This window comes from Panthera uncia (genome assembly GCF_023721935.1).
Source record: "Panthera uncia isolate 11264 chromosome B3 unlocalized genomic scaffold, Puncia_PCG_1.0 HiC_scaffold_1, whole genome shotgun sequence".
Classification (NCBI taxonomy): Eukaryota; Metazoa; Chordata; class Mammalia; order Carnivora; family Felidae; genus Panthera; species Panthera uncia.
This window is the reverse complement of record NW_026057582.1, coordinates 40,748,001-40,819,838: the sequence shown is the minus strand read 5'-3', so window position 1 is coordinate 40,819,838 and position 71,838 is coordinate 40,748,001. Positions and strand designations below refer to the sequence as shown.

General features: G+C 42.1%; 1 protein-coding gene and 1 long non-coding RNA gene across 4 annotated transcripts; one reads left to right on the top strand and one right to left on the bottom strand.

The window, feature by feature from the left end:
• The first annotated feature begins 28,530 nt into the window (after positions 1 to 28,530).
• DACT1 (dishevelled binding antagonist of beta catenin 1) lies at positions 28,531 to 37,336 on the top strand. 2 transcript variants are annotated; one of them, XM_049612670.1, is made up of 4 exons: positions 28,531 to 28,958; positions 31,192 to 31,324; positions 32,056 to 32,211; positions 35,547 to 37,336. In XM_049612670.1, the coding sequence occupies exons 1-4, from the start codon at positions 28,614 to 28,616 to the stop codon at positions 37,322 to 37,324; spliced, it is 2,412 nt and encodes an 803-aa protein (XP_049468627.1). In that variant the 5' UTR covers positions 28,531 to 28,613; the 3' UTR covers positions 37,325 to 37,336. The 2 variants fall into 2 exon arrangements, with proteins under 2 accessions (XP_049468627.1, XP_049468624.1); XM_049612667.1 differs by having other exon boundaries at positions 35,436 to 37,336.
• Positions 34,007 to 47,815, bottom strand: LOC125909459 (uncharacterized). Of its 2 annotated transcripts, none has more exons than XR_007453697.1 (3): positions 47,550 to 47,815; positions 46,121 to 46,251; positions 34,007 to 34,519 (listed from the first exon to the last, which is right to left on the bottom strand). It is a non-coding gene; the product is annotated as an uncharacterized LOC125909459 (long non-coding RNA). The 2 variants fall into 2 exon arrangements; XR_007453696.1 differs by having other exon boundaries at positions 47,459 to 47,813.
• Between the last annotated feature and the right edge of the window lie 24,023 nt (positions 47,816 to 71,838).

Below are 71,838 nucleotides of genomic sequence, written 5' to 3'. Positions count from 1 at the left end.
CCCACCTAGAGGCCTCTGGCATCCATGGCCCTCCTGGTGCACATGGCTTTTAAATGGCCCATCAGCCTTCTCTTTTCCAGCCTTCTCTTTTCTAGATCAAACCGCGTTCATATTGCTGTCTTCCAACAAGGCCCATCTGGGACCGTTCCACATTAGCAGAGGCCTCAGTGGGCACCGCGCTTCGCAAAAACGAAACGTTTGTGCATAGCGTTTGGTGACCCAGTTCTCCACTGTAAAAAGGCTTGATATATAAAAATGCATATCAATACAACAGAAGCCTTGGTGTTGCCTAAGTATATACTCTACAAAAAGCTAATTTACTTTACTTTGATTTACTGTAGAGTTCCTCCAAATACTGAGCTCCCTGATGCATTTAAAATGAAATTCAACTGATGACAAAATTGATTCACAGCTTTTCAAGAACTAAGGCATAAAGAAGGCAACCTGCTTTAAGTAAACTCTTTAATATATATTCATATATTTCCTTTAGCCTGGGAGCTCCAAAGTTAAACATGACTAAAGGTTTCTCCAGGTTTCCACACATGAGTGGAGCCCGATTCTCTCCCCTTCTCTTCATTCTAGTTCCCGCTGAGCATCAGAATGTTAGCAAATCAGTGACCACGTAGTGCTTTTCAGTGATCCCAGGACTCCCACACTGCTCTCTTTAACTCTCTGAAAGAGTATCTTCAGATTTTCTAGCTGATTAGAGAGTTGGATGGGAGTGCAGTAGGGTCTAAATACTATTGTCTTTCAAAGACATTGCAAAGGAGCCAGAGTTGCTGACTGCTGCACATAAACACTTTTGAACATAATCAATAACCTTGAGATTATGTTTCCGTTTTCCCTTCACTCTGCAAAAAGAAATCGGACTTAAATAGCAAACTAACTATGATTATGGATGCACTTCAGATGATAATCAGATGAGTGGTGGTATTTATTTCAGATCTGAAAAGAAATCTATTCCTGCCTTTCTCACTTCTGTTTCCCTGTCAAGCAGGCAGTCCCATGCTGGGCTTCTTAGTGGCTGAGCATTTCTAGTTAGCTTTATCATCTAGCTCATGATTTCCTTGTTAGGTTGGGTTTCCTATTTGACCCTCACTCCTAATTTTCTACTCTTCTCTATTAAGTTTCTATTGTTGTGTTGCAGATTACCAGAAACATAGTGACTTAAAATGGCATACATTTATGATCTCACAGTTCCATGAGTCAGGAATCTGGGTCCTGCTTAGCTGGCTTCTTTGCTCACAGTCCCACAAAGCTGAAATTAAGGTGCCATCTGGGGGTATGATCTCACCTGAGGCTTGGGGTCCTCGTCCAACTTCTGTCATTGCGGGCAGGATTCATTTTCTTGCAACCATAGAATCTACAGCAGCTTGCTTCTTCAAAGTCAACACCTCTGAACTATAGCCTCTTTTAAAGGGCTCACCAACTTAAATCAGGTCCACCCAGGATCACTGCCTTTTGATTAATTTAAAGCCAACTGATTGTAGACTTTAACTACATCTGAAAAAAAAAAGCTCCTCATCTTTACTGTGTAATATCATCATGGGAGTGATGTCCCATCACCTCTGACACATTGTGTTGGTTAGAAGCAAGTTACAGGTCCCACCGACACTCAAGCATGTGGGGCACTGAAGGTCATCTTATATTCTACATTCTCCTTCTGGATAAGAACTGGAACGAGGCTAGTGAGCATCCACTGGCATGCATTCAGGACTGCATAACATAGATTAATGCTCAAGCAAATGCCCTATGTTGTCTGTGTACATCATTGAATCATATTCCAAAGTTGAAGGTCCTTGTTTCAAGAGTTTAAGGTTTTCCCTTATTGGACAACTTTGACATTAATGTCTTTCCATGTAGTCATCCTGGACGTTGAATTGTTCCTTTCCAGAGGATATTAGGGAGTAAAGAAAGCCGAGTCTATTAGCAGGAATTTCTTCAACCTCAAATGGAAAAGCAAAGGTGTTTCAGGATAAGAATATTGATAAGAGCCAAAGATCCAAGGGAAGGACTCAGCCTCTCCTATGTTTGGAATAAACTGAGTTCTTTCTGTTCCCTAGTGTCCTCAGAGGAAAAATGCCCCAATCATGATGTTTGCAGTAAGGCTGGGCCATAGCTCTACTATTTGTGTTAAAAAACATTTCTCCAGTGGTGCCTGGGTGGCTCAGTCAGTTAAGCATCCGACTTCAGCTCAGGTCATGATCTCATAGTTTGTGGGTTCGAGCCCCACATTGGGCTCTGTGCTGACAGCTCAGAGCCTGGAGTCTGCTTTGGATTCTGTATCTCCCTTTCTCTCTGCCCCTTCCCTGCTCACGCTCTCTCTCTCTCTCTCTCTCTCTCTCTCTCTCTCTCTCTGTGTGTGTCTCTTTCTCTGTCTCTCTGTCTTTCTCTCTCAGAAATAAAATAAACATTAAAAAATTTTTTTAAACATTTCTCTGTAAACACTTAGAGTAGTATTACTTTCACTGCCTGTACCCTTCTACTTTCCTATAACACTTTCTTTTCATTGTAGGTCTGGCCCTGGAAATCCTGGTATTAGAGGGGCACCCAAACACATGTGTGCACACATGCAGGCATTATATTCATACTTTCACACTTTCTCATTACTGCTATAAGTGTGACCCTAAAATGACAATAATACCAGCCATTTATTGAGCATAACCAGAGAACAGCCATGTTGGATACAATATTGCTAATATATATAGTATATACTGCTAATTTATATAATTATATATAATAAAAATATATTAATATAACATAACATATATTAATATAATTTTCTCTCTCTCTCTCTCTCTCTCTCTCTCTATATATATATATATATATATAGTTGCTAATGTAATATAGAAAACATTGGACTTGCCTACTTTTGGAATTTATAAAATTGGGTTGAATGTCCTAATAGTCCATGGAAATCCAATGCTGTTACCAAGATTGGGATATATTCTTGTGGTCATTGTTAGCTCTGATTCAGCGTGCCTACTGAATTCTCATTCTGGCCTTTTGGAGCTCTTTATCTGCCCCACAGACCCATAGACCCCAACAAAGACATAGATCCTCTTTCTGGAACAGAACAGGCTACCTACATAATTTGGAGCCCCTTGGCCAAAACTAGTTAAAATTTCAAGATGGCAACAAGAGAGCATTAAAGCAAGCCTAGGGCCTTTCTAAGCTTGGAGTGCGATGCAACTGTACAGGTCACATACCCACAAAGGTGGTCCTGTTCTAGAATTTCCCAAAACACAACTCCTACAAGGCATTCACATGGACCACACATTTGCTAAAGTGCCTAGAGTAATAGCAGGAGAGGGGTGGGGCTGGGGACCACGGCAGCTCATAGAAGAGAAATTAAGATTAAATAGTTCCCATAGGGGCGCCTGGGTGGCTCAGTAGGTTAAGCGTCCGACTTCAGCTCAGGTCACGATCTCACGGTCCGTGAGTTCGAGCCCCGCGTCGGGCTCTGGGCTGATGGCTCAGAGCCTGGAGCCTGCTTCCGATTCTGTGTCTCCCTCTCTCTCTGCCCCTCCCCCGTTCATGCTCTGTCTCTCTCTGTCTCAAAAATAAATAAACGTTAAAAAAAAAAATTTAAATAGTTCCCATAAATTGCTGTTTGCATCTGAAATTTAGCCTCTCTATAATTCCCCTATTTTCTCTGATATCTTTCCAAACCATGGCCCATGCTCAGGGACAGAGTTTGAGGCTCCCATCAAAATATTTTGCTGGGCAAAAACTTGAACTGCTCCTAAGAGAAAATTGTTTCCTTCCCTGGGATGGAAGTAGGAATAGTTGTGTTTTAAATAGCAAATCCTCCCCTCTGCTGCAAATTATTCTCTTACATATAAGGTATTATTATTATCATTCTCATTGTACAGATAAGGACTTCCGATGCTCAAGACAACACAGCTGGTGAAATGGTATCTAACTTCAACATTTATATTCTTTCTACTATGCTTGCTGCTCTTTAAACCTGGAAAGTTTATGTGAAGTTACAAATTAGCCCCACAATGTGCCAAGACTATCTCAGTGGGGTGCAGTCTGGTATAAATCATTCAGTGGCTCCACTAGAACGCAACAGTTTGGGCTATTGAAGTGAGGTTATCATGTAAAGCATGAGGGGTATCATGGAAGAAGTTTCGGCTGTGCCTCTCCTTCCCTCCTGGGCTTCATGGGTTTAAGGACTATTTGAGATCCCTTTCTTCAACTCTTCATAGAACTGAAGATCATCTCTGATCCCCTTATGCTCTGTGTACGGTGAGAAATATAGCATTCTCTGGGGGCTGCCAGAGCCACTTTTTAAACTGAGTTTCATTCTTTCTCCACAAGGCCGGAGGAACCCTTGAACACTTACTTGGTGGACATCGTTGGAGGCATTTTGTCCATTGTTGGTGTAGTCAGTGTTTTGTAGTCCATCCGTTACCTCGTCTTAGGATCACCTAACTCTGATCTAACTGAGCCACCAAACGATCTGTAGTCCACTTTTTGCAATAACTATCAGTCCGAAAATGCCTCTTTATGGAAAGAGTGATCACATAATTCATCATTTAAATCTTGACACTTTTGTCTTGTTTTTTCAAATCTAGACACTTAAGAATGACAGGGGTACTAAAAATCATTACGTATTTTTAAAAGTGTGTATGTATTGACCTACATGTTAATTTTATTAGAATGGCAGATCTATAAAGTCTGTTCACAAATGATTTTTAAAAATGAAATTATGGGGCACTTGGGTGGCTCAGTTGGTTAGGCGGCCGACTTTGGCTCAGGTCATGATCTCATGGTTTGTGAGTTCGAGCCCCACATCAGGCTCTGCTCTGACAGCTCAGAGCCTGGAGCCTGCTTCAGATTCTGTGTCTCCGTGTCTCTCTGCCCCTCCCCTGCTCATGCTCTCTGTCTCTCAATGATAAATAAATGTTAAAAAATAAATTAAAAAAAAAATAAAAAAAAATAAAATACAAATGAAATTATTTCTACAGAATGAAAGAAGAAAGATATCATCATACATAAAAAATTTAATTATTTATATCTATTATCTGAACTCTAAAAATGACATATTCTTGGTATATGTTAATGTGCTTTAATCAGTTTCATAATATTCTAATATTCTGCCACTGGTATTTTTCTGATGAATATATTTTGTTCAACATGGTCTTAAGTTAAAGTTTTACATATAATTACAATCATCTTAAAGATTGCATCTTAAAATTAATAAACTTTAAAACTGTTAACACCTTTAATTGACTTTTGTCTGAGAAAATACTCACTGTACCAATGCTGAGGCACTTGTTAAGCTCAGAATAAATTTTGCTAAATGAAATATTTTTCAAATTAATTTTTTATGTTCTCAACTGAAATATTCAGTTGAATATTTCAACTCAAATATTTTCATATGGACCATCTTTTTGTCTCTAAAGTAACTATTTCAACAAATAATTTTACAAACCAAAGCCCACTGAATAAAGTTTTCTCTATTTATGACTCTTTTGAATGTTTTGCCAAGTTTAGGTGTTCCAAAACTATAGATGTTCTCAAATTTCTTTCCATCCTGGTACAGTATATAAATTTATCCTGATAAAAACAGGAATTTTATGAAAAGATGCTTCGTACAAAATGAAATATTCCCAACCACAATGATAGAATTTGAAATCATATCAGAGAATCATTTAAACTCTCCTAAATTGTTCATTTTCTCTCTTGCTTATATAACAATACATTTCAAAATCTTTGCATTGATAAGCTTTGGTTTTCAATACATATGATTTCATTACACTTCAGAAGCTGAAATATTTGGCATTCCATTCAATAAATACTCTGATTAAATATTTCCAACTAATTTTTAATAAAATGCAACCCAAATTTAGAAAATTGCTTTTAAAAATGTTCAATGTCATTGATGGGCGTATAGGTTGATACAGAAAATATTTCTTCAGAGGCTTCAGCATTTCTGAAATCTTGTAAATATCAGACAGAAAAGAAAGAATGCATGTAGTACCATGCTGACATAATTTAGAGTGTTCAACATCAGCTTTTTGTGGTAGTTCAGCAAAGTTATGTATATGTAATCATATTTGTCCATTTTGTTAATTGTAGCTTCTTTTTCAATTGGTAGAATCTAATTTGTTAGAATTGATAGAATCAGTTTGTTTCAATATGGCTATAAGATATATAAACACTATCATAATTCATAGTACATTTCTGCTCGATTACTGGAGAACACTGTTTTTTTACCATGATGTTCTGCCCCACCAAAACTTGTACAGTTGGCCCTTGGAGAACATTGGCTTGAACTGTGCAGGTCCATTTATACACAGATTTTTTTTTTTTTTTCCAACGTTTTTTATTTATTTTTGGGACAGAGAGAGACAGAGCATGAACGGGGGAGGGGCAGAGAGAGAGAGGGAGACACAGAATCGGAAACAGTCTCCAGGCTCTGAGCCATCAGCCCAGAGCCTGACGCGGGGCTCAAACTCACGGACCGCGAGATCGTGACCTGGCTGAAGTCGGACGCTTAACCGACTGCGCCACCCAGGCGCCCCTACACAGATTTTTTTTTATAGTACAGTACTATGAATGTATTTTCTCTTCCTTATGATATTTTTAATAACACTTTCTTTTCTCTAGCTTACTTTATTGAAAGAACACAGTATATAATACATATAACATATACAATATATGTTAATTGAATTTATGTTATCAATAAAGCTTCTGTTCAACAGTAGGCCATTAGTAGTTAAGTAACACTCTGTAGAGAGTGTCAGTGCCCCATACCTGTGTTGTTCAAGTGTCCATTGTGTTATTACCATCATAAAAATAATTTTAGTTTTAGTTTCAAACTTTTTTTTTCCGTAATCATTTTTTTAAATATATGAAATTTATTGTCAAGTTGGTTTCCATGCAACACCCAGTGCTCATCCCAAAAGATGCCCTCTTCAATGCCCATCACCTACCCTCCCCTCCCTCCCACCCCCCATCAACCCTCAGTTTGTTCTCAGTTAGTTTCAAACTTTTAAATGGAATTTTAAATAGCATTCACAGTAATATCAGGTGTGGAAGAATTAAAATTTAAAAGCTTTACTCTGATTCCATGAATTGGATGAAAAATATTGAACCAATATTACAATTAAAAGATTTTTGGGGGCACCTGGGTAGCTCAGTGGGTTAAGTATCCGACTCTTGATTTTGGCTCAGGTCATGATCTCACGGTTCAGGGGATAAAGCCTCGTGTTGGGCTCTGTGCTGACAGCACTGAGCCTGCTTGGAATTCTTTCTCTTCTCTCTCTCTGCCCCTTCCCCTGCTTGTGTGCTCTCTCTCACTCTCTCTCAAAATAATGAAATTGAACGTTAAAAAAAAAAGATGTCTTATTTGATGTAAGTGAGGACACTAATATAAAACTGGTGACATTTAATTATGATTCTGTTCATGGGGACAACACATAACATCTCTTGTTTTACTTTATGTACGCAAGAAGACTTGGAATACAAAAGATATCGAAACACGTTTAGAAGAACAGTCATTTGATTTAAACAAAAAGTCATGCTTCACAGAGTGATGTGTAAAAGCATCTCCTGAAGCTTTAGTAGTAAACTTTTCTTCCAGCACATTCTTCTTAAAATAACGATTACCCAGGGTGCCTGGGTGGCCCAGTTGGTTAAGAGTCTGACTCTTTGTTTTGGCTCAGGTCATGATCTCACGGTTTGTGAGTTCAAGCCTGACACGCTGACGGTGCAGTCTGCTTGAGATTGTCTCTCTCTCCCTCTCTCTCTGCCCCTCCCCTGCTCACACTTTCTCTCTCTCTCTCTCTCTCTCAAAATAAATAAACTTAAAAAATATAACAATTAAGCATTCGTACTGTTTCCTTAGCAGATTTAGTGTTTTGGCTGGCATCTCATCAGCGATATCACTATGATCTCCATGAAGAATGATAAATGTCAGCAAACGTTTTGTCTGAAAAACATGTTCATGAACAACTTTCACAGACTTTTAGTACTTATTTTTTTTATTAAATTTACTCCTATTGAGTTCATTGCTGCCAAAAGGATTTATTGCAGTATAAATACATGTTATCAAAATAAATAGTTGCAGATTTACAATAAATGACAAAACCATCATGTTAAAACTTTAATTTCTAGACTCTCTCACACACAGTTACAGTCGTGTGTCCCTGTGTTTCATGTTACTCATTGTTGACCCCACCATCTCTCTGGCTCTGACATTGGCCGTAGCACCACTGGCTGGCATACCAAGTGGCAAGCAGGGCAACGACTTCAAAAAACTTCTCCTGCCATCCCTAGGATCTGAAAGAGTTAGAAGTCCTTGGTTACTTTTGTCTCACTTCCCTTTGTTATATCAGTCAGTGCCCTGTGTACATCCTTCAAGGGAGATGTTAGTTACGTTTCACATGGAAAAGATCAGGAGAAGAGAGACAGTGTCACTAGTGGTCTTTGAGATATAACCAGGGGTTCCAGTGAGAACTCTGTTCACTGAACATGCATCTCACATACTGTGAGATATGGCCTGACAGAAGCTGGAAATACGAAGTGTGGGGGCCTCTTGGATCTACCCCAGCTTATTTGAATGCAGCTAACTATATCTCTTTAAGGAATGAAAAATCTAGGGAAAAAAGCTAAACCACATGATATATTGCACAACGAGCATAAATCAGGACTGCCGTAAGCAAAATGAGACATAAGGATATCCTACTGATGAAGAACCCAATCCTGCTCCCTGATATTCTAGTATTCACCCATAAACCCTGGACACTTGTCAAAATATCTTCAATTAATGTTTTTACAATGTGACACACGAGTGAATTAATTGCCAATGCCAGACTGAGCTCTTCTACTATTTTTTTTCAAGTAAGAAAAGCTAAAGAAATATTTAATGATATAGAATCTGGTAAACATTACTAGATAAAACTTTGCATATTCGAAGTGAAGATTATTAGTCTTTTTTTCAAAAAAAAAAGGAGTAAGAAAGTTAAATTTCATTGTGTTCATCTCCAAGCTTTCTGAGATACTATTGCTATTAGAAATGCCTTTGCTTGGATGAGCTAAAATAAAAATAGTGCCAATACCACACACACACTCACACACACATGCACACACACACATATGCACAAATGAGTGCAATTTCCTGGTATTGATAGCACACCATAGTTACGTAAGATGCTGATAGGAGGAAATTGTGTGAAAGGTAAATTTCTGCAACTTTCTGTGAGTTTATAATTATTTTCAAATACAACGTTAAACACACAAAAGCGTATTGGCCCTTTTATATTGTATGTGGTATTATGATATCTGTTTATCTGGAGAGAACAAGTCATGATCAAATGATTTCAAACACCAATTGTCTTTATTTTTTCTTCCCATCTGTATTTCCTATTTTGCAGTGAGAATGTATTATTAACATAATAAAAATACTAAAGGAGGTAAAGGTTGAACTGCTAACTGTCAAGTTTCAGGTGAGGGACGAAGCAGCAGCAGAAGTCGTGGCCACCAGAAATTTTCCCGTGCCATGCAGAATGCATGACCCCTAGTAGGTGCCCGGTGATTGTTTACTGAATGAAAGAATGAATGTTCAAGAGGGACTAGACAGAATGCAGAGCAGATGGAAAGACATTCAGAGAGAGGCTAGAGAGCCAACAGCTAGCAATAAGATGGCTTCCTCTTAAACCCGGGCACATAACCGGAATCTGTCAAGAAAGGACTGATAATCTCCAAATGTGGATGAAACCTAGGTCAGAACTGTCTACAGGCTTAAATGCCCAATAAAATCTCGTTAAGTTCAGGGGTGCCTGGGTGGCTCAGTCAGTTGCACACCTGACTTCGGTTTAGGTCATGAGCTTGCAGTTCGTGGGTTCGAGCCCAACGGGCTCTGTGCTGACAGCTCAGAGCCTGGAGCCTGCTTCAGATTTTGTGTCTGCCTCTCTCTCTGTTCCTCTACTACTTGTGCTCTGTATCTCTCTCAAAAGTTAATAAAAATTAAAAAAAAATCTCACTATGTTCAGAGAATAAAGCTTGGGCTGCTAATACACCTACTTCCATGTTGGTAAGCCAAGATTATGTCAGGTAAGAAGGTAGCTTTGTATTATTAAAAGCTAACTAATCTGAAGCCTCATTAGACATAGGTGCCGTAACTTAGAGGAAAGACCAAGATCCCAGTCTAAAGAAGGAAACTTCCAAGTCCCTCAGAACAGAGCTGTGAACGTTTCAGAGTTTCTTGGAGCAAATCATTACCTTAATCCTACAGGTCACGTTGAGTTTATGACGAGGGAAGAATGGAGATTGGATTCTTTGCTGGGCTTAACTAACATGAGATTGTCCCACAAAGAGTCCCATTAGCCCTGTGTTCACTAGTGCTTCCCCTACCACCAATAATAATTTGTGCCTCACCTTGGTGTCCTCAAGGATGCCCAGATAAAAAGCTCATCTTGTGCACCATATGTGGTGTGGGCTTCTCTATTACTCATGCATCAACTGTACAGGCACCTGAAGAATGCCTGCCTTCCCCTCTTACAGTAATTGTTATGCAAACAACCTAATCTGAGTGCTGATGCATGTAATTTCAACTGAACTGACAGTAATGAATCTCGAATGTGCTGTTTCACCAACTTGCCTCTTTCCTAGGTGTGGGGCAGCAATAATGAACATCCCATTCTATGACCACATGGCATGTGTGGGTTTTCAAGGTTTTCAAAGGGGCAGGGAGTACTTTTTTGAAGGAGCACATGCATTCAGGTCAGTACCTCTTTTCTTCATGAATGTTGAGTGAAAATTGTAATAAAACATCTAATTGGTGGTAATGGAGAAGCAGGATACTGTAATTCAAGAGCAGAATTACAGACGTTTAGAATTATTTTTGGTGGCTCTTAGGGACATTATTCTGGGTGAACAATTATTTCCTGGGAGCATGACTTTGTAAGCCAACCTGGTTTTACCAAATAAGCTACCAAGCTTCACATCTAGCGTGTGGTCAGGTAGCTTTAACAGTTAGTGCCCTGGCTGACTCATATGCTTGGATTTTTGAGTTCCAACCCTTGCATTTGAGAGTTTAGAGAAACTGAGGCCATAGATATAGTCGGGCAGAGCTAATCCCAGAATTTGTCTCTTCCTTCTCACTATAGTGCCATTTCTCCTAAGCCATGCTCTTTATTGAGGCCCCACCTTTACAGGCTGCAGAACACTGGAGGACCAGAACCTGATTATTAGGAGTGAGGTGAGTAAGACAGTTGGAAGTGATATTATTTGGTGGCCTCCAGACCTATAAGGAATGATGGTAGCAAAATGTATTCATTCAGTTCATTCAACAATGATTTATCGAGTACTTTCTATGTGCCAGGACTGTTTTAGGTGCTTGGGATACAGAAACGAACAATACAGCAAAATCCTTGCCCTCCTGGAGGCCACATTCTAGTGACAGTAAAAAGAAATACAAGCACTTACTATGCCCCAGTGCTGTTCTCCATGCTTTACGTGTGGTGCCTACCGCCAGACTTCTCTGGCTTCTCAGTCCCCACCCCATTATACCCTGCACCCCGCTCAAAGGCTTTACAAAAACCCAGAGAAGAAGTATGGAAAACTAGAGAACAAACCTGTGTATGTCAGTCCTAGGAACTTAAAGGCATTGTAGTATTAATTTTAGCAGAATAACCCAGGACTTTGTGTCTACACCCCGAGAGCGTGTGTTTGGGGGCACTCTCTTACCCTTTGAGAATAATTGATGCTGTGGTGGTCTTCTGTGACTGATGGGAGAGAGTCTTATGGGGGAAAGAGGGAGAGGTTGAACGCATATTAAAAACACGGGGATGCTTTCTCCCCCCACTCTCATAATTCCTTCCCACCTCATCAGTCTCTGGCACTGCACTCTAAAGCCACAGACAATGCCAGAAAGAGGCCTCACAGCGCTCAGGCTGATGGCATATATATCTATCTGAACATCCACTGAGGTCAAGGTCTCATGGACTTCAAAAGGCTACTATGGCAGTAGTAGGTGCCATCATTTCATCATTGTCTTCTAAAAATGTAGAATAAATCCTACCTCTCTTCTTCCCAAGGAAGCCTGCCCAACGTTGCCAGATTCAAAGAGCAGGCCTCCGGAACAGTGTGTGTGGTGTTTTGTTCTGGAAGGTCCTGGAGTGAACAGTTGATGACGTCATCTCACTGGACCTTCCTCCCCTGTTCCCAGCCCTCAGTCTTCAGCTGGGAGTTTGGAGATGTCTTGCCTGGGGGCAGCTGTTCCCCTTTGAGTTGTTCATTTCTTCCCTGAAGGCACATCCTAACTTTGTCAGCAGGTCTGACACTGTCTGGCTGCTTGCTTGAAGAGAGCAACTCACACCAGTTAGGTGACAGCAGTGTTCTGGGCATGGGAGACACAGACCGGGAAAGAATCCTTGTGCTAAACTCAAGTTGCCCACAGTCTAGTGGGGAAATGGCCAGGCGAATACGTAAATATACCATGGTGTGATATACTGTAATTGTGAAAGGAAAGGTGGAGAAGGAGAGGAGCTGGAGGACGTCTAATCTGCTTGGGAGAAGGAGGGAAGGCTTTCTGGGGTGGAGGTGGGGGGCAACCTAGAGCTGAAACTTGGAAGAAAAGAAGAAGCTTCCAGGGGTGTATGGATCATGTCGGAAGAAAACCATTACCAAAGGCTGTGTGGCATTACGCTATATTGAAGGCTCTGGACTGTGCTACGGAAAGAGAGGCAGTGATTTCCTATTCCTTCCTGTCTACAACAGGGGCAATCAGAACTCTTTAGTTTAGAATTTGATCGTTGCTTCGAATTCTCACCCAAACCTCCTTGAGAACAGATGCTTTCTAAAATGTCACTTTCCCCCCTTGCCTATCCCACCACACCCGAGGGATAAATACAGTGCCTTTACCAATTAGCACTAAATAATGGGAGTTGAATAATGAAACTGAATAATGAATTGATAATGAAAGACTAAAATGGGAAATAAAAGTTGGAAAGTGGCTGGGTCAGACTGTAGAGAGCCTTCAATAGCAGGCTGTGGAAACTGGGCTTAGTTGGTTGGCAGAGTTAAAGTCTGCTGCGGACTAGGATTTAGGAGACCGGTCAGAGCTAGCGATAAGGTAGAAGCATCATCAACATGCTGCTGGGCCATGAGTTGAAAACAGTGAAATGGAGACCTTCTCAGGGAAGAGAGAACCAGAAAAAAAGTGAGGGCTACAGCTAGAATCTTGAGGGCACCACAGTTAGAGAACAGACCGACCCAGAAAAATTTATCTTTTTTTTTAATGTTTATATATTTTTGAGAGAGGCAGGGAGAGGGACATTGAGAGAGGAAGACACAGAATAATCCAAAGCAGGCTCCAGGCGGTCAGCACAGAGCCTGATGCGGGGCTCGAACTCACAAAGTGTGAGATCATGACCTGAGCCGAAGTCCGATGCTTAACCGATTGAGCCACCCAGATGCCCCCAGAAAAATTTGTCTTTAACAAAAGCTGCCTGAAGCTTCGGCTTCCGCATCCGTATGTGGATATTAAAAGCACTACCTGGTCTGGCTGCTGCAAGGATTCAGTGAAATAATGCAGGAAAAACGCTTAGCACAATGCCTCAATAAATATTAATTATTATTATTGTTACTATAAGAGAATGATCCTCTTTTCCTTGCATTGGGGGAAGGTCAACCGATGTAATTAACAAATACTAATTGTTAATATATGCATTGATGATTTGTTGCCAGGTGACTATGATATTTGAAGTGACAAACTCATTTCAGTGTTTGCTTTTTAATTAAAACGGGTATTTCAGCATTCTAAAATACATTTTCGAAGGAACCCCCTACTGAGCTACAGCATCTCAGGCACAGCAGGGGTATACTACCATTTTTAAAAAGCCAGCTAACCAATAATGTCATAATTTTATATTTATCCTGCTAATTACAGCGGAGACAAACCCCAGTTTGTCCACGATGACTGTGCAAACAAACAAAGAAGCCTCAGCACCAAGGGGCAAGTTATTTGCAAATTTGCATATTAATTACTGTTTACTGCCTTTGCCCCCGTGGCTGATTACTTCTAACAAAGTGCATGGTGTTTACAGTGGCTTGGATTGTCTGAGACAACCTGAAATGCAGCTTGTCACCCTCTGAGCAGGCAAGGAGAAGGCCACGGTGCTTACCTGCTAGTGGTGAAATGACTAGAAGGAAACAGTCCATGCCTCTGGCTCAAGAGATCTTTCTGTAAGTAGCCACAAAGAGTTCTGAGGTGCATTTGAATAAAGACCAACCGAAAAAGACGGTCCTAGAGAGTCTTAAATAAGACCATCTTTGCTTTAACATGTTGCTTTTTTTAAATGTTTATTTAGTTTTGAGAGAGAGAGAGAGAGCGCGCGCGAGAGCACAAGCGAGGGAGGGGCAGACAGGGAGGGAGACAGAGGATCCAAAGCAGGCTCTGCACTAGGCAGAGAGCTCAGTGTGGGGCTCAAAGTCACTTACTGTGAGATCATGACCTGAGCCCAGGTTGGAGGCTCAACCGACTGAGCCACCCGGGCGGGGGGCGGGGGGGGGACCCACTTTAACGTGTTTTGGAGCAATGTTATTCTTGATATGTGCTATGCAATGTGAAAGATAATATACATTGTTTTGTATGCTTTGAAAGGTTACTTGTGCCTTACAATTAAACTGTGGTCACAGTGCCCTGCAACGGAAGATTTCCTGAAGGTCACGAATGGCCTTTGTTTCCTCAGCGCCTGCACCAGCAGCCAGGAGGACAGGGTGCTCTGGGAGGAGCCGCCCGCAATTCAGTTCTGTTTTCTCCTGAGGGCATTGGATAGATGGGGACACTCTCGTGCCTAGCTTGGGAAGGGAAGTCTAGTGCGTACTGGAACATTTTAACTTGGTTGTAACTGGAGACAAAAATCACATTCGTTGGCTTCAAGGCACCAAGTCTGAAAGAAACTCTTTGTGCTCACAATTCGGAGAAAGCAAGAGCAGCCTCCTCTTGACACAAAGTCCTGTCTGACAAAACCCTGATGGAGGCGGGAGAAAAATCAATGGAAAAAAAATTTAATCTTGACATAAGCATAATACATTATGCATGATAATCTTCAGAATTTGAAAGCCACTTAAAGGCAATCATCTGAAAAAGCGGAGACTGGTTTACAAGGTGAGTTCAGCTTCCAGTAATGTGTGAAAAATGTTTAGGAAGTACAAAAGTATAAAAACAGAACAACTCCTCTCTGTTTTTAATCTCTAGAAGTAAGAAAACAAATACTCTCACATATTGTATCAATAGCTGCTCTTTGGGAAATTTCATGGTAATACAATGATAATAATAATAATAATAAATAATAATAATAATAGTTCATCGTTTTTCGAGTGCTTGCTTTGTCCCAGGTATTTAACATGCATGGTCTCGCTTAATCCTTTCTTTTTTTTTTTTTTTAGCGTTTATTTATTTTTGAGACAGAGAGAGACAAAGCATGAACGGGGGAGGGTCAGAGAGAGGGAGACACAGAATCTGAAACAGGCTCCAGGCTCTGAGCTTTCAGCACAGAGCCTGACGCGGGGCTCAAACCCACGGACCGTGAGATCATGACCTGAGCCGAAGTCGGCCACTTAACCAACTGAGCCATCCAGGCACCCCTCGCTTAATCCTTTCGATGAAGAAGGTTATATTTTTTATTCCCATGAAAACAGCTGAGACTGAAGCTCAGAGAGATTAAGGAACTTGCCCCAAATCACAAAAGTAGAGTGTGGCAAGGCTGAAATTTGAACCCATGCAGTCTGACTTTATGGGCCACCATGCCATCATGCGTCTCATTTTATGCATTAGGAAACTGTAATTTATTTTCCTAATGCCCCAAGATTTGTTGTAAATTTAGGGTTCTATACCAGCTTTCTGAGCTCCTTAAACTCATTGTCTTTATATTCTTCTACGCTACTCCTCTAATTAAAACTGAGTGTTGCATTTACAATATCCTAACATCTTAGAGCAGAGGTCAGTGAACTGTGGGCCGAATCTGCCTACCACCTGTTTTTATAAATAAAGTTTTATTGGAACACAGGCACGCTCACTTGTTTATGTGCTATTTGTGGCAGCTTTCGTGCTGCAACTACAAAGCTGAGTGCTTGTGACAAATAGTATAAGGTCCACAAACCTAAAATATTTGCCGTCTGGCCATCTGCAAAAAAAACTTGTTGACTCCCGACTTACAGAAAACATTTCCTTTCTTTTTCTAATTAACATGTGACCAGGTCTTCAGGAGCAGCAGCTCTGAGCAAGACAGTTGGTGTAGTGATGCCTAGCCCGGCTAGCTGTGCTTATTTTCATTAAATCTGAGGTTGTTTGGGGCTAGAAGTGGCCAGGTGGACTCCAGGACAGAGGCTGTGGGTGGCTTGTTACTGGTTATCGTTACTGGTCTTTGGTGCTTTCTCCTTAACTGTTCCCAGAACCCCACCAAATAACTACTCTCCACTGTATCCCCAGAGATAAGGTGTGCACATGATAGATTATTACTGAATTAATAGTTAGAAATATCTTTTTGAATTAATAGTTAGAAATATCTTGCAATTAGTTAGTCCATGAATTCTGGCTATAGCCAGTCTCCCTTCCAATGGCACCTCCACCCCCTCGCCATACTATGTTTCTGAAAACACCATTTCCGTCTCGTTGTTCTCCTGATGTACGTGACTTCTGGCGGCTTGCCCTTCTTGGCTTCTGGGATGGGGTTCAAATTCATTAGCCTGGCCGTTATGATCTCTCCTCTGCTCCTTTCTCTACCCCTACTTACCATAATTCATTTGCCATGCAACACTTTCTGCTTTTTCAAGATTTAACTCCTGACCATTTGACCACTCAGGGAGGTCAGGTTTGCTGGGTGGGCCAGATCACAGCCAGCTCTGGAAGAGGATTGACATGTTCAAAACGATGCTTATGATATGCAAAAGAACCTGTAGGGGGGAGAGACTAGAGGCTAGGAGGCCAATTAGGAATCTATTTGAGGTGATAATTGTGTAGACAGAGGATATGAGAATAGAGAGGAAGGGACAACCTGGAGAGATATTTGAAGAAAGCATCTTTAAGGATTTGATAAATTAGTGATCTAAGGGATGAAGGAGAGGTAAGGGTAATAGAACAAGAACTTTAGTCTTAGGAGTAGTCGATCGTGTTGTCATTGACCACAATTGATACTCTGGGGAGAGAGACAGGGTAGAGGGGATGAGAGAAAGTGAAGAGCATCTGGAAATAAGATTGAGATAATCCTTGTGACAATTTAGTGGTCTATATGGAAAAGGACATGTGACATTAGTGTTAATTTGGGGGTCAGGACTAGAGATTTTGATATAATAAAGGGCTGACAAACTGATTCATTCACTCAACAATACTTATTTGGGCAAGCATAGTATGCCAGGTACAGTTCTAGGTTCTTGGGGTACATCAGGCAACAAAACACAGATCCCTGCTTTGGGGGCATGCATTCTGGCAAGGGAGACAGGCAATAAACAATGAACATAATAAGTAAATAAATTATATAGTGTAATAAGGTATTAAACACTGTGGAAACAGAACAAGGGAGGGCAGGGTGAGGGCTGTTGCAATTTTAAAGCTGATCCCAGACAACACCTAGAGCTTTTTTCTATGACCACTGGTTTGTTATTCATATTCTAACTATGGTGACACAGGAAGAAATTATAAGGCACTGGCTACCGTGTGATATTTTAATAAAGATTCTTCTGCGTGTCACATCTGGAGGCAATTTGGAAAAAAGGGAAACTTCTCATGGGTTCCATTTCCTGAATGAGTAGCACTACAATGAAATTCAGATGAGTTGAGGCTGATAATTTCCAGCAATTTAAATGTCGTTGCCTTTCCTAGAAGGAAAAGCTTTGTTTATAAACAGCTAGGTCAATAGGAAAGGTAGCGTCATTATTCACATTCTTCTGATAGGCTCCCAGTTCGGGCACATGGGGAGAAGGGGGTACACAGAAGACTGGAACATAATCACCTGGCTTGGAGTTTTTGTTCTTTTTGATAACATGGGGGAAAGGTAAAAAGCTAATTTTATTCTTTCTTGGAAGACAGATTTTATGGGATGACAAATTTTTTTGTAAAGACTAAGGATTGGAGCAAGTCCCTAGTGATGCCTGGGAATACAGACTCTGTGTTACCTGCACTCTTCCCCTCTTGGGTTATTAATGATCAAAGCCTGCATTGGGGCCACATGATCTCTGTTTTCTGGGTTTCTTCAACAGGCTCTGTTGTGCCAAAGATCCACTTTAGTTTCCATGGCCTTCCATTGCCAAGCTGCTGCTTATTTAGGATCCGCAGCGGAGGGGAGATACTTAAAGAGGAAGGAGGGGGTAAGGGTGGGACGAACATGATTTGGACAATGTCAAATGGCACACTGGTGTAGATAACCAGAATGGTATGTGTTATAATTTGAAAACTGGCTCAGCTCTATTGAAAACAGGGAAACTTAATTCTTTGATGTGGAAATGAGCTAAAAGGGAAAGGAAAAGGTGTGCATGTCAACTCTGGGCTTTTTTAAATCCGTGTTGTTTTTTTAAGCCTGTGAATCCCCCAGGTGCAGGTGCGTGGGGCAGCCTGATGCATAAAGGGACACCCGTTGTGCACCAGAACCAGGTTTCCCTCCCTTTGTGCTGACTCAAGCAGCTGCAGCCACAGCAGCCGGCAGTTGGCAAGGTAAGCTCTTGGCTTCCTGGAAAAATCTTGGGAAGAGCCCAGCGTCAGTCAGTCAGAGTATATATGGGTCTGCCAGGTACATGTTCAGTAGAACAGAAGGACTTGGGGTTTGAATGTTTTGGGTTTTTTTTAAAGTATTTATTTTAATTCTAGTTAATTTACAGTGTTAGATTAGTTCCAGGTTGAAGAGTTTAAAAAAAAATCTTTTTAACGTTTATTTTTGAAAGAGTGAGCATAAGTGGGGGAGGGGCAGAGAGAGACAGGGACAGAGGATCCCAAGCGGGCTCTGTGCTGACACAGGGGAGCCCGATGCAGGGTTGGAACCCACGAACCATGGGATCATGACCTGAGCTGAAGTCAGACGCTCAACTGACTGAGCCACCCAGATGCCCCAAGGTTGGACAGGTTTTTTTGTTTATTTAAAAAAAAAAAGTTTTTTTTTAATGTTTATTTATTTTTGAGAGAGACAGAGACAGAATGTGAGCGGGTTAGGGGCAGAGAGAGAGGGACACACAGCATCCGAAGCAGGCGCCAGGCTCCGAGCTGTCAGCACAGAGCCCAAAGCGGGGCTCGAACTCACCAGCTGTGAGATCGTGACCTGAGCGGATGTTCAACTGACTGAGTCACCCAGGCACCCCGAGGTTGGACAGCTTTTAGTGTAAACCTTTCTGTGCTCAGAGAAGTGGGCTCCCATGTACCCATTTTCGGAAGGAAACCACTTTCAGTTAGAAGGGGCCTCGCCGGAGTATATCCTTGGTGGAAATGGCATTTAATATTTTGTTAGTGATTTCTACCTCTTGCCCCTATTTAATTCAATTACATTTGTTAAACTCCTAGTAGGTGCTTAGGACTCTGGGAGGTGCTCTGGATTATCACGAAGGAGCAAATCTGAATGAATGACAAAACAAAAATGAAACCATTTTTCAAGAATCTTCATCGGAATTCCACTACCAGAAGTAATGAGAAAATATGAACCCCAAATTAGTGATAACCCCTTCCAGTCCTCGTCCTCACATGCACACATGACACAGAGAAGCCCTCAGGTAGAAGTGCCCTCTGGATGAAAACCCCCGGGGCTCTTTGCACAGGGCCAATTGGCTTGGCTGGGCTACCTGGTGTTGCCTCATTGATGAAATGCTGATTAAGTTGCTTTGTGCTCCATAATGGACCGATGGGTCATTCCCTGTTTCTTGTCAACTTCAAACAGGCTGGGCAATCTGAGTTTGTTTTAACTCTACTGACCTCAAATGCCTTTTGTCTTTATCAGACTTTATTCTTATCTTTTCAGAAATGGAACCGTTTCTCTTCTTCCTGTTTCCTCATTTTTTCCCCCAGAGGCACGAACTTAAAAAAGACAAGAAGAGCACCCAATTTTGTTTTGTTTCTAAATATCTATACATAGAATTTCCAAAGTCCTTTTGGTGTGTCATAGGCAGGGCATTCCGTCTCAATCTACCCTGAAAGGTGATTAAAATTAAGCAAGCATTTGGTGAGTGAGTATCTGCTTTGTATCCAGCTTTGTTCTGAGGGAGTTAGAGATGCAGTAGGATTTGGCCCTGCCCTTGAGGAGTTTAAAATCTAATTGAACAAGAGAGGCAACACTAATTAAGCCAAGATTTACTTCTGAGTTTTTGAGGTCGCATTCTTGGCTTCAGTGTTTCTATGCATAACGGCCGAAAGGATCTGTTAGTTTTAGTCTATGTACCAGTAGATTTAGTTGTTCATGAAAAAACATCTCTCTGACCCAAACAAAGGGAGTGCAATTTAGACACTGGGGATGCTTTAACTAATTTTCAAGTTATTTTGGTTTACCTAGTTCTTTTCCTAGTAGTACTTTGTTCCAGACTCTACGACTTTAAACAAACAGTAAGCACTCCCCCGGTCGTCCTGCTACTTGTTCTGGAGGGTAAAATCGCATCAGGCATGAATTCAGCTCTCAAGGAGCTCACTTCCAAGCTTAGTGGGTGAGACAGGACAGGAGACAGGAGGGAGAACATCACTGGTGCACGGGAGTTAGGACATGAGCGGGGAGGACGTCGTTGGTGCACAGCAGCAGTCAGAACCATGGGGCCCGTCACTGGGGTCTTATCCTGGGAGGCTGGGAGAACCACTTCACTGCTATTGCTTCAGGGTGACTTCATCTTCCCACATCATGATATACTGTAAAGATTGTGGGAAATGCTTTGTGTCCTCTGGATGAAAGGTGTATTATATAAGGTCTGTAAAAAAATTTCTGGATAAGTTAAAAAAAAATGATAATGATGATTATAATAATATCTAGCATTTATTGAGTGCCTATTATATGCTTGGCACTAAATTAGCGATGGGGATACAGCTTTGACCTGTACGCTGTTTTATATCTGCTAGTCCCCAAATTATGAAAATATGCATTTCCAAATGGGGCCTGTTTATAATCTGTCCATAATTGTTAATCTAGGTCGCGGTTTCATGCAAACTCATTATACTGTCCTCTCTACTTTTGTGTTTTGAAATTTTCCATAATGAGAGGCAATGCCAAAAAAGGAAGGAGCTAAATAAACTTCAGTAACCTAAATAATGCCTCAGATAAAAGATGAAGGAGAAGAAAGAAGGAAGTCAACATTTGCTCTAGTGTTTACTAACGTGCCAGGTCCTTCATTCACGTTTACTCTTCGAGAATGAACTGTGAGCCCATCTTACAGATGAGGCTCAGAGATATCACAGGACTTTGTTAAGGGGTTGAACCCTGGTCAGAGCTTATGCTCTTTCCAATATGCCACGTTGCTCTAGTGGTCCATATGGTTTCTAAGGGCAGATCCTCGGGTCCTACGTGGGCAGGCCAAAGTGCTACTCCTCAGAAATCTCTCGGACCTACTTCCAGTTCAAAACAAAATGGAGTGTCCTGAAACAACAGGAAACATAGGCTTTAAGAAAAATTTCCAAACAGTGTATGAAAACTGCCAAAGCACTGGTTAATTATGATTTCTATCTGATGGGGTGTCTTTCAATGCCCATCCTGTGTGGGCGTGTATAACATTTGGGACTTTGGGGTAACCAACATTTATTCCCAGACGTTTCACAACCTCTCTCCACGGTTAGCTGTGAGCCCTATTTTACAAACGAGAACAACGAGGCTGCGAAGGATCAAAGTCGGCAGTACGAGCGTTCTTGGCTAACGCTACCCAGGAGCCGAGCCGGGTACAGCTGGATTCGAATTCAGGCTGGCCTGACCCCGACTGTTTAGCCTCTCACCACACCAGTAAGTGCCGGGTTAGAATCGGCTTCTTGGTCCTGTGGAAACAGCTTCTATGAAAGGCAAGAGAGGGTCAACCAAATTCCTCCATTGGGCCTGGGAGGTGGAAGAGTTGGCCCTAACAAAATGTCGGTTTCTTCATCATCAGGCAAAACTCCCTCAAGACTCTGAATTCAGTCTGCAGGAACCAAAGCGAACAGAAGTGAATTGTCCCATCTGTTGTCAAAACCATCCTCCCAGACTTCAAAGGATCCTGGCTCTGGAGGGAGAGACCCCTGAGGTGCAGAGAGAGATGGAAATGGAGCCCCCAGCCCTCCTATCAGCCGCTTCAGTCTCTGGGGGCTGGAGCCGCATACAGCCACTGCCCGTCATCCCAGCTGACTTCTCTTTGAATCTGACGCTCTTCTCAACCCCCAGCCTTCCCCTCAGCCCAAACATACCCAAGGCCCAACTTCTGTTTGAAGTAGATGTGCGACTCTTCACACGCTGCGGCTGCAAAGGTGCAATGGGATTAGAGGAAGCAGGCTCCCCGTGGGGCCACCTAAGCCTCAGCCCGCAGTGAGAGCTTTCAGCCTCTCACAGGGTGATAATGGCATTCTGGGCTTTTCCACAGGGATCCCTCGGCCCTGAGGGATCTTAATTAAAGCCGCTTTGTGGGTGTTGGGGGGAAACATGGGCCCAGAACTCAGTGTGGAAGCTCGTTTTGAGTTCTGGTTCGGTTTCTGCCTGGCCTCAGAGAGGCTAGGTTCATAGGAGCCAAGGGAACGAAGGAACTGGACCAGTTGTCTCTTTCCTAAAGCAAAAGCCTCTGCTTTCATGTTAGTAACCTAGAGCTCTGCTGCTCCTCAGTCATTTCTCTTTGCTGGTGTGGAAATGATCCGGAAACCACACTGGAAATTGCTCATAATACTATGGGTTGGAGTCATGCTTTCTCTTTCGCCTTTCTGAGATTGTTCTGAGGAAAAGGTAGTCGATTTGTAATTCATTATCTTGAAGTTTATTTGTACATACTAGTTACTACCTTTCAATGAATGATATTTAGGTGGAAATATTGAATTTTGCTATATAGCAAGTATCTCCTTATAGACTTTTTTTTTTTTTTTTTTTTTTTTTTTAGAGAGAGAGAGAGTGAGCATGAGAAGGGCAGGGGGAAAGAGAGAGAGAATCTTTTTTTTAAAAATGTTTTTATTTTATTTTTGAGAAAGAGACAGAATGCAAGCAGGGGAGGGGCAGAGAGAGAGGGAGACACAGAGTCTGAACAGGCTCCAGGCTCTGAGCCATCTGCACAGAGCCCGACGTGGGGCTCGAGTTCACGAACAATGAGATCATGACCTGAGCCGATGTCGGAAGCTTAACTGACTGAGCCACCCAGGCACTCCAGAGAGAATCTTGAGCAGGCTCCATGAGCCCAATATGAGGCTTGATCCCAAGACCTTGGGATCATGACCTGAACCAAAATCAAGAGTCGGACATTCAACTAAGCTACCCAGGTGCCCTCCCTATAGACATTTTAAGTATAGCTTTTAGGGGAGTACATTTTTTTTAAGACAATAAAAAGTAAAATATAAGATCCCTTTCCCTGTAAAAAACATTTTTTATAAATGCCATAATTTTTTTGTGATTTTACTTGAGTATGACTTTTTAGATATAATTACAGCATATATCTGCTTTGAAAACATTATTTTGCTGATTCAGTGGTAGTTTCAGAATTTGGAATTGTATATAAATTTGGAAATATATTTAGAAATACATGTATTTGAAAATATATGTAGAAATATGTATATATTTGAATATATATCATACATATATGTATATAATTATTTAATTAGTGCCAGTTAAAATCCTAGACCATAAACTTCATGAAGGCAGGAATTATGTCTGATCTGTTCACAACTGTATCGCCAGTGCCTGTCATGTATTAGAAATACATATCTGTTGAATAAATGAATGATTACTCCAAGAGGTGCAAGGCAAGGATAATGGCATGTATTTGTTTTTATCTTATAGGAGCGCCTGCTTTAAAATGTCTTTCTCTCATGAAAGCGACTCAGGCTATAATTAGATTTGGTTACTTTAATTAAGAAATCACTAATGCTCATCTACAAATAAATACGATTGAAGATGTTCTGTGGGTTATCAAATTACATGTGTAATAGTTTGAGTTCATGAGATGGAGAATTTCACTGAATTAGGGACCAGTCCCACTACAGCAGAGTAAGGGCAAAACCCACTGACCAGAATTGTTTCAAGTGACTACTTGTCTCTGAAACACCTTTAAATTTTGCCTGGGAATGAAGTAGTTTCACGGTGTTAGTAAAGGCCATGTTCTAGGGTGTTTGCACTCTTGGTACACACCAACTTCCATCTGTAAATGTCAGAGCTAAAAGACTGAAGTCTGAGGTTGGTGGAGACATCAGTGATGCAGACCGTGGGGGGATGCAAGTTACCCCCACAGTGAGAGTCTGCAACTTAGGGTGTGCTGTATCAGGAAGCTGAGCTTCCTGAAGAACTCACCCTCAAACTTCATGGAATCATCCAGTGCTTCTTCAACAGAAACCCGGCGACAGGGAACCTTTATAACGACGCTAAAACAGTTAACAGATAACCTTTTCTTCCAGGAGTAATGAAGTGTGTGGTTGTGCACGAGTCAGTGAGGGTGGAAAAAGCTGTTTCATGGGCTTGCAAACAAGACCTGCATTGTCACAAGTTTGCTCTTTCCACCACCATTCCCTGATTCCCCCCTGCCCTCAAAAGAGTTTTAAAGTGGTCAGGGCCATGATGTTGCCCAGTTTTGCTACCAACTTTTCCTTTTTCTTGATCCTTTGTTTCAATGTCTGCTTTCTTTCCCCTATGTGCTCACTGAAGACTGATTGTGGGGTCAAGCTATAATTAGTTTATATATGAAGTTTAATTCACTGTGGCTCTTTTGGCATTAGACTCAAATGGGCTTTGATGTCTGGCTGGAGCTTTGATCCCAGACCCTCGAATGGTGGTCATCACCCCAACTCAAAGGATTGCCCTTTATTTTTCTCCCTCCTATTTGGAGACAGCTTTTCCCAATTACATCATTTGTGTTTGGCCATAAAAGCTGCAAGGCATCATTTTGTTGCTTTGCCGGAGAGCAAAACGTGCAGTTGATGCTCCTTATTTTTCCCGGCTGCAGTAGAATGTTCACTGGTGGAGAAGGCATTTGTAGGATTCTGAGACTTTGGTGGGGGTGCTGGTGGGAGGGTTCTGCCCAAGGGCAAAGGGTCAGACTGTGTGATCTGAGGGACTCTTCCTGGCTGTGCCCAGGAAATATGTTGAAGCATAAACTACCCAACTACGACATATTGAGTCAAGACTTTTCCATGTTAGCAACTTTAATCTTACCCCCCAGGTGCCCCAGGTGGCAGATCCACTCCATCTTGAGTGCCACACTCTCAGACTGGGGACTAACAGCTTTTCTGAGAAACGGAGGCTTGGGTGGGGCGTGGAAGCAAAAGAACTAACTAGGGCTGACCAATACTAGAAAGGAGATAACAAAGTAGCATCCGTGGAGGAAGAAGCACCCAGCACCTGCTTTAAAAAGTAGAGAAAGAAAAATCAAAACAGTAGGAGGAAGTGAGATCCTTCTGGCAGCAGAAGGGAGCTGTGAGCAGTGGGTGATTACCTTCAACTGCCTCCGGAATACCTGCCACCAAAACAAAGAATCAAAGAGGAAGGAAAAGCCAGGCCTAGACTGGAGAGGAGAAAATTTGGCCGTTAAGAAGAGAATAGGGGCAACCCAGCTAGTCACACTTAATCTGATGACATTGGGAGTTTTCAGAAAAAAACAAAACAAAACAAAACAACCTACACAAACAAAGAGCTCCAGCATTGAGCTCCTTGCTTCTAATTTCACTTGATGGCCCAAATTTGTTTTAATTGGCATGTGAATGAACAGCATTATTTATTAATGTGTAATGGACACTTTGGAAAGCATAACCTCTTTTTCCTATTTGTGACCATTTTACTGGTGGAACCATTTGAATAGGTTAGTTTTAATACTTAAACTAGCTGGGAACACTTTTTCATGGAGATGTACAAGCTGTTATGGCAAATGGTTTGCTTGGGACTAATGAGCCAGCTCCAAGTGGCATTTGGTGGGGAGGGGGTGGGATGGGGGGGAGGTTCCGAGACACAGCGACTTGTCTGTCTGCTCCAGCAAGATTTATTAGTAGGGTGTAAAACATGTTTCAGCTTTTCTCCCCCCCTCAACTATATAAATATAGTTGTCGATGTGTGACATAACCCAGGCCACAATAATAGACTCCACCCAGCCAAAAGGAATCTAATTCAGAGCTAGAAAGCAGGAAGCTTGCTTAGAAATTAATAGAATGAGACAATGATGAGGACGTGGGTGAGTGGCCTTTGGCATGCAGGATCTGTCATTATTCCTCAGCGCCTCACTGAAGTTATGGAAGAAAATTAGTTCCTGTGTTACCGAGAAAAGTGTTTGGCACACAGTTGGCATAAAGAAGAGGTGACCTGAATAGAAGTGATTTTGTATGCTGATGAACACTTGAACAGAATTCTGTTTTTAGACCTGATAAACAACCTTGTTAATTATGAATCATGGTTGTAGTTATAGTTTCTTTTATGTCTGTGAGGGACAGCAATGGAGAGGTCAGTGGAGGGTGGCAAGGGAACTTTTGTATTTTTGTTTTGTTTTGTTTTGTTTTTAGTAAGTATTGAGTTGATTCTACTTGTCGCAGAGATTAAATGGGTGCTATTAATTTAGATAGTACATTAAGGTAGAAACAATTTACAATCAACCTCCATTTTTTTGAGTCTGTAGAGAACATCAGTTGGATCCTTGCAAGGCACTGTTTTGAGTATGGTAATACTAAGAGGGTATTAAAACAGTCTCTGCCTTCAGGCAATTTTTATAACATAATTGGAGAGAAGAAATACACATAAAACCCTACATACATAGATATGTATGTACACACCCAGATAAATAACCAAACAAATAGCATTTGGTAAGAATCAGATATTCATGCAATTAACCAGAGTGCAGAAGAGGGAAGTGAACTGATCTTGGAGGGAGGGTTAGACCACACAGGGTAGAAGGGGCAGCTGGGCAGCGGTGGTCGAATCTGACATAATGATATAGGATGCATTCCTTCACACAGCACTTTGCCTGAACTTCAGCAGATTGTAACTTGTTGGATTTAATTTATGAGGCTTTTTGATGTATTGCTTTTTAAAACAGATACGTTGCTTTTCCATAGACAAGCCAGCTAGTGGCATTTCCAGACCTCTCTATCCCCCTGAAATTCCCTGTGTCTAAGAGGGACAGAGGTGACCATACCACAAATGCTACTTCAGGGGGAAAGTTTATAGGTCTCTCTGGAGTGGGGGGGGGGGGAGAAGCCACAACTCATATAATCCTTACTATCTACCAGCTTGCCACGTTGTAAATGCACACGCTCACCCCGCCCCACAAATACATATTATATAATGTATATTACTTATAACAGTAATGTACATTACTTATACTTATAACAGTATATTGCTTATACTTATATAATGTAATTCTTAGAACAGGCAGGTTCTGTTAGTAGCTCCATTTTACGGTTGGGGAAAGAGAGGCATAGGCGAAGTAACTTGTTTGCACAGCTAGTCAAGGCTGGAACAGGATTCACATTCAGACAGCCTGATTTCGGAGTCTGAGCTCTTGTGTTTGCCCAAGATAGCAAATAACAACAATAAAAAGCCCAAACAAAAACCAAAGCGCGCAGGCGCGCGCGCACACACACATGAAACCCCAGGCTTGTGAAAGAATGGATGCAACCCCTGGCTTTACAGCGACATCCTCCTGCCTAATTTTATATGCCTTTCGTGAAAAGATAAAACAGCAACAAAACTAAGACTGAGACAGTTTTAGAACGACATCGCACTGTGCTTTGGGTATTGCCTGTCTTTACAGAGCGGAGCCAAAGAAATGGTCTTTGAATGCACTCTCAGTACCTTGCTCGGCAAGGTGAAAGAAAGCGAAATCGGTGTGAGTGGATGTGAACAGTGGACGTGGGGGGAAAGGGTTAAGATTGTGTGCTGCAACTCGGTCGAGTTTCAGAAAGTTCTCTGGGGAGCCCAACTGCCGCGTCCCTTCGCGACCCTGCCTGCGAGGCCGACTGTAACAGGATGCTGGGGCTCGAGGCGCTCGCCCCTTGCTTTGTGCGAGGGGAAAAGAACCAATAAGGAGCGAGGCAAAAAATTGGGTGCAGTAAACCCGAAAAGGGGGCGAGGAGGCCCGCGGGAAGAGCGGGGGAGGAGAGAGGGAGGAGCGGGGAGGGCCTAGCGAGGAGGAGGCCGGCGCTGAGCGCCAGCGGCGCTCCTGACAGGAGAGGGGGAAGCCTGGGGGAGCGGGCCTCGGAGCGGAGGGGCCGGCGCGGGGAGGCGGGCGCCAGGCGGGGGTTTGCCGGGCCGCCGCGCGTGACGTAGCGCCGAGCAGGGCGTTATCAGCTGCGGGGCCGCGGCGAGGGACGCGCGGCGACAGCGGACGGCGCCGCCCGGGCCCGGACGGCTGCAGCCCGCGGCCGCGAGCGGGTCCCGGGCGCTTCTGGCTGTCGCCCCGTCGCTGCGCCCCGACTCGGGGGCGGCATGAGCCCCCGGCCGCAGCCCTAGCGCCCGCTCCTCCGCCCGGGCGGCCCGGCTGCGGTGACGGGCGCTCCTGCAGGGGTGGGGGCCATGAAGCCGAGTGCGGCCGGGACGGCGAGGGAGCTGGAGCCGCAGGCGCCGGCCCGGGGCGAGCCGCGCGCGGCGGAGCCCGAGGGGCGCTGGCGGGAGAAGGGCGAGGCGGACACGGAGCGGCAGCGCACCCGGGAGCGGCAGGAGGCCACGCTGGCCGGGCTGGCGGAGCTGGAGTACCTGCGCCAGCGCCAGGAGCTGCTGGTCCGGGGTGCCCTGCGTGGCGCCGGGGGCGCGGGGAGCGCTGCGCCCCGCGCTGGGGAGCTGCCGGGGGAGGCGGCGCAGCGCAGCCGCCTGGAGGAGAAGTTCTTGGAAGAGAATATCTTGCTGCTGCGGAAGCAGTTGGTAAGCGGTGCCTGGAGGAAGGGGCACGGCTGTCCCTGCACGGGGACTGGGGTTCGGGCAGGTGGCCTGGGGGTGGGCGCGATGGCGCCTCTGGCCGGGGAGACGCTCCACGTTCCGGGACCCCCATTCCTGCGTGGGCGCGCGCGGCGCGTGGGCCGCCGTCGCCCACGCGTTCCTGGCGTGTCCCCGCTTTGTGTCAGGTGAGGGGCTGGCGACCCCGCGCGGATTGCCGGGAGGGGTGGCAGCCCTCCCCTCCCGCTCTGCCTTCGGGATTCTTGGAGTCGCCTGGTTGTAACCTTCAAATCTCTCCACTTCGACGAATGCAACGCCCCTCTCCCCGAATGTTTGCAAACCCTCCTTTAAAATACCCTATCTTTTGGAGGTCTTAGCTTCGTGTCCTCCCGCCGAGAAGGGACAAAAGCCGAGGAGGGGGCTTGTGGCGAGGTTAACTGTCCAATGCAGAATTTTACGATTACGCGGAAGCTCACGTAGGGCGCCCTGCCACTCCCAGGGCTCTCCCCCGCATGCCAGCTTTTGCCCGGGCTGCTGCTTAATTTCATATAGAAGCCCTTTGTATGAAGCAGCTAACACAGATGCAAATGATAGAAATTTGGCTGGGGAAAGTGCCCCGTCCCCTCATATTTTATGTGACTGGTGGTGGAGGGGGAAGAAGAGAGAACCTGCTCTTAAGACAGCGTTTATCTTACTGGATTTCCGTCAGCGTCTCAGCCAGCCATCCTGTGCCATCTTCATTAATGGGGAAGGAAAAGAACTTTGGCGCTTAATGTATTGATGAACAGCTTTTGACCCCGCCTCAGAATAATGGCGGCAGCTTTGTTACGGTGACCTCAAAAATGTAGTTTTGAAAACAGAGGAAAAAAAATCTTTTTTTGGCCATGTGATACTGTCTGAAACTAGACGCATGCTAGATAACGTCCCTCCTCCTACAACAGCGAACATAGTGATGCCGTGTGGTTATTTGTCAAAGGGTTTCTTGTATTATCTCTTTTCAGATAATTTCTCTCTCCAGTCTCTCCCTCTCTGTCTCTCAGCATCACAGTACTTTTACTGTGGTTCATGTCTCCTGAAGAAACTCATTGTAGTCAAAAGGCATATAAGGTTTTTGTCTACAAGCTTTTTAAATCAAAGGACAGACAGGAGGAATAGATACTCCTGTTACATCTGTTTTTCAGGGATGTATCCTGCTTTGTACAATACCTATTTGGCATTTTACCTTTTCTTTGGTCGACGACCAGATGTGCATGTAACATTGGTTTGACTCCATTCTTGCTGGTGATCCCTTGTCATTGACATTTTTGTGCATTGTCTTTTACAATAGCCCCTTTTTGTCTTCACGAATCTCAAGATTGTGAGTGGCACATTCCTGTTGTCCCCTGGAGGGGAGCAAGGCAGCATGTCAGGAGAATTTCAGTCCAGTCAGTGTTTGTGGTACTATTTTCATTTGTAGACTTGGCATTCGCGATTTGAACCAGATGCCTTTTTAGTCCTTTTGCTTTTCCAGCAATAGGAAGCACTAGGTGGCAGTGTGAGTTAGCACTACAGATCTGTCATCTTTGGAAACCTGAGTTGAGTTCAAATCTTGATGGACCTTCCCTTGAGGGTTTTGGATTTTGCTAGCTCACATTATACTTGGCACTGGCTATTAGTATTCGTTTCTCGCTTTCAAAGGCCCTAAGACTGATTAAACCCCACAAAGCAACTAAGAGAAGACAAAACTCTGCAGGACATTTGGCCAGAAAATCTCACCTAAGTAAGGGTATAGTGTATTGTAGGGAATCTGTTACACTCTGACTTCAAATTAAAGGGTCTGCTGTGAAGCACTGTTTTGCAAGAAATTGGGTGTACATAGAGGATTTAAAAGAACCTCGTTGTGTTTTCTTATCCTTAACCTATACAAAGTGAGTTTGTATAAGTTGAAACAAAAAGCAAGTCCTGTTTTTATGAAGAAATTTTATAGCACCGCAAAATGTGAGAAAGTGAAATGAAACATAGGACATATTCTTGAAGGTTTTTTTGTTTTGTTTTGTTTTTTGTGTGTTTTTGTTTGTTTGTTTGTTTGTTTTTTTAATTTCAGGTCATCCAGTAAAAGTTTTGGTTTTGGAAGATTTAGTGAACTTTCCAAATGGCAATTTGAGTACTTAGAGCAGACTTTCTGATTCTTTGTCACCAAAATGTGTTCATTTCTGCCCCCCCCCCCCCCCCCCCCAATCAGAATTGTTTGAGGAGAAGAGATGCTGGTTTGTTGAATCAGTTGCAAGAACTTGACAAGCAGATAAGTGACCTGAGACTGGATGTAGAAAAGACATCTGAAGAGCACCTGGAGACAGACAGTCGGCCCAGCTCAGGTGAGTGTGTGACACTAGGACAGAATTCTGCACTTGAGTTGTACTTCATTCCACTGTTTAACTTTCCCACACCTGCAAAAGGCAATGGAGTTTGTTTCTAGTGCAGAGAGAATAAAAAAAAGCAGTCTGCCATTCAGTTGTATGAGAGGGAAATAAAACCAGATGACCAAATTTCTAATAATGAGATTGATCTGACTGGAGTCTCCTGAGTTTAAAAATAAAAGCTTCTATTCAAATTTCTGGAAGAGCAGTCCTCCTTTGAAACTTGAGAAAGTCAGAACTGGGCTAGAAAATTAGTCACACTTCAACTTCCTGAGACCACTTCAAAAGTTTTTTTTTTCTTCTTCTTCTTCTTTTAAGCCATTTGGCTCCTTAAATAGATTTTTTTCTTCAAATTATTCTTTCTGAAACAGTCATGATAAAGTTGGGGCTTTGACAGATATAAGTCTCTTTCCTTGCACATCTTTAAAGGTGGGGTCAAAAAGGCAGGTCAGTTTGAGGGTGAGAGTAGCTTTGAAATGTATCCATAGATATGGGCTCTTTGCCTTTTCCTAAGGATTACTTGAAATAAAACTTGAAATTCACACTAAATCCAGTGAACCAGAATCGCTCCCCACCCCACCAGTGTCCCCTTCCTACCTTTTCTAGATGATTAACCCTTTTCCTTTTAAACACAAATGTATGCTATTGCTTGACATGATCTTAATTCCAAATGGTGTTTTTATTTGTAGGGTTTTATGAGCTGAGTGATGGGGCTTCAGGATCCCTTTCCAATTCCTCTAACTCGGTCTTCAGTGAGTGTTTATCCAGTTGTCATTCCAGCACCTGCTTTTGCAGCCCCTTGGAGGCAACCTTGACTATCTCAGATAGTTGCCCCAAATCTGCAGGTAAGACTTTTTAGAATTGATAGACATTTTTAGCTGGAAAAGGTGAAAGGCCCTTAACGGTTATCTAGCTTTAACCCCTTCTACTGACAGAAAAACAAAAGGTCAGAGAAGTTCATCAACTTGCTACGTTTCATGACATAGCTTTATATTGTGATGGTAGCAAGACAGCTTCTCTTTAGAAATCCTGTCCCAATATTACAGGTCTTGAGCTCTGTTTGTGAGCCTTTGCTGTGAGTTTGACTTGTTTGTATTTCTTTGGAAAGCCACTTTGGATCTCTTTTTTTATAATCATTTAAAGCTAAAGCTTACAGTAAGTTAAATATGTCTGTCAGGCTGCTTGGCACTTCAGGGAGCAGTGGTCCCTCCACATTCTCCAGAAAGTCTTGCGTGATGGCAGCTTGTCTTTTCTTTTAGGAGGTGGGTGGGATGAGATTCCCGTAGGCCATGTGCCGTTGTTTCCACTTTGGGCTATCCTTGGAGTGACCTCAGGAGAGAGTCATGCTCTTGTCGGTATTGGAAGTTTCTGCATTTCCACTATGTGTCAAACACGTACTGGATGCTCTGCATATATTTATCTCCTTTGAATCCTCCCAGTAGTTCTGCAGGGTGTGCAAGTCTTGTTAGCTCCCGTTTGTATGTCAGAAAAATGAGGTCTAGTTAGGTTAATTAACAGGTTCATTGTTTAAGGTTAATATACTAGCGAGTGGCAGAGGCAGGATTCAAGCTCAGGACCAGTTGTCAGGTCCATGTTTTCCCACCACACTAGGAATTCAGAAATTTCTGTGTTCAACCTTCTCATTGAACAGAGGAGGAATTTGGTTTTATAAAACAGTTCTCCAGGGGCTCCTCATTTTCTGAATGGCAGAATTGTTGCTGAAACTTGGGACTCCTTTCTTAGTTTTGCTTTACTGTGATTCCTCAGAAGAGCAGAGAGGATATGGAGAGCTGTAGGTGCTATAGCGCAAGTCACTGCACCCTTGGTTTGTCTGTGTTCTCCACTTGGGCCTAAGGCTGAACTTCTGAGATCCAAGCAATGCAAACATAACGCCAAACAACTGAGGCTGCTAAGTGGCTGGTGTCTTTGAGTTTGTACACTGTGCTGTCAGCAGCAATCATTTGGGGAAGCACACATCTGTGTTATCTAGAGTGTCTAGGCCTCAAGTTCATTGGTAATTGCTCCCCTTCACTCTGCAGATCTGGTTTCAGAGGGAAACTTTAAAACCCATTAAAGGCGTTTGGTATAGGTTTTCTTTGAAGACAGACTCCTGATCTCCCAAATGCCACATCTTCACATAATTGAGACAGTTGTACTGGGCCTTGGAGACTGAGATGTCTGTCTTGTTCCTTAACTGTAAGTTGGGAAAAGGGACAGAATAGTAAAGTGTGGGTAAATGTAGGGCAATGCTTTAAGTAGGGCGAGTATATGGTAGTATAGGAGGAAAGATGAGCGACGATATTAGCTAGAAAGGTTTCTTCTCCTTGTTGCTGTAAGCTATTGGGAGTGGAGGTGGGGGGTAGGGACACAGCACATTTTATATTATAATAATCTTTGCTTTACAAATGAATCGTATCATTACTGGGTCCAGACTGTATTTTTCCCCGGGACTTCTAATTATCATTGAAGGTCATGGAGCTTTCCCTTAACTTAAATAATTTACATAGAATCCGGCACATAGTAAGTTTTCAATATTTGAGTGAATAAATATAATACAGGATATCTTAAGTAGTGATAAAAACTTTGATTTTCTCTAAGTTCATTAAAGGGATTTGATATTTACAACAGTCACCAAGGAAAGACATCAAAATCATTTAATTCAGCAAGAAAGCTTGATTTCATTGTATTTTGGCATTTACATTTTTGAGATGTGAAAATTTATTCATTAATACAACAGCTCAATCTCTTAAAACCGTATCAAGAATTCCTTCCCAGTTAAAAATATTGCCTTATTGGGGCGCCTGGATGGCTCGGTTGATTGAGCGTCCAACTTCGGCTCAGGTCATGATCTCATAGTTTGTGAGTTCGAGCCCCACGTCGGGCTCTGTTCTGACAGCTCAGAGCCTGGAGCCTGCTTCAGATTCTGGCTCCTTTTCTCTCTGCGCCTTCCCACTTGTGCTCTGTCTCTCTGTGTCTCAAAAATAAATAAATGTAAAAAAAAAATTAAAAAATATTGCCTTATTTTTTAGTGTCATTCTTAAAAATATAAAGTGATTATTATTTACGTTTGGTTACTCTCCAGTGAAATTTGATCAGTTTCTTTGACCTTTCAACTGACTGTTATACTCGAACATATGTCATTAAGAATTGAGCCTAAAAAAAAAAAAAAAAAAAAAGAATATGAGGAGAAAGCTCAGAGAAAGTACAGTTTATCTGCAGTATTTCAAAAGGAAACCAAGAATAGAACACAGAGGGCCCAGAGAAAGAATGACTCAAAAAATAAGGGTTTTTTTTCCTAGTTATAAATGCAGTGCATACTTACTGAAAATTTAGAAAATAGAAAACGAAGAAGAAAGTAAATCTCACTTGCTTTCTCACTACACTGCAGTGGTATTGGCATCTTGGGGTGCTTCATCTCAGACTTTCTTTCTTCACATATATAGTCTGGCTAAAATTGTAATTATAGTCTGGTATTATATCATGCTTTTCACTAACCTTTAAAGCATATCCCCGTATTATTCAATAGTTTGAAAGGATTTTTAATGGCTGAATATTTTTCCCTCGGAGGATGGAGGATGTATCATATCTTGTTACAAATATCTTTGTTAAATATTTGTTTCCCTCATCCAATAGTATGGGCTGTAGAGCAGATTGCTCTCTCTCTCTGTCTCTCAAAAATAAATAAACATTAAAAAAATTCTTTTTAAAAAAGGGGCGCCTGGGTGGCTCAGTCAGTTAAGCCTCTGACTTTGGCTCAGGTCATGACGTCATGGTTCGTGACTTGGAACCCCGCGTTGGGCTCTGTGCTGACAGCCTGGAGCCTGGAACCGGTTTCGGATTCTGTCTCCCTTTCTCTCTGCCCCTCCCCCGCTCTCTCTCTCTCAAAAATAAACAAACATTAAAAAACAAAACAAGACAAAAAAAACCTAGAACAGCTTGTAGGAATAGTTGTTGATTCTTTAGCATTCTGTCTCTCCCCCAGTGAGTGTGTTTTCGTAGAAATTGGCCTGAGTCAAGCTGGTGCTGACCGATTCAGTTCTTCAGAGTGTATCCTTTAAATGTTTTTCAGATCTCATAGGACGGTTGGAATACAAAGAAGGCCGCTGCGAAGACCAGGCCTCAGGGGCGGTTTGCCGTTCCCCCTCTACATCACAATTTAATTCCCTTGGTGTCATTGCAGATGTGCATCCCAAGTACCAGTGTGATCTGGTGTCTAAAAACGGGAACGATGTGTATCGCTATCCCAGTCCGCTTCACGCCGTGGCCGTGCAGAGCCCCATGTTTCTCCTTTGCCTGACGGGCAACCCTCTGAGGGAAGAGGAGAGGCTTGGTAACCATGCCGGTGACATCTGTGATGGATCTGAGCCGGACGCCATCAAGACAGCCACTTCCTTACCATCTCCAAGCAGTTTGTGGTCTGCTCCCCATCCTTCGTCCAGTAAGAAAATGGACGGCTACATTCTGAGCCTGGTCCAGAAAAAAACACACCCCGTAAGGACCAACAAACCAAGAACCAGTGTGAACGCTGACCCCACGAAGGGGCTTCTGAGGAATGGGAGCGTTTGTGTCAGAGTGACCGGGGGCGTCTTACAGGGCAACAGCGGGAACCTTAAGAATCCCAAACAGGTTCTTTTGCCCCCTGGCGGAGGCCCTTCTTTGGACAGTGGGACGTTCTCCCCGCCGAAGCAGTGGTCCAAAGACTCAAAGGCAGAACCACTGGAAAGCAAGAGGTTGTCCCCGCCGGAGGGCGCTGCCACTGAACTTCCAAGTAAGCATCTGCCCAAGAATGCCAAGCCAGCTTCGCAGGAACACGCTCGGGGGCCCGCCGCTGTGACGGGGGACTCCCCCAGAGACAGCATTCAGGTCCTCGCTGCCTCTCCGAAGGAGAGCCCTGGGAGGGGCCCGGCCCCGCAGCAGGAGAACAAAGCTGGGCAGCCGCTGAAAAAGGTGTCCCAGAAAGGCGGCCTGCCGCCCGCCCCTCCGGCAGCGCCCCCTGTCGCCCCCGCGGCGCTGCTGGCCGCGGCTTTCGCGGTGGAGGAGCGGCCCGCGCTGGATTTCAAGAGCGAGGGCTCCTCTTCGCAGAGCCTGGAGGAAGCGCCCCCCGTGAAGGCGCAGTCGGGCCCGGGCCCGCAGCCCGGCGGCCGGCCCCATCGCGGCGCCCGGACGGCGGCCGGGCCGCGGGGCTGCGGCCCGAAGCACCGGGCCCAGGCCCTCCACGGGCCGGACGGCGCGCTGCCCGCCGTGAGGGAGAAGAGCCGCGCGGCCGGCAAGAAGTGCCGGTTCCCCGACGACGTGGATACAAATAAGAAGCTCAGGAAGGCCTCGTCGCGGGGCAGGAAGGGCGGGGGCGGCCAGCCCGAGGCGGGCCTCCCCAGCCGGCCGCTGGCTGGGGGCCACAGGGCGGGGGCGGCCAGGGCGCACGGCCACGGCCGGGAGGCGCTGGTGGCCAAGCCCAAGCACAAGCGAACCGACTCGCGGCGCTGGCGCTCGGCCGCGGAGGTGTCCCTGGAAGAGGCCCTGCGGCGGTCGCGGCGCGGCCGGCGCGAGCACGTGGGGCTGTACCCCGCCGCCGTGCCGCTGCCCTACGCCAGCCCCTACGCTTACGTGGCCAGCGACTCGGAGTACTCGGCCGAGTGCGAGTCGCTCTTCCACTCCACCGTGCTGGACACGAGCGAGGACGAGCGCAGCAACTACACCACCAACTGCTTCGGGGACAGCGAGTCCAGCGTGAGCGAGGGGGAGTTCGCGGGCGACAGCACCAGCTCCAGTGACTCCGAGGAGAGCGGGGGCCTCATCTGGTCCCAGTTCGTGCAGACTCTCCCCATCCAGGCGGTCGCAGGCCCAGACCTCCACGGCAACCCCACGAAAACCTTTGTCAAAATCAAGGCTTCCCATAACCTCAAGAAGAAGATCCTCCGCTTTCGGTCCGGCTCCCTGAAACTGATGACGACCGTTTGAGGGACATCATTGTGGGGGGGGGGGCGGGGGGGGAGGATGGGCTGTTGTCTAGTTACCCAGGAGCAAGGTGGCGGCTTCTTTTTCTGTGTGACAGTTCCCTGGAATGCTTTTCCTTTTGTTGAGGTAAATTATGTCTCGTCTTCATCATGTAGGGACACTAGTGCCTTTAATGGAAGGTAAAGAATGTTTTGCTGGTTAGGAGTAAATACTGAGTTTTGCTGGTGGTGGTAGTGAACGAGTTTTGTGGTAGCAGGTGATTTTTATTTGAAATACTCTGAGCATCGGTGAAGGCGCAGGTTTCGATGCTCAAGTCTTACTGGGATGAGATTCAGATTACTTTTGACCTGAAGGTCAGGTGGATGGAATTTAGGACATACATTTGCTTCTTGGGTCTTTAGGGCAGTGTCTCCACGAGAGTTTTCCGGTTGAGAGGCATCACATACAAGTGTGTGAAGTAGGTACGACGGACAGTCATTGTTTTCCGGAATTTTTTATATCGTCTCCCTTTCTTAGCTGTATCCCCATTCTGTTTTCTTCCCAGAACTGTTTGGTTAACTGGACTCAGAACAAGAAGACCAGACCCTAGATCCAGAGCTGGTGACCTGGATAAGGGAGGCTGGTAATAACCTTAAAAGGATTCACTAAAACTTTTGCCGCACTTGGTGCCTAGGCCCTGGTTACAATTACCCTTTTAGGGCCGATTAGCCAACATTTTGAGGCCTTTCTCCTCCTCTCTGAGTTGCAGCAGATCCAGCCATTTCTTCCTGGAAGGTCTTGCCTTTGGGATAACATTTTGGTCCTTGGGTACAGAAAAATTCACTTCTAATGACATAACCTTTGAGTGTGACTCCAAGCCCAGAATTGCTCACTGAACACTGTGCCACCTGAACATTGGCCCGAACATATTAGTGCAATCCAGTCCAGATTGGACCACTGACCCTGTCTGGAAGGGCTTTTTTTAAAAAAAAATTTTTTTTGGTAAACAGTATTGTGTAAAGCTGTTTTTTTTTATACCAATATATGCATGTTTTGTGCATGAGTAGTAAGTGTTTTTTATATTTCTATTGATGTTAAATTACTGTTTGATATAAACAGTATGTGTTTTTATATATCATTGTGTAAATTTAATATAACGCATTTTATGCTGTAATAAACAATTTGTTTTACTGCTGTTAAGTTTGTTATTTGGGTATAAAACCAGTTACGCATCTAAATCTTGTGCTGATGATTTTGGTATTTCTGTTTCTATTCTAGCATTAGAATATTTGCAATAATTAAAGCACGTTTTAGGTGTAGTCTTCGAATGAATGGTGAGTAAATAAATGAGGGAAAGCAAGCCACTTCTTTAGAATAGTTAAGGTAGGGGCGCCAGGGTAGCTTAACTGACTGGCTCAGGTGGTGATCTGGTCCCAAGATCAAGTGCATTGGGCTCTGAGCTGATTGTGGAGCCTGCTTGGGATTCTGTCTCTCTCCCTCTCTCCCTCTCTCCCTCTCTCCCTCTCTCCCTCTCTCTCTCCTCCCCCCTTCTCTCCCTCTGTCCTGCTCCCCTGTTCTCACTCTCTCAATAAAAATAAATACCCATAAAAAAAAACTAAGGTACTTCTTCAAAATTTGAAGTAAATTTGGTAGATGTTTTCTAAGGAAGATAATTTTTGAGAATTTCACCCATCCCCCAACTTTTTAGTAGAAAAAATTTTCCAACATGGAGAAGTGGAAATGATAGCACAGTGAACACCTGTGTAGTAATTCAGCAGTTGCTAACGTTTTGCTATACTGCTTTAACTCTCTATATATTAGGTTAAACCATATTGCTGATTTTAAAGATGAAAGACAGATATTGGCAATCCTCCTTCCACCATGCTACTGCATTATTTTAAAGTAAATTTCAGGCATTGTGATATTTCATCTAAAAACTTAAGCATGTATTTCCTAAGAATAAGGAGACTCTTTTGTATATAACTACAACATCATGATCACACAAGGAAAACTGATAATAATTCTTAATATCATCGAATATTTAATCTCTATTCAAATTTTCCAATTTGTTTCAGAATTTTTTAACAGCAGCTTCCTCCCTTTTGTCCCAGCCAGGATTCAGTCAGTATATTGCATTTGGTTTTAGATCTCTAGTCTTTTTAGCCTAGAATAGTCTCCCCTCCTTTCTTAAAAATGACATTGGGCTATTAAAGTCAGGACAGTTGTCTTGCAGAAGGGCCCACATTCTGGATTTGGATGTTTCCTGATGCTGTCTTTTAACATCTAGTCCCTCTATTTCCCATGAACCCAGTAAGGCTTGATTGGATTCAGGTTAAACATTCTTGGCAAGAGGATTTCACTAGTAATCTTGTGTGTTTTCATTGCTTCATAGTGGGAAACAATATCAGGTTGCTGTACTATTACTGAATTTAAGAGTGATTCCCTTGATTAAGTTGGTGAGCAGAGATTTCTCCATTATAAAGGTGTTTTTCCTCTTTGCAAGTGGTTAGTATTTGTGGGTGATTCTTCCATATTATATGGATATTCTTCCCAACCTTCCACTTGATGGATTTAGCTGACACTGATGATCCTTGCCTGAACCAGTTGTAGCCTTAGGGATTCCAAATGATGGTTTTCTAGAGAGCTTTCCCTCTAGCTTTATTAGCTAGCATGCTATAACATTCCCTTTTTCTTTTTTGAATATTACAATGGACTCCTAGATTTTTATTCACTTGGTATCTTACAATCATAGTTCCTGTTTATTTTTGATGCTCAACATGTCCCAAATTTGGCCAATCGGAGGATGATTTTGTGAACAGGAAACTAGAATCAGCTCGATCTCATAATTCTTATGTTTAGAATTATGTCAGATACTAAATTTCAATGTGACCAAAATTCCTTAACTATTCGATTTTTAAATTTTGTCTTGGAAATATTTTATATGCCTTTTATCTCTAAGAAGGTTTTTAACTTTGGAACATAGCAAGTGATTCTCCATGGCTTATAAAGGTAAGATATCTTCTTTTTAAACAAGACTTTTTTTTTTTTTTTTTTTTTTAGCAAGACATCTCAGACAACTCAATTCTTCAAAATGTTGTTAGTCTTTTAGTATTCATATGTTTTTATATGCAGCCAGTCATTCTGCTTAGACTAGAATTTCTTTGACTACCTGATTAAATTTAAGCCAAGCACAAGCAAGGAGATGATCTCACCATCTTTTCTAATGCTGTGATCCCATCTCTTTGGGGGGAGGCTATAAAGTTTATCGCGTAAGGCAACTGTGACCTGCAGTCAGTTCTTGAATCATTTCCAAGTTGTTCTCAATGAGCATTATTCTCGGAAGGAGACGCTTTCTGAAAACCAGCCTCTGAATAATTACGTTTTAGGTGACAGAACGCCAAACGAAGAGAAGCGTGAAAAACAGGATTTTCAAAGAACCCTGGGTTTGTCCTCCTCTATCTACTGCTTGACTTCTCTGTACCCAGCAGTTGCACTGCGCTTGGAAAATTGGGTTTTGTCTGTTTCAGTGACAAAAATAGTTGCCATTGTTGTCACACACACAAAAATCTCTTTATTTTCCTTTATTGAAATAAATTACAAATGCTCATTTTCAAAAGAGAAAAAATAATATCTGAACAAAGCACAGGTGTTTAAATTCTCTGTTAATCCTCCTCAAATCCTACTCCAGCAAGTTTGGTGTATATATTTCTATATTATATGCACATAGAAATATATAATCTTTATATTTTTTCTTCAAAAAAGTCTCAAGCTATATGTATTATATATTATTCTGTAACTTGCTTCCTTCATTTCATGGACCTGTATAGTAGATATATTTCCTAATTCTTTTTAATGGGGTTCTAAGTGTGTCCTCACTGAGAAAAAAGGCACGAGATTTTATGGCCTACTTGTTTGCTCTGCGTAGAAAAATTCTACTCTTTAGCAACAAAAGTGTTAACCCAAGTGCTATACCTTTGCACACACACTGCCTTTCTATGTTTCTAGTGTATTTTGTTATTTTGTATTGTGAGCTCACTTCCAGTGGGGTATTATTGGGTGCATCCTGTGAGGCTTGATTCAAGATTTTACCATACACGGAAGTTTTGTGTTTCTTTCCCGTCAGGTGCTTCAGGGACATTTTCAGCCTGGGCCACATTTTATTTTTTTAATTTCAAAAATTTTTTAAAGTTTGTTTGTTTATTTATTTATTTATTTATTTATTTTTAGTAATCTCTACACTCAGTGTGGGGCTTGAATTCACAACCCTGAGATCAAGAGTCACATGATTTTTCCACTGAGCTGGCCAGGCACCCCCTGGGCTACCTTTTAGATTAATTTCTTTACTTTGGTTTACCTGACTGTGGAGGTAGTATGTATTCAAACCCTGAGCCCACATGAGGATAGGCATGTTCTCAGAGAAGACCTTTTCCAAGGCAGAAGAGCTTCCTTATTTTCATCCTGGGCTAGCAAGTAGAATGTTTTCCTGGACCAACCTTTTACTGAGGGTGTAGCCCTTCATTGCTTTCAGGATTATGGGGAAGTCTCAGTCCGAAATCCAAGCCAACTTCCTGTCCCTGAGCGCCTGTCTAAACCAAAGCCCCTTGCTTAAGGCACCAGCAACCTCTCTCCCAACTCTTTCAGAGTAGACTAAACTTGGGTGTCTTTCTTTTTAGTGAAGTTAATACACAGGATATTTGTTAATAATTTATCAATCATTTCTAACTGTTTTGCAGTGAGATGATTAGGTTATCCAGTTCACCATGTGGCTGGAAGCAATGAACTAACTACTTGTTGCCTTTGTCAATAAGTTGGATTTTCCCTCCCCCCTCTTATTTTTGGTACAAGTTTATTGAGATGCAATTGAAGTCCAGTACAACGCACATATCTGAACTGCACAATTTGAACAGTTTTGACATATGTATACACCCATGTAACCACTACAATCAATGCAACAAACATTTCCATCATTCTCAGAAGTTGCCTCTATACGTTTTCTAACCCGTCTCTCCCTCCACACCTTTCCCCAGGCAACCACGGATTTGCTTTCTGTCACTAATGATTACTTTGAATGTAGTATACTCTTTTTTTGCCTGAATTTTTCATTTCACATAATGATTTTTGGATTCTTCCATGCTATTTTATGCCTCAATAGATCATTCCTTTTTTATTGCTGGGTTATATTCCTTTGTGTAGATACATGACAGTTTGGTTATCCTATTTACTTGTTGATGGACATTTGAGTTATTTCCAGTTTGGGGCTATTATAAAAAAAAAGCTGTCAAGAACATTCACGTACTGGTCTTTGTGGGAAAAGACGTCTTTGTTCCTTTTGGTTAAATGTGCAGGAGTAGAATGTCTTAGTCTTGTGGCAGGTATATTTTTAACTTTTTAAAAAATTACAAAAATATATTCCAAGCTGTACCATTTTACATTCCTACCAGGAAGGTAGGAGAGTTTTGTTTACTCCACATCCTTGCTATTGTTTGACATGCTCAGTCTTTTTCATTTCAGCCACTCCAGTGGATGTATAATGGTAACTCATTGTGGTTTTAATTTGAATTTCCCTAATAACTAATGATGGTGAGTATCTTTTCATGTGCTTATTGGCCATCTCTATATATCTTCGGTTAGTTGTCTGCTCAAATAGTCCATTTAAAAAACTGGGTGATTGGTCTTCATATCTCTGCCTTCCCATGTAAATGCATTTATATGTAATATCTAGGACACATTTACATTTCCTCAAGTGTTTAGAGGAACTTTTAAAAAAATTTAAAAATTCAAATAAATAAATAAATAAAATTAAAAAATTAAAAAATTAAATTCAAAATCAATCCTTGATAAAAGGATGTTATTCTAAATATTTGCCTAAATTCAGTTGATTCAGAGCATTCATGGGAAGTGTTTAGTAGGCCTAATGGTTGAAATTGATAATCATGTGGTGAATCTGTTGTATGGATTGATTGATTCTGATCATAGCCACAGAGTTGCCAAAATCAAAGATGAACTTGTGCTCTGGTAAATTCAGAAACTGAAATGACACCCATTCTGTCAAGAAGTTCCTAATAGGAATGAAAAGAACATACAATGTGATGAATGTAACAGTCCTTATATTTGTAACCTTTGCTTTCTTTTGTATTTCTTTATGTAATGTGTGAATAAGGTTTACGAAGTTAGAATCTTTGGAACGGACCCACTGATTTGCTGGCCACTAGCATTTATCCCATAAATGACTTTTTTGAGCTTTGTCTCCTAAATGATATCCCATGTTAGGAAAGAGTTACAGTTATTCCCCCAAAGCCAAAACTAGGCCAAGGGAGAAACATTCTTTCTCCAGAATCTCATTAGTTGATATTTAGAGGAAAGGATTTAAGAGGCTGAAAATATGGCTGATTGCCTAAGACACACATATTTTATTCTTAAAAAACAAATTTGTGGAAGATAGCATTGTAACATTTAGATAAATGTGCCTAATTTTCTGTTTGTCCTCACACCCAAGTTTTTAAGTTAAAAGTTATTTAAAACCTACACATTAAATAAAATTAAAAAAAAGGCAAATCAGGGTGCCTGGCTGGCTCAGTCAGTTAAGTATCTGACTTCCGCTCAGGTCATGATCTCATGGCTCATGAGTTTGAGCCTCACTCAGAGCCTAGAGCCTGCTTCAGATTCTGTGTCTCCCTCTCTCTCTGCCTCTCCCCTGCTTACACTCTGTCTCTGTCTCAAAAATAAGGCAAATCAACATTACTCTACTAATCAAACAATTCTTAATATTTTGATGTGGTTCCTCTAAGTATTTTTTCTATGCATATGCCATAGTTGCTATCCTATACATAAAAATATGTATATGTATATATACATACATATATATGCTTATATATAAACTTATATATAAGTATATACTGTATATATGTGTGTATATATATTTATATATATTTATATTATATATTAAATATATATATTATATACGTACTTAAATGATATATAATATTTTATTGTTGTATTCAATAGTTTATTTAGCCATTCCTCCTATGATGGAAATTTATTTTATTTCTATTCAGGACCCAGCAACTCTGGCCCACCCACTAACTGTGCCTGAGATGTTCTTCCTTCCTTTCCCCACCCGTTCTCAGGGCATGTCTCCAGAATCCACATTCTAGACTGTTCCCTCAAGGAGCTTGATCTCAGAGGTCAAGCTTCATTTTGGCTCTCTTGCTCTGCTCTACCCTGATGTACTTGACATTTTGAACTGTTCCTTCTGGTAAGGCTAACTTGCCAGGAAGCTGAACTTAAATTCTCTGTTCATTTTGCTTCTAACCCTGTCTATATTTTCCCAGCTAGTCCTAGGTTTATAGATCTTGGCTTGGGCCAGAGCACAAGGCCTCAGCTCTCCACTGGATAAAAGTCAGGGTGGCAGGGAAAGGCCACTAAATCTCTGGTTTGTGCCTATTAAAAATGACTCTGGGATGAGCAATTTTTTTTCATAAAATTTCCCCTCATACTTAGGATTATTTTTTTAGGATAGAATCCCAGAAATGGAATTACTAAATTAGGGATTATGACTATTTTTAAAGCTGTTAATATTAATTATCAACTGAATATAGCTAACATTTATTAACTGCTTCTGAGACATTATCTCATTTACTTCTCACAACAGTCATATACATATCCTCATTATGGATAAAGAAATGGATGCATAGAGAGTATGTTTAACACTACAGTGCATTATTTTGAGCTATCAAAATGGCTCTGTCATTGTTTATTATAATTCAAAAGGCAACAATAGGCTTTGTTAATGTGTTTGCCTATTTTTGGTGGGGGGGGGTATGGTAACAGGAAAGGTTGGTTAAATAATTTTGTTTCTTTTTTAAAAAAATTGTTAAAAATGTTTATTTATTTTTGAGAGAAAGAGAATGCAAGTGGGGGAGGGACAGAAAGAGAGGGAGACACAGAACCCAAAGCAGGCTCCAGGCTCCGAGCTGTCAGCACAGAACCCGACGCGGGGCTCGAACTTATGAACTGTGAAATCACCACCTGAGCCAATGCCGGACACTTAACTGACTGAGCCACCCAGCCACCCCAATGATGTTTCTTTTTAAAAAGTAGTTGTGAATTTTCCCTTTGAGCATTATTTGTACAAAGGTTGTCAGATTTATGAACACAAAATCAGTTTTAAACCAAAAGATAAACAGGAGGGCTCATTGTTGAATTATTCATCAGGTATTTCAGTACCTCCCATATGCATAGCACTGTGCCAGGAGCTATGTGGATGCTGAGCTAGAATGTGGGCTCCATGAGTGGAAAAGAGGAGAGGGATTCTGTCTACTTTGTTCAGTGCTATATTACAGCACCAGGACAGTGCTTGGCACACAGTAGGTGCTCAAGAAATATTTGTGGAGTGAATGAAAATGTGTTCATTGTTTTTACCAGTTAGGATTTGGTTCATCAGTGAGTGACAGAAACTTCAAAATAACAAAGACTAGGGGCACCTGGGTGGCTCAGTCAGTTAAGTGTCCAACTCTTGGTTTCAGCTCTGGACATGATCTCACTGTTTCGTGGGTTCGAGCCTCATGTTGGACTCTGTGCTGGCAGTGCAGAGCCTACTTGGGATTCTCTGTCTTCCTTTCTCTCTGCCCCTCTCCCACTCGTGCTGTCTCTGTCTCTCTCAGGATAAATAAATAAGCTTAAAAAAAATTTTTTTTAAGTAACAAAGACTTAAGCTGGACAGAAATCTATTTCTTACATGAAATTAATCTAGAGGAAAACAACCCAGGCAGTTAGGGAAGGCTCATAATATCATCAGGGCCCAGTGTATCCATGTCTTACCGCTCTGTATTCTCTGGCATCTGACTTTCACTTCAGGGTCCCAGCTGACTGCTTGAGCTCCAGCCATCACAACAACATTTCCAAGAAAAAGGAGAAAAGAAGAGCACGCTTCCTTTCTTGAAAGGCACTTCCTGTAAGTTGCACACAGCTCTTTTATTTCTCTCACACTGGCCAGAACTCAATCACATTGTGACTTCTAACAGCAAGGAGGCTAGAAAATGTGGACTTTGTTATGGCTGGCTATGTGCCCCAGGTAAAATTGGAAGTCCATTACTCTGGAAGAAGGAAAAAATGTATTTGGGGACAGCTCGCAAGATCTCTTGGTAGTAAACTTAAATCTTCTTAGGAGATGAAGCCATATACACATTGCATTTTAAATAATCACATAAAGGCTTTATATTATTGAAACTGAACAAGTTGTATAGATGATAGGAAGCACAGAAAGAATACAGTTAAAAACAGCATCGTGGGTGAGGCGTGGGCCTGGATACATGGAGGGTAGTGGGCAAATTGGAGGATAGTCCAAGGGCAGCAGATGTTTTATATTATGTAGTGGTGGTAAAAATAAAAAATGAAAATTATGGTGGTTATGAATAAAATTCTGCTTTTGATCATCAAGAAAAGGTCATAGTCAAGGTTTCAAAATCAATATATTTTATTTAAAGGGTACTTTTATTTCCTTTAAACAAATTTTTAAAGTCATGTTACTTGGACTTCTCCCTTCAAGCCTCCTGCAATTCTGCTGTGTTTAATCAGTGGTTCTCCAAGGCCTCAATTTTCTTTATAAGGCTCCACTGTTCCTTTGTGGGGCACAGTACTCTTAGGGAACTCTTGTGGCCAATGGAGATTTCTCCCAGAGTTAGGGAACTGTAGTGTCCCTGTTCAACAACTGCTGTCTCAAAAGTCCCTAATGTAAAAAAAAGGGGAAAAAATTTTTCCACATATTTAGAGACTGGATTTCTTTCTCTTAACTTATTTAAAAAAAATTATACATACAGTACACATTCATCAAAGAATTAGAAAACATGGGTGGGCAAAATGAAAAAAATAACCTGTAATTCCACTCTCCAGGGATGACCACGGTTAATATTTTTTATGCCTCAAAAAATATTCACATAAACATTTATTTAAAAAAAAAATACTGTCAGGTCAACATTCACTACACTTTCAATTTAATGATCTAGCGTGAACTCTTTTTTGGTCAGTAAGTATAATTGCATCATCATTTCAAAAGGCTACATAATATTTTGTGGGGCAATGTGGAAAGCCTGACTTTCAGTGATATGAAATATGTCTGTGTTCCTTTTTATCAGGAATTTAGGAGAACTGCTTACTTACAGGAGCAGACAGGGAGCAGAAGGCTTGAAAGAAGGTCATCAGAGAAGGTTAGTTTCACGCTTGCCTGAGGGTGAGAGACTGAATCTGATACCTGGACAACTGGTCGCTCCCAAAGGAGGCCCTCTGGAGAGGTGGCTATCAGTGGGGATCAGGATTGCTCATAGCCTGGGGCTCCCCCAGGAAGCAGCCTGGAGCCCAGGTGAGAGCCTGTTTGGAGGCAGATGGTGCTGGAGAAGTCACGTCAGGCCAGCTGGTGTTCTGTAAGCAGCCCTCATTTGTTGGATCCTTCCTTTTTCTCCAACTGGCGTTAGGGGGTCAGAGCTCTGTCGCACTGGGTGTAGATTTGTGCCTTCTTTGACTGCTACCTCATTCCTCAGTTACCTCACCCCCTTATTCACCAGTTGCTCACATTCTGCTACCAATATCTGGTGTACATTGAATGCAATTACTTCATGAGCTAGGAATGTGCCAGCGCTTAAGTCTTCCCACTCAGGAGCCTCTAGAAATAAAACTCAGATTAGGTAGCAGCTAGGGTGGGATAATCAAGTACATTTTTTAACAGTGACATAATAACTTTTCTCAGTGATTTCCTATTGTTTGAAGGGGATCATTATCTCTCTGTGAAACCACATCTGACATTGAGGCTGAAGTGAGTTGCTGAAATGCTGGTCCTTACCTCTGAATGGTAAGAGCCCACCTGCCTCCATCTAATGGGCTTTGTACCATCAGGGCACCAAATGGATGCTGGGCGCTTGCAGGCTGCCCTGATGTTGTGCACTGAGGGACACGTCTTATAATATGAGAACTGCACCTGAAATAGATTCTGCTCCACAAGACCAAACTTGTTCTTTCTAGAGGATAAATGACCTCAGGGATCATTGGCTTTTAAGTGTTATAAATTTTTATGACATTATGAAAGAGATGGGGCTGCAATAAATCACTTAGAATTAACTATTTCCATTTTCTGGATAATGGATTGGGTGTAGTGTCCCAGCAACTGTGGGTAGACTACAGAGGGGAGTCTAGAAATAGGATACAAAATGTGTACAACAAAATTGTCCAAGTAAGCCGTGTTACCTCTCCCCTGATATGGCTGATTATTTAAATAGAAGTTCACTGCTCAGGAGCAGTGCTAATCATTGATGGGAAATTAAATGAAAATAAAACCTGGTTAAGTTCTTAGAGGATCCCAGAATGGGAATTTGGAAAGGTAAGGGTAGCCTTAGGCTAGATAAGCTGGGGAAGTAACTGAAGATAAAAACAGAAGAATTCAGGGGGGATTAATGCAGAGATATAAACTTGAGGGAAATGAAAGAAAGAAAGGAAGGGAGGAAGGGAAATAATTGCAGATATAACTTTTACATAGTATGGAAATAAAAATGTTTCAAAATGCTAAAAATGGTTTTTTAGGTAAAAGAGCCAGAGTTGGAGTAGGTTTCACATGTTAAGTAGAATTCTGCATATTCAGAAGGATCCTTTTAATTTTTTTGGTAAGGGAAAATTCAGAGACTGAGAAAGATGCCACATGTTTCCAGGGGACAGTCTTTTGGAGGTGTGTTGCCTGGAAGCTATTCTGTCTATTAATAGTCATGGAGTTTAAGTAGCTTTTAAAAGGGGAATTGAGATCAGGGACTAAGGGGAGTCTTGTGATTTGACAGTCAAGGCTATTGGCCACTGGGCTATGTGTCCATAGGTGCCAGTGCTGAGAGAAACCAAAAAAGTCTGAAAACAGATGAGGAAACAGAACTAGAGAATCATAAAGCACTTTGTTGAAGGTTACACTGCTAACTATTGGCATAGCAAATTCCTTGATGATTTAGATCTTGCTAAGGAATCCAGTGACTTTGGGATAAGTTGTGGATCAATCAGCAGAAGGCAAGTAGATAGGATGTTTTAGGCCCAGACAGTGAAACGTACTTTATATTTTTCTCAGCTTCTGTGAAATGTTGGCATCGAACAGGTGGTTGTAACCCTAGCAAAGGCTGGGAAAGGGGCCATGGCTGTGCAGTTGGGAATGTTGAGTTGGGTGTTATCGTCCAAGATAATGGACCAGTCATCTAGGTAGAGCTAGCTAGAAGTATCAAATCCTCAGGAGTCGTGAAGCTTAAGTGGTGGTGGGTCAAAGACGGAAGAGGCAATATCTGGGATAGAGTCTCCAGAAAGGGTCAAAGGGTCAAATGCTTTAGCATTTTGCTATTAAGAACTTCTTTCTGCCTTGCTCTGTACCTGGGCCTTGTCAGTCTTAAAGCAGCCGTATTTGGAAGCAGCTGTTAAACACAGATGTTGTACTTGTGAGAAAAAGTTTGCAAGTGTCAGAAAATAGTGAAGTCAACCTAAGCAAAAGTAGCTATTATTAGGAGACAAGGTGCCTTGGGATCTTGGGACTAGCCTAGAAGCAAAGACTGGAAGCCTGTTGGGCCTTTCTGTCTCTAGTGTTTGTTCCTCTCTGTGTCTCTGCTTGGTGTGTTGGGGAGCAACCTTATTCTAATCAGCACTGTCAGCACACCAGTGGAATACAGTGTCCAGGCCTGCACTCTGAGTTGGGAGGGGACAGCATGAAGTCTGTTCGAAGGGGAGCCATAGGTACAATTGAAGAGCTAAAAACAGGTCCGAGAGGAGAGGCTAAAGGACTGGGAATAATTCATTGAGAAAAAGCCCACAATTCAACAGCAAAATCGTCTTAAGTATATGATAGATTATCAGTGTGAGAAGATGGCGACAGACTGACTGTTCTTTGTCTTCACTAAGGATAAACCAAGAGGGAACAGACTTGAATCACAGCAAAGACGGATTCAGGCTGGATGAAAAGTAGGAGGTAGTGGCGGTGGAGGCTGCAGGCATCTTGATGGCTTTTGGGAGAAAGTGGAGGAGCTCTTTGGACAAATGGGTGATTCTTGTCTCTCTGGAATGATGTTTGCTCTGTCTTCAGGCAGGGTGGTGACCTGGAAGGGCCTGTCAGCCCTTCTTAGTTTGGGGACAGATTGTTTGTTGGGTCAGAGAAGCTCTTGTTTTGTCTGGCCAGTGTCTGAAGGGACTTCTTAAGCTCTTTGGTATTTTCTCAGGGTTACAACCATATTGTGCCATTAAATAATTTTCTACCTTCTGTTCGTTAGTCTCAAGTTTCAGTGTCTAGCTGACAAAGTACATTTATGTTAGACTTTTAGGTTTGGGACATATGTTGCTGTTTATTTAGAAAATGATTAAATAATATGACGTCCAAGCTGCTTCCTGCCTTCAGAGCATCCAGCGACTATTTCACAGATATGAGACTGAAATGCTTATTTGTTTTGTTTTCAATCATATGATTTAATTTTTAAAATAAAATTAATTAATATATACCTTCCACTTGCAAAAGAAAAATGATTTATATCTCCTCTTAATTCTTTAAACTCAACATTTACCTTATTCAGGTACATGTGATTTAAGTCTACCCCTCGGCTCATAAAGTGGGGGGGGGGAGTAACATTTGGCGATGAAATCCTCAAAACTAGCTTTGAATGTTGGCTGTCTTATGCATTCAACGGAAACCTTCAGATGATAGCAAAAAGTCCATTGAAACTTGAAACTTTCATCTAGTACTTATCAAGAAAAATGTCTTCAGATGTTTCCCAGCCAAAGACACCATGGCAAAAAAAAAATTACAATGAAAGAGGAGTGTTGTAATGGGTTGTTTAGCGCCTAGAAAGTCATTAGAGTAAACCTCAACCTCACATTTTGATTCCTCTCCCGGGCCCATTCATCTCTCAACTGCAAGTCCTTCTCTAGGTTGCTGGTGTCTCTGACCAGCTGAAAGTAGTTTAATGGTGAGCAGGATTCTTTTCTAGAAGAACGAAGCTGTCACAGAAAATAAGGCCTCAGAATAATAATAAACAACGTCTGTTTCTGATAATTACCCACAAAATTTGTATGCACCACCCATTTTGACACCGGTAGACTGCTTTGCTTCCAGATGGACGTCAATTTAAATCACGCTATATAATGCCTTCTCTTCCATTCTACTGACTTCCTCACCATTTTAGTCCTTAATGATAGAAACTTCATATCTATCACAAGTTGTTATGGACCCAATAGTATATTTACTCCCGTTTTGTTTTATTTCTCTGTATTAGGTTTGGGTGAGATTCCAAAGAATTGTGTACAGAGGTGTGCTAGTGTTGCACAGCACCCATTACTCAGGGGAGACGTATCTTTGAAGACAGGGTGCTGCTTGAACCCACCAGCTGCCAAAAGGGTTGGATGACAGGGGATAGCAGAGGCGTCAAGGCAGCCTGGGCTGCTGCAAATGGCTTGTGTGGTCCAGGAGTGTATAGTGGACCCAGATCTAAGAGGCTAGGGAAGTGTCTTCCCTTTGGGGTGGGCAGGCAGTGAGAGGCCAGAGAAAAAGTCAAGGGCCCAGTGAGGCTGCCAGAAGTGGAATTCAGCCATTCTTTTTTGTTTTGTTTTGTTTTGTTTTGTTTTGTTTTTAATGTTTATTTATTTTTGAGAGAGAGAGAGAGAGCAAGAGAGCGTGCTGGGAAGAGACAGAGAATCCGAAGCAGGCCCCAGGCTCTGAGCTGTCAGCACAGAACCCCATGTGGGGCTCGAACTCACGAACTGCGAGATCACTACCCGAGCAGAAGTCGGATGCTTAACTTACTGAGCCACCCCGGCACCCCACAGTCATTTTTTTTTTTTTGGATGAATAACTGATGTTGGCATCGGAGATCTGGCTGCTACTCAGGCAATGTCTGCCCTTACAGGCCTTCACCCAGAAATCTTTTTAGAAATGTTGGTACTCTCATTAGACAGGGCGTTTCATACTAATTTCAGATTATCTCCAAGGACTAGTCTTAAAACCGTTAAGCTTCTCTTGTTTTTCTTATGATAATGTTCTTTATCCCAGTACCAATGGTTTCCAGCTTACAATCTGACTTAAGATTGTTTGACTTTATGACGGTGCAAAAGTGATGCGCACTCACTAGAAACCATACTTCGAATTTTGAATTTGGATCTTTTCCTGGTCTAGAGATATGTGGCACCATACTCTCTTGTGATGCCGGGTGGTCACAGCCTGCTGTAGCTCCCAGTCAGCACGGGGTCACAAGGGTCAACGACCCATACACTAACAAGCATTTTGTACCCATACAGCTGTACTGTTTTTCACTTTCAGGACAACATTCAATACATTACCTTGATTGTAGAATGGGCTTTGCGTTAGCTGTTGGTTCAGAACTGTTGATTCTGAGCATGTTTAAGGTAGGCTAAGCTAAGCTATGATGATCAGTTGATTACATATATTAAATGAATTTTCAACTTATGTTTTCAACTTACGATAGGTTTTTTGGGATGTAACCCCATCATCAGATGAGAAAGATTTGTATGACAAGATTTTGCAAGTGGCCCAAGGCAAAAACTGAGTGTCAGGTCTCCAGTATTTATCCAGCCCTATATCCCTCGGGTGCAAGGCCATCCTGGGAGTTACTTAGATACTCTCCCTCTCCCTTATCATGCTTAGGCTTTGCTTTCAGTTAGGCACCCCAAATCTAAAACTAAGGGTCCTTTGAAAGCAACTCCTGTCCTATGTAAAGTAAGTCCATGGCACTATGAATCTATGTGACTTGCCCACATTCAGTGAGGGAAAAGCATACATGTTCACCCAAAGTGAGGCTGTCTCGATATATTATACTTTAGATGGCATACATTCCCTTAATTGGTTAAAAAAGTAAAACTAAGGTGATTACTTTGTAAACATTTTTACAACAAATAGAAATGCACATTTTTGTGCGTGTGTTTCTCTCAGCAGGGAAAAGGGGGCAGATGTCATGTAGCCATTGAAGCAATAGTGCTTTTCCCGAGTCCCCTGCTAAGGGGAGGCAGTGTTCACGTCCTACCATTAAACTGTGCTGTGCTGTTAGGGTCTGTTGGCTCTAAGCACTGAGGACACAGAGTGAAATAGGAGTGGGGGTGGGTGAGTGGAAGTGATTGGCAGAATCCTGAAGTAGATATGCTTAACTTTAATCTCTTCCTGACGTCTGTTTTTAGATTCGCTAAAGAAAGAAGCTTTGAGAGGGAGAACAATGCAGGAGAGAGAGCATCTTGTTAAAGAGGTGTTGGGGTGATGAGGTCAGATGGCTTCAGGAGAGCAAAAGAGTTGTTCCTAGAGGTAGGGCTGGTGTACTTTCGGGCCACCTATGGGCTTGTGAGGAGTGAGCCAGCCAGCCCAGAGACAAAGCAAAATGAAATAGGGAGGACTGTGGGAATCCTCAGCAGTTGGACTGACCCCCTACTGCCTGACCTCTCAGGTCTGGTTCTTAGCACAGTTGAACTCAAATGTTCTAAGTCGCTGATAGCATGCCCTCCCAATTTGGAGCTAGGGAGGGAGGGTTGGTCAGAAGAGGAGTCAGGAAAGTCAACATTCCAAGTTCTGGAATAAGTAGAAGACAGCCTTGCTACCCTGCATAGTGACAGCTGAAAATCCCAAGGGAGACTTCTGTTTGGGCGTCATGACCTTTCCTGTCACATCTCGACATTCTGGCAGGCTGTTGGAGAGACTTGTGTGACAGGCTCACCTTTCAGTGGGCCTCCATCACACCACAGACTGCAGCAGGGAAGAGGCAGGAGAGAGAAGAGAGCTGGCCCCTGCTTCCTAGACACTTTCATCCCCCAGAGTCGGGACCAGGTCACAGAGGTCACCAGTCATGCGGTAACATCCTGATGATAAAGTGGAATGCCTTTCCCCTAATCCTCTGAACGTGGTCTTTGCATGGATTATTAAAGAAAGGATGTTTATCTCACTTGGGCCGTCGTCCACACACATCCCAGCCCCTTTTCCAACTCCCTCGGCAGAGACACCTGCCACAGTTAGAATCCTGGCATCCTCAGGGGGAGCTCTTGATTCTTAATTATGCGGAAAGCCTCTCTCTCTCTCTCTCTCTCTCTCTCTCTCTCTCTCTCTCTCTCCCCTTTTAAAAATGATAAATGACTTAGGAGAAGCAGGCACAACCATGTCTTCTCAGGATTGTTTAGTAGGAGATGTGGAGGTAGAAATATGATGGATTGGATTCGAATTTGCTTAGCTCTGACAAAGATAAATTGTCACTAAAACCATAAGGTTGCATATTTTCACAATCAAGCCCATTTCACTTTTGAAACTAGCTATTCTCTATAGGCTTTTTGTCAGCAATGGAAAAGGAATGGGGTAATAATGATCAGATTAGAGGAATCTCATTAAAAGCACTAAGGCAGTTGGTTTGCTTGGTTGAAATATTTGGTTAAGCTGCTTGTCTCATTGCTTTTCTTGCACCAGGAAGAGTGAGAAAACCACTGGTGCCTGCGGCCACCATGATAATGAAATAGACACATACCTGTTGTGGCAAGCATCATGTTTTTCCACAATAAATTGAAAGTGACTTCTGTTCACATTATGTAAAAAAATACATTTTGAATATATTTTTATAATACTCAGATAAAAACAATGGACTTGTCATGGGCAACATTTTCTCAAAGATTATATATTTATAATTACTTTAATGTATAGGCTACCTCTGAAATAATATGTATAAAACCTGATAAGTTTGGTTGCCTCTGTGTCAGGGAACTGGATGATTGTGGGAATGGGCTATTATTAAATAATTTAAAAATTACCTATTAGAATATTACCTACGAAAATGAAAATTAAGGGGCTCCTAGGTGGCTCAGTCAGTTAAGTATCTGACCCTTGATTTTGGTTCAGGTCATGATCTCGTGGTTGTGGGTTCGAACCCCGTGTCAGGCTCTGCCCTGAGAGCACAGAGCCTGCTTGGGATTCTCTCTCTCTCCCTCTCCCTCTGTTTCTTCTCTACTCATGCTCTCTCTTCCTCTCAAAATAAATAAATGAACATTAAAAGAATTAAAGAAAATGAAAATTTAAAAAGTTTCTCTTAAAATATTTCCTTTATTGTGAGGTGAACACCAGGCCCGCTGGCGTGCTTTGTCTGTTAATGTGCATGATCTATCCATAATATACATTCACCTGCCCTGGCTGGTGTTGAAGACAGGTACAAAGGCATAGGCACAGGGGTAGCAAAGGGCTAACAGAAAGCCAAATCTATCAGGTTCATTGTCCCATACCTCCCTGGAAGGGCCATGATTGTGATTGGTTAGAGACTGCTAACTCATGTTAATTTAAACATGAACTTAAGATCAACCATCTTTTTTTATTTATTGTATAAATATGCTATCTGTTTAGAGCAGGACATTTAGAAATGTGAGAAATAGAAGTCACCCATAATCTAGCTACTCAGAGATCATTCTTGCTAACCCTTCGGAATATATCCATATATATCTGTAAAGGCCGTTTCTATGTTTATCTGTTTCCATATATGGCTGTGTCTGTGAGTGTGGGCATGTGTGAGGCTGCCAACTAAATTCCCCCCAAGGGCCAGGCAGATAAATGTGTGAAATCAGCTGGATATAAGGCTAATTAGAGACTGACAAGCATTATGCCGAACCGGAGCACTTATACTTCGCCTAAAGATATTCAAAGTTTCAATAATATGTGGCCACATACAACAATCTGTAGGCTGCATTTAGCTTGTGGGCCATCCGTTTCTTTCACAGCAGGTAATCAGGGTTATTATTTTCTTCTCTATCCTTTCAGTGATATTCTGTGTGTATGTCCATATTGTATACATGCAAAAACACATAAATCCATGCTTTCTCCCACTTTTTTGTAAAGCAAATGATAGCATGTCAGTTGCAATTTTAACTCCAGACTCAGTTGAACTTTTTAGATGACAGTTTGTTGTCTTGTTTGCATGAACACTTGTTACCTCTCTTCTGATCATCTTCTATGTTCTTCTTGGTCCTCTTCCAAGAGTTTAGGGGTTCTGGGGCGCCTGGGTGGCTCAGTCGGTTGGGCGTCCCACTTCGGCTCAGGTCACGATTTCGTGGTCCATGAGTTCAAGCCCCGCGTCGGGCTCTGTGCTGACTGCTCAGAGCCTGGAGCCTGTTTTAGATTCTGTGTCTCCCTCTCTCTCTGACCCTCCCCTGTTCATGCTCTGTCTCTCTCTGTCTCAAAAATAAATAAACGTTAAAAAAAAAATAAAAAAAAAAGAGTTTAGGGATTCTTCCCTACTACTTTCTTTTCTGGGGAAAAGTTGGCCAATTTTTTTTTTCTTTTTAACTGAAGTTTAATTGACATACCATGTCATATTAGTTTCAAGTGCACAGCATAGGGATTCAACAATTCTGTACATTATACAATTGCATTTCTTTTTTGGGTGAAAAATGTTTTCACGTTTTATGCATTTCTTCAGTTAACATTTTAAAGTAATCTCTATACCCATCACGGGGCTTGAACAACAACCCTGAGATCAAGAGTCGCACACTCTACCGACCGAGCCAGGTGCTTCCTAAAAAATGTTTTCACTTTAAACCTGATGCAATTCCTTACCCTCGCTTCTTTTCTTTAAACCTTAAACCACATCAACCTCCTTTTACTTTCTTTCCCCTGCCTTGTTAGTATATTTCTCTCACCAATCAGTTAAGATTGTCTTCAGATTCTATTAACATTTGGTTATGCATGCTGAAAGAATCACAAGAAATGATGAATAGGACTAAGCCTGAGTTTGACCCCGGGGTCACCCTGTTAGGCTCAACTACCTTCCCCAAATTGAATATTATGTCGTCCATCATTGAACATTCTAATGCTCTTGCCAACAGCTTTTAGCTGTAAGGAGCTGCTTTCGATACCTACCATCTGCTACTGACCCCCATCTAACCATGAAACAAATTTAGTGAAGAATCTTGTTCAACTAAGAAGATTATTAGGCACGATTCTGTTGACAGCGCGCACGTTGGCAGCGTTTCTCGAGAGCTTTAAAAAAATTGCTTGGCTGCATGTAATTTGTGTAAAGTAGCACAATCTTCCAAAGCGTGTAGTGTGAACAAAACGAGGTGAAAAGAACAGAGTTCTACCTTGAGTTGACGTACAACCTTGGAAGGCCTTTAACTGCAGCACCTTGATTTCTTCATTTACGAAACGTAATTAGTGAGATCCATCCCAGTCATGTCACACAGTTATTGGAATGAAGTTACCAAACAAATGCACAAGCAACCTTATTAAATGCTATGTAAATCGACCCTTTTTACTCCAGGGCTGCTTGAGAATCAATTGAGAAAATGGAGTAGCAGTCGATTTCACTTCTATTTAAAATTGCAATTTTCCCCTCCACCTCTCTTTTTTTCAACTTGTGCCCTGTACTCTTTCTTCAGCAAATGACTTTGATTCTGACCTCCCAGAGACTCTAGGTGAAGGCTTCCTCTGTGTCTCTCTCCTCGGTCTCCCAGATCCTCACTTTCCATCTTTCTCTCACTGCTACCCTTGAAGATGGTAAGTTCAGTTCTTCCTCCTGGTGCACCTCTCCATCTATGGCCTGCATTGTCTCTCAGCTCCTCCCTGGCTTTCCTCCATCCTGCTAGAGTGTACTTTTCCCTCCTTCTCCATTGGCTCCTTCTCTCCTACAAGTGTGCCCATGTTTCTTTTTCTATAGTCCTTCCCTTTAAAAAAATTTTTTTTAATGTTTATTAATTTTTTGAGAGAGAGAGAGAGAGAGTGAACAGGGGAGGAGCAGAGAGATAGGGAGACAGAATCAGAAGCTGGCTCCAGGCTCTGAGCTGTCAGCACAGAGCCTGATGTGGGGCTGGAACTCAAAAGCTGTGAGATCATGACCTGAGCTGAAGTCTGACGCTTAACTGCTTAACCGACTGAGCCACCCAGGCACCCCTACAGTCTTTCCCTTAGTGCAGCTTTCCATCAAGGCTGATGCTCACCCCACCTTCCTCCTCCTCACCTCCACATATCCATTCCTTTTCTTCATTCCCACTCACTTTGGCCTTAGCTTTTTGCAGTCCTATCCCTCCCTAACTGTCCTGCTGAATCCGATGCCTTGAAGGCCACACACCTAATAACCACGTTTGCTGGTTTTTACTTAGTTCTCATCTTTCTTGAACTCCTTACATCATTTAACAGTACTGGTAATAAAGCATAATTCTGTTTCCATTTCCACCTTCCCAATAAAGGCTCTTTTCCCCGCTCTTTAAATGTAGGTATTCTCCAAGGTTCTAAGTCCACAAACCTTATCAGGTCACACGTCTTATTATAGATAATCCCCAAATACCCAGGTCATTTGCTAATAGCAGTCCCACATTCCAGTCCTGCATTTCCAGCTGCTGGCAAAACTTCTCCACTTGAAGGTCATGATGAAGCCATTTAAGTTCAGCGTTTCAAAGTTCAGCTCATCATCTCCTCACAAATAGTCTGTACGCTTAATTTTCCTATTTTTGTTCAGATGTTTTTTTTTCCTACAACTTGACAATTACTTCTAAAGCTGCAAAATAAGCTAACCCATAGACCTCTAGGCTGGCGAGGAATTAGATGGAAAGCAAATCAGGAAAAATATTAGAGTAGTAGCAGGCCCAGTGAAATTAACATGAGCCAGGAGAGAAAACCAGCAGGGGGACAGGAAATCAACATCATGCATTTTGCTTACAAGAGAGTTAGAAGACCAGGGCTACCAAACACATTAGTGTTTGAATTTCTAAATTTCTATCAAGGCTCCTGGCAGATACAAACCCCTCACCACAGTGACTCATTGTTTAAAACTTGCTCTGTGATTACAACATCTCTTTAGACTCTCTAATTCTTTACAGTCAGATTTTAGGTTTACCCATCCTTCATTTTTTTCTTACCATAAAATATTTTAAACACACAGAGTATAGATAATAGATACTTCCTTACCATTAAAACTTTTGTCATATTTGCTTCAGCTTTTGTAAAACATTTTATTTTGAAATAATTATAGGCTTAAAATATTGCAAAAAACAAGACAGAGACTATATAAACCCTTCACTTAGATTCCTCAAATGTGTTAACACTTTATATAACCATAGTACAAAGATCAAAGGCAGGAAATTAACGTTGATACCATACCCTTAACTAGTGCACAGACCTCAGTCAGATGTCACCAGTTTTTCCCCACTGAAGTCCTTTTTCTGGTTCAAGATCCTACTTTGCATCTAGGGTTGCTCCTCAGTCTTCTTTTTTCTTTTATGATCCTATGCTTTTGAAAAGTACTGGTCATTTGTTTTGTGGACTAACTCAATTTCGATTTGTCTGCTGTTTTCTTATGTTTAAATTCATGTTATACATTTTAGCAAGACTACCCAGAAGTGACTTTGTGTCCTTTTCAGTGCGTCGTATCAGGTTTTCAATGTTGATATGTTCCACTAGTGGTTATGTTCACTTTGATCACTTGGCTAAGGAGATTTTTCCGGGTTTCTCCCCTGTGAAGTTACTCTTTTCCTCTTTGTAATTAGTAATATTAATAAATATCTTGTGCAGAATACATCGAGACTCCGAACATGTCCTCTTTTTCATCATATCTTTTACCTACAAATGTAAACCCCAATTTAGGCATCCATTGGTGATTCCTGCATGCAAAAATTATTACTTTGGTGTTTGTCAAGTGGTGATTTTTCTATTTCCATCATGCTTTCTCTACCATTTAGTTAGTTAGTTACATCAATATGGACTCATAGAATTTGCTTTATTCTATAAGCTATGTTCCACTACTGTCATTATTTTGCCACTCAAAGTATCCTAGATTTGGCCATCGGTAGCTCCTTCCAGATGACTTCTACATCCTTTCTAGATGCCCCATCTTTTTTGAGTACTTCCCTACTTTCTGTTATCACAAGGTGTTCCAGGCTCATCTGGTGATTTCCCTACTCTATCCACAGAACATTTTTTCCTCTTTTTTAAAATAAACAAAACATCATGGAAATCCCCTATGCCCTGTGAACACTTTCTTATTCAGATTTCCTAGCTTCCTTCATTAGATGTTTCCACTCTCCTGATATCAGACACATCAACCCTAAATACATTCTGGTCCATGACTTTATATATTAACTACATCCATAAATAATATAGTTCTTTGCACATTTTATAGCACTAGATAAATGAAATAATATTATAAATACATATGACTAGACATTTATAAATTATTGTTGGTACATGTGGCTGAAAAAGCTCATTCATTTTGTTTTCACTTATTACTTAAAATTTTTTATTTGAGTATAGTTGACACACAATGTTATATTCGATGTATAACATAGTGACTCAACATCTCTATATCTCTATATGTTTTTTTAATGTTTATTTTATTTTTTATTCTTTTTTGGGGGAAGGGGCTCTTTTATTTTTTAATAAAAAAAACATTAAAAGGGGCAGAGACAGAGAAGGACAGAGGATCCCAAGTGGGCTCTGTGCTGACAGAGGAGAGTCTGATATGGGGCTCAGACTCACTGTGAGATCATGACATGAGCCGAAGTCAGACAGTTAACAGTGTGAGCCACCCAGGTGTCCCCATCTATATCTCTACATGTTATGCTATGCCCTACACACGTGTGGCTACCGTCTGTCACCATACAACACTATTACACCATCATTGACTATATTCCCTATGCTGTGTTTTTTATTCTCACGACTTATTCATCCCGTGACTGGAACTCTGTGCTCCCCACTCCCCTTCACCCATTTTGCCTCTTACCCTACCCCCTTCCCTCTGGCAACCATAAATTTGTTCTTTGTGTTTGTTGATCTGTTTCTGAAAAGCTCGTTTATTTTAACTTCTGTGTAATATCCCATTATAGGATTATACCAAATTTATTTACCTTTTCATTATTTGATAGACATGTTGATTGTAACCCATTTTTTGCAATTATAAATATATTCTTGTAAGCTATCAGCTTGAGCTATTATGTTAGAGTGTCCCTGAATTATATACTTAGGAATATAATTACTAGGCTTTAGTGTATGTATGTCTTCCACTTCATTAGATTTTGTCTCCAAAATGTTTTTTTTTTTTTAATTTCTTTAATGTTTTTATTTATTTTTGAGACAGAGAGAGACAGAGCATGAGCAGGGGAGGGGCAGAGAAAGAGGGAGACAGAATCTGAAGCAGGCTCCAGGCTCTGAGCTGTCCGCACAGTGCCCGACATGGGGCTCGAACTCACAGAGTGTGAGATCATGACCTGAGCTGAAGTCGGACACTTAACTGACTGAGCCACCCAGGTGCCCCTAAAATGTTTGTTTTTGTTTATACTGTGACCAGCCATGTGTATCCCTATGTCTACACATCTTCACCAACCCTTGGTATTGTCAGTCATTTAAATTGTTGCCGAAGTGATAGCAGTGAAATAGTCTTTGTTGTTTTTAGCTGCATTTCCCTGATTATTAGTGAGGCTGAGTATTTCTCTGAAAATATTTTTTAATTTTAGTGTGTTTTTTTTTGAGAGAAAGAGAGCATGTGCACATGCATGTAAGGGAGGAGCGAAGGGAAGGGAAAGAATCTTAAGCAGGCTCCATGCCCAGTGCAGAGCCTGACTCGGGGCTTGATCCCAAGACCGTGAGACCAAGGCCTGAGCCTAAATCAAGAGTCAGAAGCTTAACCGACCCAGCCACGCAGGCACCCTGATGCTGAGCATCTTTTCATGCTCATCGGTCATTTCTCTCTTATAAAGTGTAATCTTGTGCCCATTTTTCTTTTGGAGTGTGGTCCCCTTACTGATTTGCTGCTTTTTTTTTTTTTTAATTTTTTTTTAACGTTTATTTATTTTTGAGACAGAGAGAGACAAAGCATGAACGGGGGAGGGTCAGAGAGAGGGAGACACAGAATCTGAAACAGGCTCCAGGTTCTGAGCTGTCAGCATAGAGCCTGACGCGGGGCTCAAACTCACAGACCGCAAGATCATGACCTGAGCCGAAGTCGGCCGCCCAACCAACTGAGCCACCCAGGCGCCCCTGATTTGCTGCTTTTAAAAACATGTCTCAGCTACTAGCACTTTACTCGTTGTCTGTGACCCAAGTACTTCTCTCAGTGGATGATTTGTTTTCTCATTGCTCAAAGTGTCTTTTCACCCTTCTACTTTCAATTCCATCTTCCAAGTGGGTTTCCTAATTGAACATGTTAATGAAGTGACCTCTGGCATGCTACTCATAAATCATTTCTTTTAACTAAATTTGTTCACCAGGATTTTGAAACAACTGGATGAGTTTAAAATGAATTTTTGGACTCAAGGATCAGAAACCCACTCAGGAATGTTTAAAAAAAAGAGAAAGAAAGAAAGAAAGAAAGAAAGAAAGAAAGAAAGAAGTAGCTTTGATCCTTTCACAAGTAAGATGTGGCCTTCATCTGTTTCTTTGTAATAGAATCTGAGGCTGGGAAGGGGCTCTTTGATATCTGTAATATCCAATTTAAAATTCACTGAATTCTAGAAATAAAGTACTAGAAGGAATCACAGGGACCATCTGGTTCAACCCTCTCATTTTACAGGAAATAGAAGCTCAGGGAGATGAAATAAAATATTCAGGGTTGAGATCTAGTTTCTTTTCCCCCGAAGATTCCAATTTTTAAATGCATGGATTTAGACCTTCATTCTACCAGGGGAATGGGACTCTCACAAGTTAGCTTGGGCACACATAATCTCTTATAAGTTTCTCCCTTCTTTTGAGGTATAAGGACACCCACCCCCATTTGTTATCACTCTTGGAATAGAATATAAGTCCTGGTCAAATGCTTTGGACACATAGCAATTCATATTCCTCTGAACCTAATGGGTATTATAAATCAGTCTGCAGAATGGATGGGGGACTTCCGTTTTCTCTTTGTTTTCTTTCTTTTTTTAAAAAAAATTAAGATCCATTTCCCTTCTCTAGAGAGAGAATACAATAATATTCTTTCTTGGATTTAGGAAACCTTGGTTAGAAATAAATCTCTCCAAATGGTTAGGTGAGAGTCCCCTGAGCAAGACTAAAAGGCTTCAATATTTTTTTCCCATTTATTTTTCTTATGCACAGTCCACATCTAAATGGCCTAAAAATGTATTTTGGTTAAATCAGTTTTCTTTTCTAAATAAAGTGCTAAATGAAAGGTTATGTTTCTAGTTAGAGTCCTTTTTAGCTCTAAATGTCCATGAATCTAGGATAAGGTATATCAAAAGGACTTTGAGAAAAAACAGAGCAAGCAGCTGAACCACTAGTAATGGGAACCCTAGTAATGACCATTGATCTTAACTGCTGACTGTTGTTCAATCACCCCTGGATTTCCCTTAAGCTACCTTCTGTAGTAATTGCCAGCTTTCTCTGGATCCTTTCTTTAAAAAACAGCTCTCCACAAACAACTCAGCATGCTAGAAATCAGATGGTTAGCTCCTACAGGACATTGGCGTTGTCACCTTTGTTTACTAGTGCTGCCTGATGTTGACAATGATGATGACGATGGTGTAGAAATAAAAATACAATAATTATGCATACCACATACCAGGCATTGTTCTAAGTATCCCACACATATTAATGACTCATTCAATCCTCAGAAGTCTAGGAGGTAAGTTAGCATTATTATCTCCATTTTATATAGCTAGAGGCATGGAGCGGTTATATAATTTATCTGGAGTCACACAGTTTATCACTCAGGGTCCAAACGGAGTACAGATGACACATGAAAATAGTTAACTTGGGAGGGTTTGTTTACAAAATGGGCTAACTCAGGAGGAGGGAGATGTGTGTGAAGCCAATTGCACTTTGTACAGAGCAGTGAACTCTGGGCAGGGGCACTGTTAGCCCATGGCAACCTTGCAGAGAAAGAGCCCAGGGAATAAACACCCTAATCTCCCTCTCCTTCCTCCTGTGGACTCCTGCCAGGAAACTTCAGAGGTGGACTTGGGCAGAACTTAATCAGAAGTTTTTTGAAGCCTATCGATGTCAATTGTACAGTCCAGCATCAGGGCAGAGAGCCGGGTCCATCTGGCACACACCCCATAGTAAGTAGCAGAGCTAGGATTTGAATCCAGGCAGTCTAACTCCAGAGTCCCAATTTCTGGCCACTGTGCCATATAGTGCCTTGTAGATTCAGGGGGCACAACTGCACACAGTGACTAGAATATAACTGGGATGTGTAACTCATGTAAGAGGTAGCGTGTGGTTCAATAAATCAGTGGACAGGTGCACATGATGCTGATGTTTGTTCTGAAGGCAAAAGAACCAACAGCACCGTGTTGATTTTCATCATTTATTTTTTTATATGTTGCTAGCTTGATCTGGGAGGGATTTGAAGCTGTTGGACTCATCTTCTCCATCATTAATTGTATATTGATTTTTGCTTTTTAGGTTGAACAAAAATCTGATTTCCCTCCAATTATATATAAATTGCTTCCTTTTAGTTTCCTATTTTGGGGGAGATCACATAAATTGAGCTGAAGGCAGAATCAAATTTTCTTGACTCCATTACTTGAAGAATCACCCATCACTAGGATAAAATATTTTTATGTTGTTGTTTTTTATTTAGTTCTCTGTGTTACATAATGGGAAAATTCTAGGGCACTGTGTGATGGTTTGGGAGTAGGAAACCTGACATAAGGAATTTTGGGTTCTCTATGAAAAGTAATTGAGGCAGGAATGGAGGGTGAGTTCCATCTCGATAAAGTGCCTACAGGCAGATTTCACATCAGAGACTTCATCAGGGAGGGAAAGCACAGTTTTTAAGGCAGGGCAAAGAAAATAGCGTTAGGAGGAGAAGGCAGAGTGCTGTTTTAGAAAGATATGTATGCCTTTGATTTTCTTTTTTAAACTTTGGGAGTTGAGAAATTGCCAACAGGAATAAGAATTCTAATTCCAATAAGACTGTACAGGTTGCAATTTATTCTGAAGTTTCAAAAGCAGAGTGATGCAAGAAAGGCAACTACAACATTCTCCAGCTTTAATTGTGGATCCTGTCAGCATTTGCCCAGAAGCTCCACCTGGGACTCAAAACCCCTGGGACGCAGGACAGATAGTTCTCTTTAAATAAAGGAACTCCCTACGCGAGAAAAGAATAGCTAAGGTGCTGTACTTGAAGATCTTTCCTCTCGATTGGAGAAACACAAAGCAGAGTACTGAAGTGTGATTCATTTTACTGTTTTTGAGGTGTGAGGTACATTAAATTGCCAAAGAAGGTGGGGAAGTGTTTCAGCATCGTGGGCTGCAAAGCCCATTTTGAGTCTAAGTAGCATTATTCGGTGAAACTCATCAACAATGATGGTCTTGAGAACTGGGGTGTTCAGTCGGTGACACCCTGCTGGCAAGGTCTGGCGAGGGGAGCAGAGGCTCTGGAGTGTGGTGGGGTGCTCTGCCAGAGAAGCTTCTGGCCAGAGATTACGTTTCTGTGGCCCCCCACCTTCCCCTTTCTCCAGGAAGAGGAAGCTGCCAGCCACTTCACAAGTAGACCAGTCCAGGACAGAATTTTGAAGGATACTTTCCATGCTCTTTAACAGAATCAAGCTCTTCTTAGTTGAGTGTGTGAATGAGTGGGTGTCATGACCTGAAGAGAGGGATGGGTGAGATGTGGGAGCTGGTCTTCATTCAGCCCTCCTAGGGTCAGCTTGCTCACTCAGATATAGCTATTTATGTGAACTGAAACAACTGATCACTAAGAGGGAATTGCCTGGGGCCCAGGCCTTTTGAGGAGGGATTCTGGTGGGGGCGGAGGGAAGGGCCATCGTGCCTTGAAGAATTCTCATGATGGAGTTCTCTTTGGCATTCATGGTGGCCTTAGCTGTGACACCTTGATTTCTACCCAACATTTTGGATAGCTTTCCTGGTGCAGGTAGCAAGCCCTTCCCCTCCTCCACTCATATCTTCTTGGCTGACCAGAGCCTGCATTCCCATTTCCTCACACCTGTAAGAACTGACCTATAAGACCTCCCTACCTGACTCACTTGGGAAGAGTTGGCTCCTGATGGATGGAACAGGGTAAGAAAATGAAAAAGTCTGAATCCAAAGGGTAGTGGCTGTTTTGGCAGAAAGCTTCTCTTTAAAAACAAAATTTTTTTGTAATGTTTATTTATTTATTTATTTTAAAATTTTTTCAACGTTCATTTTTTTTTGAGAGACAGAGCCAGAGCGTGAGTGGGAGAGGGGCAGAGAGGAGGGAGAAGCAGAATCTGAGGCAGGCTCCAGGCTCTGAGCTGTCAGCACAGAGCCCAGTGAGGAGTTCAAATTCACAAACAACGAGATCATGACCTGAGCTGAAGTCAGATGCTTAACCAACTGGGCCACCCAGACGCCCTGGCAGAAAGCTTCTTTATTTATTGAATTTAAATGTGAAGAATGGACAGCCCACCCCTGAAGAATTGTTACCAACTTAGCCCCTGTGGTTCCTGTGGGAACTGGAGATATAGCCCATCTTCTCTGCACTTGGGAAATGATTCATCAACTGTAGGCTACCAGCAACCCTCAGCTTCAGTCTGTGCCTTGTGATGGGGCTCTGCTGGGTTGAACTTGCTCTTTATTTATTTATTAAAATTTGTGTGTGTGTGTGTGTGTGTGTGTGTGTGTGTTTATTTTTGAGAGAAAGAGAGACAGAGCATGAGCGAGGGAGGGGCAGAGAGAGACAGAGACAGAATTTGAAGCAGGCTCTAGGCTCTGAGCTGTCAGCACAGAGCCTGATGTGAGGCTTGAACTCACAAATCATGAGGTCATGAGGTGAGCTGAAGCTGGACACTCAACTGACTGAGCCACCCAGGTACCCCTGAACTTGCTCTTTAGACACCGTAAGGGCCTGAGCAGTTTGAGGGCACAGAGTAGAAAGGGTGTCAGGGCCTTGGATAGATCAGAATTCCTGCTATCGTCACCATATGGTGTTTCAGCCTCACTCTTTAGGAATTAATGGTGTGTGTTATTTGTACCCCAAACTGTACAGATTGGTCCTTGTTTATAGAGCATATAATCCCCACTCCCATAAAAGACGCACTATTTGTAAAAATCGTTTGTGAAAAATATAAAGCATAGTCACACATCTCATCCTGTGTCAAATGACTTGAATCCCTGGTGCAAAACATTAGGTGAGTTAGTTTTAATACATTTTTTAAAACACATTTTAATAGGACATAGGCGCAGGAACAAAAGCCTTTATAATATCACTGTCTTTGCAGATGCTCATTTGACATTTGGTTGAAAAACTTCTAGACTTCTCTTAAAAAGGTTTTTACCGGCCTTGACATTTTCCAGCCAGCATTTGTGGGGAGCTGGTCGATGTCTCTTGGCACAGTTCGTGATGTAGACATCACAAAGAGCATATTTCCACTTGACCGAGTGGCTTAAGTGGTCAACATTAAGTGGGATTGGTGGGGATACCCAGACTGAAATAATGCTATGCTTTATGATTTGGGGCTGAGCAGCAAAGCAGAATCAGAATTGGACTCAAGGAGAGTCCAATTGGGCACTAATGTTTTTTTCCATGAAATCATTAAATCAAAGAGAAGGCTAGAGTATTAAGATTTAGGGACAGTGGGACTGGGTTGAATCACACAATTGCACACTGTTCTAGGGAAAAAGAAATCAATAGGTATGTTCTGATCAACTGAGAGAAAGTTGCTTTTTCCATGACTTAGAAGAGAGTGAGCTTAAGCACCACAGTATCTTCTTTTGTTTCCTTAAGATGAGAGGGCAAGTTGTAATCTCTTTTTTTTTTTTAACGTTTTATTTATTTTTGAGACAGGGAGAGACAGAGCATGAACAGGGGAGGGTCAGAGAGAGGGAGACACAGAATTTGAAACAGGCTCCAGGCTCTGAGCTGTCAGCACAGAGCCCGAGGCGGGGCTCGAACTCACGGACCGTGAGATCATGACCTGAGCTGAAGTCGGCCACTTAACCGACTGAGCCACCCAGGTGCCCCAAGTTGTAAGCTCTTTTGAGGTGACCCAGAGGCTCTATCTCTGGACTTGAAACAAGAGATCTTCTTCCTTTTTTTTTTTTTTTTTTAAGTTTATTTATTTGAGGAAGAGAGAGAAAGAGAGAGCAAGCAAGCATGAGTGGAGGAGGGGCAGAGAGAGAGGGAGAGAGAAAAAAATCCCAAGCAGGCTCTTCACTGTCAGCTTAGAGGCCAACGTGGGGCTTGAACCCACGAACCGTGAGATCATGACATGTGCTGAAATCAAGAGTCGGACACTTGACCAGCTGTACCATCCAGTCACCCCAAACAGGAGCTCTTCTAAAGTAGGTCATTTCCCCAGACATGGGCATTGGGTACTTTCTCTTCCGTAAAGTGGAGATCTCGTAAAAAAAAGTAGGGCTGGTGAGACAGGCTGGTCAGTGTCAGTACCCTGTGGAATGCCTGACCCATGCCTGGTCCCAATTCAGTGGGCATTTATAGATCATCTGTGTCAGGCACCGTGAAGATTGTAAGATATTATCCTTGCCCTCAGGACACAACTTTTTGCTTTCTCCTTACAGCATTTTTGGAGACCAGAAGTCAGTAGTGCTACAGTTTAGTGATAACCAGATTCCATTAAACTCAAAGTATTTATTAGGTGTCTGTCCAGGAGCTGCACCTGGCTCCACACTAGTACTCTTCAGATATTTGGCAGAAAGTATCCTAGCCTTTAGGGCATCTGGGTGACTTGGTCAGTTAAGTGTTGGACTCTTGATTTTGGCTCAGGTCAAGATCTCACAGTTCGTGAGATGGAGCCCCACAGTGGGCTCTGTGCTGATGGTGTGGAGCCTGCTTGGGATTCTCTCTCTCCCTCTCTTTCTCCCCCTCCCCCACTCATTTTCTCTATCTCTCTCAAAGTAAACAAACATAAAAAAAAAAAAAAAAGAAAATTGTCCTAGCCTTCAAGAGACTTGAACTTGAGAAAAGAAAGCATCAGAAAATAATATCTGAACAAATATCGTTGAATGCTTTAGTAATCAGGCAGCCAAAGGCTATTATTGCTTAACAATTTTGTCCACAAGAACATTATTGTACTTTCTGAAGGAAAACAAATCTCTTTAATCTTCTCTTCCTCTACTGCTCCTCAGATGCAGAGTTCCTTTACTGGCTTTCTTTGTGTTAGTGATTGGCCCTGAACACTTTCCATTTATTCATGAACTCATTTAATCTTGTTGTATATTCAATAGCTACACAAGAGCCTTCCATATATGAGGTATTGTGCTAGGTGTGGGAGAAGGGGTAGAGAGCAAGACAATGCTTCCCTGACCCATGGAACTTACTTTCATGCAAGAAAGACAGATGCTAAACACACAATTCCGTACTGAGTTAATTGTGTATGTCAAATGGGTGAAGGCAAAATACCTGTTGTTAGAACATATAAAGAGGACTTGCCCTTGTTTGGTGAATCAGGGAAGATTTTTAGAGTGAAGGATGCTTGCGCTGAGCTTTGAAGGACAAGTAGGAATTAATTAGACAAAAGAATAGGGGGGAAATATTTAAGCCAGAAAGAATAGCATGTGCAAAGGCCTGGGGAAGGCAACATCATAAAGGGACTTGATGGAGTTTAAGCTTTCGTTGCTTTTACAATGAGAAGCCTTTGAGAGTTTTAAAGTATCACAGCATCATGAGTCAATTTGCATTTTGAAACTATAGTTCTGGGCACAGTGAGGAGAGTGGGTTGGAAGGAGGAGAGGGTGGAGGCTATCGTGTCAGTGCAGGGAGGAGATGAAGGTTTCTTAAATAGTGTGGAGAAGATGGAAGGAAGAGAACTGATTTGAGACATGCATGGGGGTAAAATAGGACTTGGAGATCGATTAGGTCCAGGGGTGAGGGAAAGAAAGGAGTCAAGGAAGACAAGCCTGGTGTGGAGAAGGACCAGGCTTGCTAGGAGGGTGGAGATGATGAGTTGAGAGTTGGGTATGGTGATTTTGGGGTGCCTGGCACACAAGTGGAGATATTCAGCGGGCACATCTCCATTGGAAGCACATTGTTAGTTGGATGATCCAGTGGTCATCCCCAATTCCTTTCTTCCCTTTCTCAACTCCCATACTAAAATAAACCAGGACCATTTATCAGTCTCTTCCAGTCTCATAGACAAAGGTGATCATTCAAGTGAACTCTGGCCAGTGAAAAAAGAGGAAGCATATTGGCAAGCCTTTGACTTCTCTGATAAAAGAAACAGATACAAGAGAGGAATTGCTTCATTAAGAGAAATGAAAACATATCTTCATACAAAAATTTGTTCCTGAATGTTCACAGTAACAGTATGCATCATGGACACAAAGTAGAAATTACATACATGTCCAAGGACTGCAGAATGGATAAACAAAAATGTGTCCGAGGGTGTGACTGGCTATTTTAGTTTCATTGTCTTGTCCAATCCTTCCATTGAAAACAAATTCTCACAGGTTGAAGTGGGAGTAGGGGGTGACCGACCGAGAAAAGAAAAGGGATAAATAATGGGAGGAAAAAATCAGTTAATATTTTAAAACGTGATATTATCTCATGCATGGCAGTTTGCAAACAACACTCTTCTCACTGTGAGGTACCAGTTGTTAATAAGATGAATCATGTGCTTTTCTTTGAGGGAGGTTAGAATCTTCATAGTCTGTGCATTTTCCCCTGAGATATATTACAAAGCAAATAATTCAGAGACACTGATTCAGCCTTCCAATGGGATGGTTCTACCTGAAACAAGGTGTTTCACAGCTCCCCTATTACAGCTGACCTGTCCAAACAGCTATTTTTATGCTGGGAGGACTGGATCTGAGTCCCAGTCAGAAACAGAGGAAATCCACAACAAAATCAACATCTAAGTGTCTAAATCAGGAATGGTAAATATGTGGTATGGATACTACTAACACACAACTCTCCTCGCCTGTGACAGACATCACTATCTGTTGATTTACTTTTCCCATCAAACCCAGAGGTATTCTTGGAAACTGTCAACATTGGGCTTAAGACAATTGATCAGATTAGCTCCTGGGGAGAATCCAGTTTGCTCTCATTGGTCCAGGAAGTCAACTTAAGAACTCCAATTTTTCAGGGGCACCTGGGTGGCTCAGTCAGTTGAGTGTCAGACTTGAGCTCAGGTCAGGATCTCACAGTTTGTGAATTCCAGCCCCTCTTTGGCTGGCTGCTGTCAGCGCAGAGCCTGCTTTGGATCCTCTGTCCCCCGCCTCTCTGCCCTTCCCCTGCTTGCATTCTCTCAAAACTAAATAAAAACATTAAAAAAAAAAAGAACTCCAATTTTTCATAAGTACAAATGTATGCTAAATAATTTAGTATTGTCCATTTAAGAGTCACGCACTGCAGACACTTTATCTTTGAACCCTTTCTCTCCAGAGGTCCCATTCTTTTTGAATTAGGAGCAGTGGGTGCAGGGGAAGGCTGCTGACCTTTGGGTTAGGATGCCTCTGTGACTGAATCAGTTACTTAATGCTTCCTGACCTTGTGGATTTTAATCATCCACAAAATGGGGAGTCTTCAGTGGAAATACTTAAATGTGTCTGGTCATTGTCATTTAAGTAAAAGTCATAATATGTTGTTTGTATTTGTTGGGGCATGAATAGCTGTAAAGCACCCTATTTAGCGTTAAAAAAAATGATTTAGAAA

Coding starts and splice junctions, on each gene's coding strand:
- DACT1 (XM_049612667.1), top strand. CDS start 28,614: ATGAAGCCGAGTGCGGCCGGGACGGCGAGGGAGCTGGAGCCGCAGGCG. Junction 28,959..31,191: donor TGCTGCTGCGGAAGCAGTTG/GTAAGCGGTGCC, acceptor CCCCCCAATCAG/AATTGTTTGAGGAGAAGAGA. Junction 31,325..32,055: donor AGACAGTCGGCCCAGCTCAG/GTGAGTGTGTGA, acceptor TTTTATTTGTAG/GGTTTTATGAGCTGAGTGAT.